Source organism: Capsicum annuum, chromosome 12, assembly GCF_002878395.1.
Source record: "Capsicum annuum cultivar UCD-10X-F1 chromosome 12, UCD10Xv1.1, whole genome shotgun sequence".
Taxonomy (NCBI): Eukaryota; Viridiplantae; Streptophyta; class Magnoliopsida; order Solanales; family Solanaceae; genus Capsicum; species Capsicum annuum.
Window position 1 is genome coordinate 117,064,459 of NC_061122.1, and position 69,061 is coordinate 117,133,519.

Below are 69,061 nucleotides of genomic sequence, written 5' to 3' on the forward strand. Positions count from 1 at the left end.
AGATGATGATGATCAATATGATGATAATGCATCACCGATGCGACGTGAATTAAGATTGAAATCCAATCATGATCCTGTCGAAACTATTAGTATTCACAAGTTTCAAATTGAGATGCCGATAAATAATCCTGTAGAATTAACTGGTGATTTTGTAGTTAAATCTCAGTTGGGGAAACCTTTTGATGAATTTAGGAATACTATGAAGAAGAAAAAACTAGAGGAATTTTGTAAGAAGAGCAGCATTGGATACTTTCTTGACCTGCCTGAGGACAACAATGCTCATTTTCAAATGAGCATAGTATATGGTCTTATCAAGCGCAGGATCAAGTACAAGGAAGATGATAAAAATTTGAAGGGAGGAGGGCAAAAATATGGATGAAAACTGGATCAACTACTGTGGCATGCCAATTTGTTTTGGCATGAAAGAGTTTGCTATAGTGACAGACTTAAGATACGATCATCAAAAATAAACCTCTTATCAAGAAAACACCCCGCAAAAAGTCCATGGAAAGTAGGACATCCAAACCACACCATCAAATAAAGGCAAGGCATTGTCCAAGAATAAATGCAAGGAAAAATAGATGGTTTATTGGACATTGCTGAACGTGGCCACAAAGCGATGATGTTGTTAGAAGATCTCAAGGATAAAGCCATACCAAAAAAGTACAAGGAGAAATTGTGCTTATTTTAATTTACCCATTCCGTTATATTGGCAGGAGACGTCTACAAAGTCATAAAAAAAGATTTGTTGGAGCTTGTTGAGGATCTTGAGAAATTCAATAATTATCCCTGGGGATATGACAACCACAAGTTGACTATCAAATATTTATTAACAAATTTATCCCCAAAGACGATCTCCTTGTACGACTTTTCTTGGGCTTTTATGGTATATTTAATCACTATTTATTTATGCTTGCATTAGTTTATAATTATTTTGAATATTATTATGACTTTCTTGTGTTTACTTCCTATTTACATTTCTTAGGCTGGGCATTTAAAGCCATTCCTCCCCTCTGAAAGCAGGTCAAGGATTACCTGGATAATGTTTCTCATTCAAGGATCCTTAGGTGGTTGGTTGCAAAAAGCAACACAAAAATTAAGGAGGTTGATCTCTTTAACCCTCCGGATGATGCAGTAAGTTTTCTTTTAAGTAAAATAATTTGACTCAAAGAAAGATATTAAAACGATGATTCATATGCAACAGATTGGTAATCTATTGCAATTTATCTTAACAGATTACCCATCTGGTGCAACATATTGGTAATCAATTGCGATAGATAACTCATTTTCTCCTAACAAATTACCCATTTGTTTCTTTGGTTCTTTGAACTGACTTAACAGATTACCCATCTACTTCAACTTATGCAACAGAAGGGTAATCTGACACAACAGATGGTTAATCTGTTGCCACATATGAATCATTTGTTTCAACATAAACATCACTGTTGCATAAGTTATTTGTGTTAAAAAATTACCCAACTAACTATAATTTATTATTTTATTTAAATGTATCTATCCTTTTTTGGGTTGTGCATCCATGGATCATGCCTATTGAACAAGATTTAGGGATGACTTATTATATTACTCTAGGTCTTGTTGATACAATAGCAAACCCAATGGTGGAGTTAATAAAGAAGGAATTGGTTGGAGCAACATCCATAAGATGAGCAGTTAGGAAAGGTCAGCCTAATGTTAAAGCTCTTAATGACCAACTTACTACAATAGATCGGTGTGCTACTTTTGGGGGTGTTGTTAGTGGAGTTGTTGATGTTGGTAGCAGTCATGCTGATGTTGATGTTAATTTCAGTTGTGATGATGAGTATGTTGATGCTCAAGAAGAAAAAAATAGGTTTAAAATCACCCCTTATAGTGGTCCCTCTCACCCTTACTGTGGTCCTTCTCACCCCTCTTCACGTCCATATTCTAATTGCAAATTCAATAAGTGCATGGACAAACAAAATAAACTCTATGAAAAAATATATGTTCTCACTAATATTATCGAGGAATTGAAATCTAGGAGGAGTATCATACCATCCAAGAAGGTGGGAGAGTCATACACTTCTACAATAGAGGTTAGGAAGAAGAAAAAAACAATTAGACATGTACTTTCAAATATGAAACCAAAAAAAAAAAAATTGCAACTCATCCTCCTCCAAAGGTTGATGGAGTTTAGGGAATATTGAAGAAGGTGGACATATATATGAAACTTGATGCCAAACAGAAGGTTATTCTAAGAAAGACCATAAATTCCAAGCAACGCGCAAAAAGCTTCACCATGAATACCTTTCCCCCCAAGACTTCAAGAAGATGGCAGTTATGGAATGTGGTATGTGGACACGGTAAGTTTACTTTTCCTAACCTAGCCTTCTAATCTACTCCATGAAGAAGAAGCTACGCAGTAGATGCATCATCTGTTGCAACAGCTGGGTATTCTAGTTCAACTGGTGGTGGTTCAGTTGTAACAAATCACCCATTTGTTACATAAGTTACATTAGATGGGTAGTCTATTAACAGATTTAGGAAACCTTGAGCAACAGATGGGCAATCCGTTGCATCTTTCCACTTTGTTTTATTAAAATAAATTACTAACCTATTTAAAAATTATCTTTTTACATCACAGTATGTTGATGAAATTCTCTGCCTCATGAGGGGCAGGCAATTAGCCTACCCGGATGCTTATGATGCCGGTGATAGGATAATGGACCTCAACTTCTACAACAATTTCAAGAATACGTACGATGAGTTCATTAAGATAACATTAACTCGTGATAGACCAGGATTTGATTCGTTAGTTTCTGGGTTCTAATGGGATGAAAGTATGAATAATTATGTTATAGGAAAGAGGTCATATCCACACGGCAAGGAATGGACCAAGGCAAAGATAATCCTTACAATCATGAATGTGGACGTAAAACATCTTCTGGCTCTTGAGATACTACTTGAAGAGAAAATGATGAAGGTTTATGACTGCTATTTACCTGTCTTCGATGGGGCAGATTTTTTTACCAAGATGCAACCACTATTGGACTTGTTCTCCAATTTGTTGAAACAGAGTAAGCTGATGAATCGTTTGCCACAAAAAGTGTTGAATAAAATATGGGATTTTAAAGGTCGAAATAAGGACAAGGACCTTCCAAAAAATTAAATTTGTGCTGTGAGCGGGTCGTACGTGCTTGCACACATCGAATTTTTGCTAACCGACACAAAAATGACCAACGCAGTGATCTTTCTGTACGACAACACTGTGGTAAGCATATAAGAGGTCTGGGCTTATGGGGTACTAACTAAACGTTTGGAGCCAGTGTATAAAAAGAAGATGTAAAAACACAAACACAATGCCAATTTTTATTTCAAGTCACTTCACTTTACATTTAGTGACAAATTTTTATATTTGATGAAAATTAAATTTTTTATAATGCAGCAGATTATTTATCTATTGTAACAGATAGTTTATCTGTTCTGATAGATAGTTTATCTATTGCAATAGTTTGGTCATCTGTTAGACTATGCATATGTTTATATCTAAGTCTATTTGTTACAACAGATAGGTCATCTATTGGAACAAATCAAACCAATAGGAAGACTTATATGATAATTTTCAATAGATGACCTACATGTTGTAACATATGTCTAAATCTATTTGATAATTTCCAACAGATATGTCTCGTCTGTTGCAACAGATGTATTATCTGTTGCAATATTTGAATCTAGTATTTCATTTCAATTAATAAGTTTAAATCTAACAATAAAATAAACTCAGAGACAAAATAAAATAAACCGAAGCCTTCAGAAATACATGAAATAAATCAATAAAGAAATGGAATATAAAAAAATTATTATGGGTACAAATGATCTACTCAACAAATAAATCAACAATTTAAGTTTGGTGCCAAAAATTCCAAAGGAGAGGTTATTAATTTGACAAATTCACACTATAAAGATCTACTCAATATAGATAAGTTATTTTTCATCCGGTGCTCTGAAATTTGTCTTTGGTCATCGTGGATCTTTAATGTCGCTTGCGTGCAATTCTGAGCTTTCGCTTCTCTGTATTTTCATAAAAGAGTAGCATATCTATTACAAAGTAATCAGGCATCAATTCTATCATTTGGTACTTGTAATTCATCGCTCAAATACTCTGCGTAAGTGTCTACAAAAAGACCATAATCCTTGCATTTGTAAAAATCAGATAAACCATATCTTACAATTAATGAGAGTTGTGAAATTTATGAAATAAAAATAAATTATGACACTTGATTGACACTTACAGTCTACCAATTAGTACGAACCTTTTAGTCCAAAAAGCAACTTATATCAAGGTAAGTAGGCCATATTTTGGGCAGCTTTTGTATCTCAGACGACAATCCAAAATAACTTTTTCCTGACATCAATTCATAAATTCAGATATGCCTCTCTTTTAGAACGATGACAGCCAACACCCAATAGAATTCATCACCGTAATTGATTGGGATGTACACTTCGTCGAACAAATGCCAAGGTAAGCGAGCAGGAATGCTAAAACCTTTGATAAGCATTCCTAATTTCGTGAAACTTTTGGTTGTTATTGACAATACCTATTATAGGTATTATTGATGTAAACTTTGTACAAACAATTGTCTGTCATGTATCTATATTGTTCTTATGTTTTTAACTTGGTCTTCTTTTGGAGGTAGTACAAAATGACATCGATGTGTTGCACATATTATCAAACATCTCAAATTACGTGACAATAAAATTAATACACAGATACAATTAAATAAAGTATTAATAGTAAGAAAATGACATTTAAAACTCATTATTTCAGCAAGTTTGGAACCGTGACATCAAATAGAACCAATTCTTCTTTCTGGGATGTGCAATAATAAAGTCGAACATATCAAAACCAAGACCTGATTTGTTCACTTTATAGTGTTCATTATTTTGTTTTCTGCATAATTTATATATGTTAATGTCATGTTTTTACAATAAGGATTGTGTAAATTAATATCTTTAAAAATGATATATGTACCAGCCAGCATGAAGCTTTAACAGCCCATCGATAATCCATTTTGAATAGTCGTTGATCAACTTTGTTAGTTTTTTTGGAGCCTAGACCGAGATGTTAAACCTTTCAAACAGGTAATTCTTCCATTCTTTTGGACTGACAGTCTTCACTTTTTCATCATCTTTGGAAGCAGTTGATGTATTATCAACCATGATATTATGTTGTTCAGTAGTAGCTTCTACTGTGACATCCACCTGAAAAACCAAAATTGTCAATGCTAATCACAGAGATACAAAAAAATGTACAATGATAACTCATCTGTTTTATCAAATCAAACAGGTCTTCCTCCTGTTTTAAATTGTACCATTAGATTACCTATCTGTTGTAACAGATGGATTATCTATTGGGATAAATGAAAATAGGAGGAAGACTAGTATAATAATTTCTAACAGATGACCCATCTGTTGTACCATATGACTCATCTATTTGGTAACTAAAATAGTAGGAAGTCTTAACTTAATTTGTCCCAACAGATGACCCATTTATTATAGCAGATAGGTCATCTGTTGGTACAAATTAAAACAATAGGAAGACCTATTTGATTTGCTAAAACAGATGATACATATGTTGCAACAGATAATGCGCCTGATGTAACAGGTTAGTCAACTGTTGCAATATATGCATATATATGTTTGATAATTTTCAGTAGATATGTCATCTGATGAAACAGATATATAGTTTGTTTGTTTGTTGGAATAGATGATATATATTTACCTTATTCAGCTTATGTTGCTCTCCTGTGGCCCCTGTACATTGATCCAAAGTGCAAGACAAAGACAGAGGAGTTATAATTTTGCCTTTTTCGATGTTTGAAGATGTCTTGGAAATTTTTTTCCTTCTCCTCTTACCCGCCTTAATCTCTAATGGAGTGTATGAATATGAAATCCTCTTTGATTAAATGACATCCCTCTTAGATGTCAATTTCTTTAAAAAAGCAGTTAATGTATTAATAGCATTAATCACTCTATCATGTTTCGCCTTGCAGTCTTGACGTTTGCATGCAGAATATTTGCTAGGAGGGGCAAAATCTGTAAAGCCAGTATGATCATAATCATAATATTTTGTTGTTTCAAAAACTACAAGAGGAGCACCATTAGCCCCAATAGCAGCACCATTACCACCACCGAAGCTCCATCACCACTAACACCATCAGCAACAACAAGCTTACCCTCCAAAATTGTTGTATTTCTTATGATGGTTGTTGCTCCAAGCAATTCCTTTTTTATTCTATCAATGATCTTAGGGTTCGATAAAGTTTACACAGACCATAAAGTAAGAAAAAATGGCATCTTCAACTCTCTATTGGTCGGAACAATCCACGGATGCACAAGCTAAAATAAACCAGTACATTATTAGAATGATGGTTAAATTATTTTAAAAAAATCATTAATTAAAAAAAACTTAATTATAATTAGATTTACTACTTCCTTCGGGGGATTTTTATCAGTTTTGACCGACAACCATCTCAGGATTCTTGGACATGAAACTTCTTCTTGGCAGTTTACTCGTTGTCTCAATTAAAGAATGGCTTCAAATCCCCAAGCCTATAAAATCGTGTCAATAAATCAAAAGCATTATTCAATAAAAAATAAATGAATCATAATAAAATAAATATTTACCATGAAAGCCCATGAAAAGTCATATAAATGTCTTTGGTGTTAACGGAGTCAACAAATATTTGATCAGCATACGATTGGACCTAACCATCCGTACCCCAACATACGGCTCATAACACCTAACCATCCGTACCCCAACATACGGCTCATACCCTCGAGTCGTATTGGGTCCAAAGACCAGAATTCCAAAAAAAAATTCTAAGGTCCATAAACCAAGGTGTTTAAATCCAATTTCCCAAGAAGAAAAAAGAAAGAGCGGTGCCAGGTAATCGGACTAATGAAAAGGTAAAAGAAAAAATGTCTCTCACTAATGATATGTTTTTTTCAAAATATGCCAATTTGGCTTCTAGTGAGTCTTTTCAATCCCTTAACCCTTCTAAACCTAATCATAGTACTGACACTACTCTTCTAAGGTTAAATAAAAATATATACAATCATTCTTATGTATCTTTCTTATCAACTAATAAATTCAAATCCCTCTCCATAGTTGTAACTTCAGTTTCACACAAGCAAAAGCTAAACCAAAATTAACATCTCTCTCAGTCTATGAATGGGACCCGTAAAATAATTTCTAATAACTTAGAACCTCCCAAATATATTTTATCTAGCCTCTCTACGAAACCCTATTTTCTTTCCCACTCTCTCCAAAATATTTTGCTCCAACTAACCAAGGAAACGTCCACACCTCCTCCCTGCATGCAAGAACATTTGGCAAAAGAATTATGCCAAGTGGCTAGTGTTACTTGCAATGAAATTAGTAAGCAAAATCTTTCCCCACTCTTTCTTCTTCTCCTTTAACCAATCACTCCACTTCAATCCAACTCTCAAGATTTTCAATCATTACCTCTAGATAATAATCACCATCTCCAGTCTAAAAGATTTAATCCTCCTCTAGTAGTTTATGGCTCATCTACAGATCCCTCCATACCAACACATATTTCTCTCTCCTCAAAGTCCTTCACCAATGATTCATCCAACTATGAACAATCCTCAGTCTCCACTGGTCTATGCTATTCCCCCTCTTCTCCTTCCTATTTAACCCAAATCTTGGATAGAAATGGAATTGAGGTACATGTGATGGCATTTTCTCTAAAAATCAACGGGAATCAATACAGGATTATGCTTCAGAATGAAAGGCAACTAGCACAACTTGTTATAGAGGGGATAAAAATTTTATTAGAGAATTTTCTGAACCAAATATGGCCGACCAACAATGCCAACCCAACATTCATCCCAATAATGTTGGCCTTTCTCCAGATGATACAGGGATTATGGAACCTCACTCACTTCTTAAATCCCTTCCCAAACATGTTGGACGTAGATCAAACTCCATTTTCACCCCCACCCTTGAACTGATTTCTGCAAACCTAATTTTTTTTCCTGGCAGCCAATACGGGTGAGCTCGGGTCAACAAAGATTCATACCAACCCCCCCTCTTTTAACCTCAGACCATCCAATCCCTTTATACAGTATACCCACCAAACTCAAAAATCCCATTTCAAACTTCAGGTATCGCATTAGAAAGTCTAGAAAGGAATCTATCAATAAGAACCACATTCATAGAAATCTGTAATCTTAAATATGCAGCCCTTATGGTTTTTCTAGAAAAAGAAGACAAAAAGTATATCCACAATTGTCCACCCAATCTAATGAAATGCTCCTTTATACTTTATCTAGCAATCAATCAAGACTTGACCAAACATGTAGTCATAATGGTTCCTATGATAAAGCTGAATCCTCTTTCCGATCCGAAGATAATGTCTGACCCCTTCTCTAACTTTCCTTATAGCTCTATGAAACAAAATTCTAGTTTTGTAGTTTGGAACACTAGGGGAGCTAATAATGAAAAGTTTAAAATGAATCTTAAGGAAATTAATAGAAACCATAATTTTTGTCTAATAGCTTTACTTGAGATAAAAATGGTAAATCATTCCATCCTTAAAGATGTGTTTGCTTTTGATGAAATATTTGAAGTACCTATTGTGGGTAACTCAGAGAGGATGGTTCTTCTGTGGCATTCTCATATGGTGCATGTTACTTGCAAGCATCATACCGACCAGGAAGTGCATGTAATAAAACAAGTATTTCTATCCTCCCATACTTAGTATTTTACTGTTATTTATGCAAGTACAAATATTTTAAAAAGGCTATTATCTTTGGAATAATCTTATCTCCTATGCTGATTGTTTAGATGATGCATGGTTAATAACCGGGGACTAATGAATCCTATGTCAACAGGATAAATGGGGAGGCTGTGCAATTAATCGAAATAGATCCTCAAAATTTTGGTCTTGCATTAATAAATGCAACCTTCTAGATCTTGGGTTTAAAGGCAACCGTTATACTTGGTCGAACCTTAGAAAGAAAAATAATGGTGCTAGCCTTATTTTAGAATGCTTGGATAGGGCTTTTGCGAATGAAAAATGGTTGCATATCTTTCCCAATTTAAAAATTATTCATTTGCCAAAAATTCACTCCGACCACTCTTCTTTATTAATTAATATCTCTTCCCATAACATGCCCCGAGCTAATAGACCCTTTAGACTTGAAAAATTCTGGATCAATCACCCATCTTTTAAAGATTTGGTTGTTGAATGTTGGCATAATTGATCTCCTCTTGATGTTATCCTCTCTTTCAAGGAAGCAACTAGTACTTGGAATAAAAATACCTTTTGGGATATTTTTCGCAAAAAAAAGAAAACTTTTAGCCCGCCTCCAAGGTATTCAAAACTTTGTGGCCTATCCTACTAGTATTTTCCTTCAAAATTTAGAAAAGACTCTTACTAAGGACTATAATTATATCTTAAGGATTGAGGATGATTATTGGAACCTTAGATCTCATATTAATTGGTTAAACTATGAAGACGTTAATACCAAATATTTGCATATGTCTGTCTTAAATAGAAGGCACACTAACAAAATTTCTTATTTTAAAGACGATCAAAATAATTGGATTATGAATCATGGCCAAATTGCTAGTCATGTTTTCCATTATTATCAACATTTCTTCTCCTCTGAACATCTTTACACTTCTTGTAAATCAGTTTATCACACTCCTCGTAGTTTTTACCATTTAGATATGTCCTCCCTTGATCGGCCTTTAAAGAATCATGAAATTACTACTGCTCTCTTTTCCTTCAAGCCCTTCAAAGCTTCGGGCCTGAATGGTATCCATCTACATTTTTATCAATATCATTAGAATATTGTTCGCCAGTGTTCTTGATTGTTGTCATAAGGCTTTTACTACTCAAATCTATTCCGACTGAGTTGGATAAAACTTATCTTTGCCTTTTCTGAAATTAAAAAATGCAAATTTTTTAAAAAACTTCCTTCCTATTGGCTTATGTAACACTATCTACAAAGTTACTATAAGATTATTTCCAATCGGATTAAGCCTTTTCTTTCCGAGCTCATAGGATCCCACCAAACTAGTTTCCTTAAGGGCCGTAGAGCTTGCGATAATGCTATTCTTGTCCAAGAAATTTTTAATCATCTTAACAGAACCAACTCTGCTAAGTGTTGCCTTATGCTTAAATTGAATTTAGAAAAAGCTTTTGATTCGACTAGAATGATCTTTTGTCTATCACACCCTTCTATTTTTTAAATTTCCCAAGAACATAATTACTCTCATAATGGGTTGTATCTCTACCAATAGCATCTCTGTTTTTGTTAATGGCTTCCGCACAAACTACTTTCTACCCTCCAGGGGCATACAATAAGGCGATCTATGTCCCCGTATATCTTTATTATTTGTATGGAAATGCTCTCCACTTACATTTACCATCAAGTGGATATTTTCAAGTGGGATGCAATCTCTATTCCTACAAATGGACCCTGATTCTCTCAACTCTTTTTTGCCGATGATTTAACTCTTATATCTAAAGCCACTACCTCTTTTATCCAAAATATGGTTGACTGTATGTCTTACTTTTGCAAGCTTTCGGGTCAAAAAATAAACTTTGCCAAATCTAAAGCTCTGTATTCTAAAAAATGTTCCAATACTATAAAATCTTTTGTTCAAAGTTGCTTTCACATTTAAGAGTCTCAACAATTTAGCAAGTATCTTGATTTCACCGTTCTAAATAGACACCCAAAGCCAAGAGACGTCCAATTTATTCTTGATTATATGCGGAAGAAGCTGGCACATTGGAAAACAAATTTCCCATCACCTACAGGTCATATTACCCTTGCCAAATCTTCCCTCAATGCAATTCCTACCAATGTCATGCAATACTTTAGAATTCCTCGTAGTACTTGTAGGGAAATTGATAAGATCTAAAAAGATTTTTTGTGGGGATCTACTTTAGAGAAACATAAATTGCACCTTATAGCATGGGAAAAAGTTACTACACCTAGATACCAAGGTGGTTTAGGACTTATTGATGCTTATACAAAAAATCTTTCTCTGCTTAGTAGTCTTTTCTAGAGATTCTTCAACAATATTACCTCCTTTTGGGCCAATACGTTAGTTATGAAATATAGTTAGTCAACTCGTATTGCTTCCTCCTCTTTTATTTGGAAAAATATTCTTCTTGGTGAAAAATTTTGTTCTCCTAATATAGCCTGGAAATCGGGTGTGGGTAAAACTATTAGATTGTGGTTAGATAAATGAATTATGAATTCACCTTCTCTTCGTAATATCATCTATGGCCTCCTTCACAGTTCCAAGAAGGATTCACGGCTTATAGACTTTTGGATACAAATTGCTGGAATTGGAATAAACTCTCCTTTGATATCCCTGAAGATATTCGACGAAGTGTAAACTTTGTAAATCTCGATTATCCGCTCAATGTTTCCGATTCTCCTTATTGGCCAGCCACCCAAAATGGTCTATTCGCGACAAAGTCCGTCTTCAACACTATTCGGTTGACACCCCCTCACCTTATCATTTCTATTAAATATGGAACTTAAATACTATCAGTAAATTTAAATTCTTACATTGGCTTTGTTCGTACAACCGATTACCCACTATGAGTTATCATTATTCTTTAACTATAGTTGATAACCTTCTTTGCCCTATTTGCAAATGTGTAGCAGAAACGACTTTTCACATCTTTATTGAATACTATGTAGCAAAGAAGTTTTGGCTGGACCTCGATTTAAACATTGCTCACCTGGAGTTTTCTAATTCTCATTGGCTTACTGTCTTACAAGCGCAAAATTTTCCAAGTCTTTCCCAACCTAATACTCTGCATTACAAATGGATTGACTTTTTACCTTTTGCTATTTGGCATCCGTGGATCACAAGGAACAACAATGTGTATAAATAGGTTCCCATGCTACCTTCAGCTCCTTTAGTCTTGAATAGGGTTTTGGAGTTCATCCACCTCTTAGAGGTTGAGAATAAAAATGATTCTCCAATTCATCTATAAATAAGATGGCTTAAATCTCCGCAGGGATTCCTTAAACTCAACACGGTCACCTCCTTTACGAAATATGGTTCATATTGTGGTATTAGGGGGTTATTAGTAATTCAAATAGTGAATGGGTTGTGGGTTTTTTGGGCTCTTAGCAATCCTCAATGCTCCCCACGCTGAACTGTTATCACTCTTTCAAGGGCTCTAATTAGCTCTTGATCGTCAACTTCTTCCTTTACAAATCGAAGTTGACTCCACTAAAATACTAAGGTTTTTGAAACAAGCTCCACTGCTTTATAACTCTTTTGTTGGGTCTTGCAGATGGTTGTTGAAGAGGTTGGGGAATCCAACACCCCGCTACTATTTTTGAGAGAGTAATATTGTTGTTGACTGTCTGTCTAAGACAGGTGCTAAGCTGCAAGGGTCTCATGTGAATATTTTGGTGACTCCTCCAGATCAAGCATTAACTCTGTTGTTTGCTGATTTGCAGAGTGCCTCTACTACTAGGATAATTTCTAGAAACTTATGTAATAACTTGGGTTTTGAGTTAAAAGTGACAAAAGAGTTTTAAAATGAAGTGTAGGTGACTCAAGTCTTAATAATTAAGTGTAGATGATAATTACTTTATTAATGATTAAGAAAGTAAAAAAAGTTTAAAAATAAGTCACAAGTTTTTTAATTTACACTTTAATGCAATGTAAAACCTAATATAACTAGAAACGGAAGGAAAAAGGCACATTTCTGTCTCTTCTCATTTATTGGAGTTTTCTCTCTCTTTGTGATTTTTGTCGTTCATTATTGTTGTTGCTTTATTTATCATCTTCTTCTTCATTATCATTATCTTCTTCATTGTCATCTCTTCTTGTTCGTCATCATCATCTTCTTATTGTTGAACATTGTTGTTGTTACTGCTACTGTTGCTACTTGATCAAAATTTTTAGATCAAATTTTATTCATATATCACTTGGGCATTACTTATAGGTGATTTTAGCAAAATTATAATTTTTAGTTGAATTTCTCGTCTGGGTGTATCTACTACTGTTGTTTTTTCAACAATGGATAAAATATGTAACGTGAATCCAACAGATGAGTAATCCGTCGAAACATATACGACTAATCTGTTACAACAGATTACTCATCTATTGGATTCGTATGATAGTGTTATAACATGAATCCAACATATGGGTCATCTGTTGCAACAGATTAGTCATATGTCGCAACAGATTACTCACTTGTTGTAATAAATAACTCATATGTTGGATTTATATTATAGGTTCTATCCATTGTAGCAGTAGCAGATATACCAAATAAAAAATTCAATAAAAATCATAATTATACTTACAAAATCACCTATGAAGTAATGTCCAAGTGATATACGGACAAAATTTGACCTTAAAAATTTCCAAAAATTTCAATAGGGGCACAATGAATAAGTGAAACACATGAAAAATTCATGAAACAGGTAAAGAAGACAAAAATAGTATATCACACATCAAATGCAAAAGGATCAAGGGGACACACATTTGAGTTCTCCTAAAAATGTTTAAGTTCCCTAGTATTTTAATTACTTTCTAATGGATGACATATCTGCTATAACAGATTTTCTATCTGTTTGATAATTTCCAACAGATGAATCATTTGTTGCAACATGTTAGTCATCTGTTGGTTCGAATTAAGAAATTATTAGTAATAACTAAATTGATTTAGCTAAAATTAAAGACAAGTCTTTAAGACAATGGGATAAACATTTGAGTTCTAAAAATATTTGAGTTCCCTAATATTTTAATTATTTTCCAACAGATGACTTATTTGTTACAATAAGTTAGTCATTTGTTGAAACAAATGCTTATAACAAGTTAGTCATTTGTTGATTCAAATTAAGCAATTATTAATAATAATTAAATTGATTTAATTAAAATTGAAAACAAGACCTTAGACAAGGGAAAAACGTTTGAGTTCTCCCAAAAAATATTTGAGCTTTAATATTTTAAATTATTTTTCAACACATATTTTGTCTATTTAATAATTTTCAACAGATGAGTCATATGTTGCAACAACTTAGTCATCTGTTGCAACAGGTGTCTATATCTGTTTGATAATTTTCAATAGATGAATTAGTTGTTGCAACAAGTGAGTCATCTGTTGCAACAGATGTCTATATCTGCTTGGTCATTTTCAACATATGTTTTTATCTGTTTGGTCATTTCCACAGATTACTCATCTGTTGTAATATGTTAGTCATCTATTGATTCAAATTAAGTCATTATTAGTAATAACTAAATTGATTAATAAAATAAAATATGAATTAATAAGTTCAATTACAATTTTAATTAATTTCATAGTAATTACACGATCAACTAAGTATGTTCGTCCTGAGTAGAGTGATCAGTTAACCAATTTTATTTAAAATAATTCAAACTAAGTCATCATTAGAAATAACTATATTGATTTAACTAAAATTAAAGATGAATTAGTAAGTTCAATTACGATTTCAATTAATCTCATAGTAATTACATGATCAATTAAGTGTTGTATTGAGAAGAATGATTAATTGACCAATTTTATTTGAAATAATTCAAATTAAACCATTATTAGAAATAATTATATTGATTTAACTAAATTAAAGATGAATTAGTAAGTTCAATTACGATTTCAATTAATCTCATAGTTTTTACATGATTAATTAAGTGTTTCATCCTTAGTAGAATAATTAATTGACCAATTTTATTTGAAATGATTCAAATTAAGTCATTATTAGTAATAACTATGTTGATTTAACTAAAATTAAATATGAATTGTTGAGTTCACTTACAATTTCAATTAATCTCATAGTAATTACATGATTAACTAAGTGTATTCGTCCTGAGTAGAGTGATCAATCGATCAATTTTATTTGAAATGATTCAAATTAAGTCATTATTAGTAATAACTAAATTGATTTAACTAAAATTAAATATAAAATTATAATTTCAATTAATCTCATAGTAATTAAATGATCAACTAAGTGTATTCGTCATGAGTAGAGTGATCAATTGATCAATTTTATTTGAAATGAATCAAATTAAGCCATTATTCATAATAACTAAATAGATATAACTAAAATTAAAGATGAATTAATAAGTTCACTTACAATTTCAATTAATCTCATAGTAATTACATGATCAACTATGTGTATTCGTCTCGAGAAGAGTGATCAATCGATCAATTTTATTTGAAATGATTCAAATTAAGTCATTAGTAGTCATAACTAAATTGATTTTGACTAAATCAAAGATGAATTAATAAGTCCACTTACAATTTCAATTAATGTATTCATCCTTAATAGAATGATCAATTGATAAATTTGATTTGAAATGATTCAAATTAAGCAATTATTAGTAATAACTAAATTGATTTAACTAAAATTAAAGACAAGACCTTAGACAAGGGGACAAACATTTGAGTTCTCTTAAAAACATCTGAGCTTTAGTATTTTAAATTATTTTCCAACATATATCTTATATGTTTGATAATTTTCAACAGATGAGTCATATGTTGCAGCAATTTAGTCATATGTTGCAACAGATATCTATATTTGTTTGATAATTTTTAATAGATGAGTCATTTATTGCAATAGGTTAATCATCTGTAGCAACATATGTCTATATTTATTTGATCATTTTCAACCGATGTCTTTATCTGTTTGGTCATTTCCAACAGATGTCTTTATCTCTTTAGTCATTTTAGCATATTACTCATCTTTTGCAACATGTTAGTCATCTATTGATTCATATTAAGCCATTATATTAGTAATAACTAAATTTATTTAACTAGAACTAAACATGAATTAATAAGTTCAATTACAGTTTCAATTAATTTCATAGTAATTACACGATCAACTAAGTGTGTTCGTCCTGAGTAGAGTGATCAGTTGATCAATTTTATTTGAAATAACCAAGCTATAATTACAAATAACTATATTGATTTTACTAAAATTAAAGATGAATTAGTAAGTTCACTTACAATTTCAATTAATTTTATAGTAATTACATGATCAACTAAGTGTTTCGTCTTAAGTAAAATGATCAATCGGCCAATTTTATTTGAAATAATTAAAATTAAGCAATTATTAATAATACTAAATTGATTTAAATAAAATTAAAGATGAATTGATAATTTAAATTACGATTTCAATGAATTGATAATTTTAATTACGATTTCAATTAATCTCATAGTAATTACATGAACATCTAAGTGTATTCTTCGTGAGTAAAGTGTTAATTGAACAATTTTATTTGAAATGATTCAAATTAAGACATTATTAGTAATAACTACATCTATTTAACTAAAATTAAAGATGAATTTATAAGTTCAATTACGATTTCAATTATTCTCATATTAATTACACAATCATCTCAGTGTGTTCGTTCTGAGTAGAGTGATAATTGACTAAGTTTATTCGAAATGATTCAAATTAAGTCATTATTAGTAATAGATAAATTGATTTAACAATTACAATTTCAATTAATCTTAAGTAATTACATGATCATTTAAGTGTATAACCTATTGCAACAAGTTTAACTTGTTGCAACAGATGAATCATCTGTTAAAAATTATAAACAGATGTACACATATGTTGCAACAAATTGGTCATCTATTGTAACAAATATCTTTATCTGTTGGTCATTTCCAACAAATTACCAATCTGTTGTAATATATGACTTTATTTGTTTGTTATTTCTAATAGATTACTAATCTGTTGCAATAGATGACTAATCTGTTGCAATAGATGTCTTTATCTATTTGGTTATTTTTAATATATTACTAATTTGTTGCAGCAGACGATCAATCTGTTACAATAAATGTCTTTATCTACTTAGTCATTTCCAACAGATTACCCATCTATTACAACAGATGGATCATTTGTTATCAATCTATCTTTAACTTTGTTGTAATAGTAAATAATCTTGTGTTGTTATTTAATTTTGGTCTATGACCTTGTTCTCAACCAAACACTTTTTTTCTTGTAATTGATTCTTTCCACTCCCAAACGCTCAAAAACTTACACCTCTCAACATTTTAAAGAAAATAGGCAAAATGAAAAAAAAATAAGAATAAACTCAGTGTATCAAATATAGATTTTCTCATTCATTACATAAAAAATATTTACAACATTAGGTAGATCCGATAAAATAAATTACAAATGATAAAAAAAAATATATAACCTAATTATTATTATTATTATTATTGTCAATCGAAAATCCATTGGGCAGCAGACCCCGCAGCCTTCGAATCCCACGAAGCACCCTTGCTCTCGCGGCATCCAACTCTCACTCGAGTTCATGAACCAGTCTTTCAAGTTCCTACACGGTGTCAAGCAGAATCGTCATGTACCAAATCAGATCAGTCATATCTAGAACATGCATGAACAAATAACATAAAACACTAAACCACATATACTACCAACTGGTAGTTTAATCAAAAAAAAATGTGAAACTTAACTAGAAAATAGATGCATGTTAATAATTTTCATATTAGAGCAGAAAATAAAACATACCTCAACGGATGAACAAGAAATTTATTTTTGAAAGAGAAGTAATTGAAGATATAATGACGGTTTTATGCAAGACAAGATGCAAGAGATAGAGTTGAGGAGACCTATTTATAAAAGATTGAATGAGTGGGTAGTGTAGTGTGTTAGGAAAAAAATCACGACCGTTCATCTCTTTTTTAATAATTATGCCTCTTAATTAAATTAAACTTGGTGACTTTTCGATTATTTAAATTAAAAAAAATAGATTTAAATACAAAAAGGGTGAAAAGTCGTAACTTTTCACCTTTTTAGTATTTTAGTTATTTAAATTAAATAGCTACAATACTGTTATTATCATATTTTTTTCATATTATTTATTTATGAATTATTTTTTTAATTAAATGATCGAAAGTCATGACCCTTGAGTTCTTTCAACAAATGATCTATTTGTTGCAACATATGGTCCATCTGTTACAACAGATGACACTTCTGTTGCAACATATGACTCATATGTTAGAGTAATTGATTCATTTTTGCAACATATGGTTCATCTGTTGCAATAGATTGTTCATTTATTGCAACAGATTGTTCATTTGTTGAAAAAATAAATCAATAACAAGATTTATGCAATAGAAACAATATCAAATCATCATTTATCAATACACCATTTTTACCATGAGATTAATTGAAATCGTAGTTGAACTTACTAATTCATCTTTAATTTTAGTTAAATCAATATAGTTATTTCTAATAATGACTTAGTTTAAATTATTTCAAATAAAATTGATCAATTGATCACTCTACTCAGGACAAAATACTTAGCTGGTGTGTAATTACCATGAGATTAATTGAAACAGTAATTAAACTTATTAATTCATATTTTATTTTAGTTAAATCAATTTAGTTATTACTAATAATGGCTTAATTTGAATCAATAGATGACTAACATGTTGCAATAGATGAGTAATCTGTTGGAAATTACCAAACAATTAAAGACATCTGTTGAAAATGACCAAATAGATATAGACATCTGTTACAATAGATGACTAAACAATTGCAATAACTAACTTATTTATTAAAAATTATCAAACAAATATAGACATCTGTTGCAACAGATGACTAAATTATTGCCACATATGATCCATCTGTTGGAAATTATTAAATAGACAAGATATATGTTGAAAAGCAATTTAAAATACTTCTCAAATGTTTTTAGGAGAACTCAATCATTTATCCCCTTGTTTAAGGTCTTGTATTAAAGACATGTCTTCAATTTTAGTTAAATTAAATTAGTTATTATTAATAATTGCTTAATTTGATCAACAAATAACTAACCTGTTATAAACATCTGTTGCAACAGATGACTAACTTGTTGCAACAAATAGGTCATCTGTTGGAAAATAATTAAAATACTAGGGAACTCAAACATTTTTAGGAGAATTCAAATGTTTGTCCCATTGTCTTAAAGATGTCTTTAATTTTAGCTAAATCAATTTAGTTATTACTAATAATTGCTTAATTTAAATCAACAGATGACTAACATGTTGTATCATTCATCTATTGGAAATTATCAAACAGATATAAAATCTGTTATAACAGATGGGTTATCTATTAGAAAGCAATTAAAATACTAGAAAACTTAAACATTTTTAGGAGAATTCAAATGTTTGTCCCCTTGATCCTTTTGCATTTGATGTATGATATATTATTTTTGTCTTCTTTACCTATTCATGAAATTTTTCATGTGCTTTACGTATTCGTTGTGCCGCTATTGAAATTTTTGGAATTTTTTTAGATCAAATTTTATTGTATATCACTTGGACATTACTTCATAGGTGATTTTGTAAGTATAATTATGATTTTTGTTGAATTTTTATTTGGTATATCTATTAATGCTACAATGGATAGAACCTGCAATATAAATACAAGATATGAGTTATTTAGTGCAATAAGTGATTAATCTGTTGTAACATATGACTAATCTGTTGCGTCTATTTATTTTTGAATTTTAATTCAATCCTATTGCATGTATAGATTTTTGGGTTTTAATTGTTGTTCTTTTCAGTTCTTTGCATCCGTTCTTGTTGGTTGACGCATATAGTCGAATACGTTGAGTGTATAGTTTGATTGAGTGTATAGCTTGTTCTTATGATTTTGCTGAGGCATATGGACATCCAAATGAGCCCCAACGAAAGCCCTTCCTCATCTCCTATAAGACATTCAAATGATTTATTTTCGGTTTGCCATATTTTTTAGCTGGTTGATTACTTGTTGTTCGGATACCATTTGTGCTTGAGTTGTTTGTCTTATCTTAGAATGTTTTATATTGAGCCGGGGTGTCTATCGGAAATAACCTCTCTATCTTACATTTCAGGTAGTGGTATGAACTGCGTACACTTATCCTCCCCAGACTCCACTTGGTGAAAATATACCGGGTATGTTGTTGTTGTTATAGAATAGCAAAGTGTGCCTTCTTCTAAAGCAAAAATTAGAGATGCTCTAATTGATAAATGGGTTACAGTGACCAGGTGGTCAAAGAAACAAAAAGCTCAAATTCCAGGTAGGAGCATGGAGCTTGATAACTGAAAATAGAAAGCTATGGAAATCCGATCTTCAGGTTGGGATGATTCAGACACATCAAGTAGTATTTCAAAGTAAGTGATGCTATTTTATTCATTAGATTGGAAGTAAATTATTTTGAAGCATTATCATTTAGAGATGTTTGATGTTAGTCTAAGGTGATTAAAGATATTACAAATAGAAAAGGAAGAGGTGATAGATCTTTTGTAGATGATGCAAACACAATAGGTAAATACCCAAATGACTGTTAGATACCTTCCTTATGTTTCTTTTTTCACTGGCATTGTTCTCCTAAAATATTGGATGCAAACACAATGGTAGGGAAAACACTCAACTGACTGTCATATACCTTTCTTGTGCTGCTTTGTTCATTTGCATTGTTCTCCTAAAAAATTAACTTAAATGTACATTACCTTAATCATATATCTGATCTCAAGTTGTTGTGGTCATTAAAACTCTCAATAAGTTGTACAGTTTGTGAAAGGATAGACCACATTCATGCTCTTTAACCTTGATCGATTGCAGGAAAGGAGCAATCCCTTTAGTACTCTTTTAGCTGCTAAGATGCTAAATTAGTTTTTCAGCATTGTGGTGACCCTTTGTACTCTATTTGAAGATGTTTAAACTAGGATACAGCAAAGTCGTGAATATGCGGTTGTTAGGATTTGGATAAGTTTCTTTTATCAATTTACTAGGACATATAAGAATTTGTGAATCCTTAATTTGGTTGCTGCAAAGGAGCAATCTTTCCGTACTTTTTAGCTGCTGAGATGCTGAATTAATTTTTTAGCACTGTGGTGAACATTTGTATTTAAGTTGAGGATGTTTGAATCCATGTTGCTCGGACTCTTGTCATCTGGTGGTTGTCGGATCCTTCAAAAATAGTGTATTTTTTAAGGTTCCGACACAGATACGACAATTTCAACAAAGTCTGCGCAACTTAAGATTGAACTATGATACAGCCAAGTCATGAATACACAATAACTAAGATTGATTCTTTTATTAATTTACTATGACATGTACGAATTTGTGAAACCTTGATTTTGTTGCAGCAAAGGATAATTCTTTTCATATTTTTTCGCTGTTGAGATCCACTGAATTACATTTTCAAGATTCTGGGTGATCATTTGGGACTGAGGTATTGTTATTGTAGTTTGTTTGGGAACTCAGACGCAAGTTTATTAGCTTATCCTCACCCAAGCACCTCATCCTTTCCGGGAAGTGGCAGTTCTAGAATTAGGCAGGTGGAAAAATCTCTTAACAGATTATCCATCTTTCTTTTCTGCTGTATTATCCTATGCCACTTCTATTCTGATCAACTCGCGGTGTACAGTTGTAAAAGTTCTGTGACTGGTATAGATGGTAGAAATGCATAGGCTTATAAGAGATTTCAACAACAAAAAAAGCTTAATACCGTGCAAAGGTTGCTTTTTTCACTTTTATAATTTTCCGCATTCCCTTCCTCTTTCACAAAACTGTCTTGTACTTGAGAAAGTGGCGACAGAGATAGCTATCTGCTCTGTCCAATTTGATAGTTTCTTCTTAATTGTCCTTTGAGTAGCATTATTACTCTGATTGTAACAAGGGTTTATTAGGAGGGGGAACCTCTTGTAAGGAGCCCAGTGAACCTCTTGCTTTTGTAGCCCAAATTGTTTTGTGATATTTGCAATGTAATATGAAGAATGAACATGTTTACTTTCCTATTTTTTCTGTTCTCTGATCTTCATCTTCTTTTGTTATAAATATATTTGGATTATGTGAGTTTATTAAAGTTTTAGATAATCCGTTATATGGAAGGCATGCAAGATTTCACTTATTCCATAGCTACTAGCATCATCAATTTTTTATTCAAATTCAACAATATACTTAGTGAAATCCTATAAGTGAAGTCTGAGAGAGAATAGAGTGTATATAGGCTTACCCTTGCCTTATGAAGGTAGAAAAAGTGTTTTCGATAAATAAACTCCCAACTCAAACAAAGAAAAAAAACTAGGCAATGCACCAGTAAAGTGGTCATGCATCATGCATGCTTGCTTAAAGCAAAGTGCCAAAAAATATAAACAGCTTTATCTAAGTCGAGGGAACATGAATTATGGACTTTACCATTTTGGGTTATGTTGGACAAAATCACTTGAAAGGAAAGGTTAAACTTTTCGAAAGTATGTCAGCTATTATCTGGATAACTTTATGTTGTTGGTACAATCTTCTGTACGGTTTTATTCCAACAGCTGATTGTTAAGTAAAATGCAGAGTCTATAATTTATAAATGGGTTCAAAAGGAGATGAAGATTTATTAGAGGCGTCATCAGGAGTACATTATTCTGGATTCCATTTAGAAGAGTCACATACTTCAGAGATTGATCAACCAACTTCTACAGATGGAAGTGTTAAGCAACCTTTTGTCATAGGTATGTGGAGGCGGTAATATATCTCCTGTTGTTGCTACCAAACTTTATCTGACTAAAGCTTAGATTCATTTTTGTGCCTGATCCTTCTCTTGCATGTTGCAGTGACTTTGTATCTCATCTTAGAGGAGTTAGTTCAGCATTTACTGGAAGCATATGTCATGGCTTTGTTTCTCCCAATTTGTTGTCTGACGCTCGGTCAAAATACAATTTGTTGCTTTGGTATGAGGAGACCTCTAGGAATTATGGCCAAATATGGGAATAGTTCATGTAACATGGCCACAATTGTGAAACTTAATCTTTGAATTGACGGAACTTTGATTCTATTCAAGGCCATAAATGCCAATTCTTTGCATCTATCATGATTGGTATCTGTTTGAATCATTCCATCTTCTATAGTGTTTTTGAAAAATAGCTAGATGCTTGACATGAGGATTAAGTATATACAGTACCTCAGGATGATAAATGGTATGATTTGGTTGGTATCTTTAGTTCTCTTTGGTTGATGTTCAGATAATTTGGTTTGTGCTATTATTTCTAAGGTTATTTTTTAATTCTTTGATCTATCTCCTCTTTTGTTTTTGCATTTTTGGATGGGATGCAAGTAGGTCTACGACCCCCAAACTGGGTTATGATATTTCATATTTTAGACCTGCAATAGATGATGCTCTTCGCGACCATGGTCCTCAGGAGGTAAGATTTTTTCACACTGTTTGGACAACTTTTTATTCCTCTCTTCTCTTCAGCTACCAAATTATGGTCTTGATTTAGATATATCCCATTATTTGGTCATCACAATGCTGCGTTTTATTTTAGTTCATATGTGAATTCATTTGAACTCGAGGTTGACTATATTCTGTGGATGTTAAAAATTTTGATGGTTTCTGAAATTCCGGCCCTCACTTCACATACTGCATATGGAATGCCTGCATCGTTAATTCCGTTGGTGCAACAAGTGCAGCAGCACCAACCAATTGCCCACATGTATTGTTTAAGTTCTATTTTCTTTTCCTTCAATTTCTGGTCTTTGGCTGTTTCATGCTCTAATATTGGTGGGTCATTGCCTTTAATTTACTTCTTGTTGTTTGTGCAATTTCTCTTTCATTTTCTCCACAATTCTTAATTTCAATAGAAGTAAAAGTAACTTTATCTTCCACTTAATTTGATTTGTAGGAGTGGATAACTCGTGCTTGTGGCATCCATAACAAGCTTGATTTTGTGAGTAATAAAATGCTCATCCTATATCGAAGCTTCAATTTTGTGGAAGGTAATGATTGTTGATTCTTCTAAAATATTCTTATTCTCTTTCTTTCGCTTAAATCTTTTTGAATTTTAAATTCTTGATTTTGAAGTGGTTCTTTGGTCTTTGGTCTTTGGTCTTAGTTGTAGGTTGTCTAATTGTATTGGTGATTGATTGATTATTATCTTCCACATTCTTACTCCATCACTTCCTTTTATAACTTCTGAGTCAAATGAATTCTCAAATTAATTTGTCAAAGGGGTAAGATTCTCAGAATTTTGAATTCGTTGATTTTTCGTATATTGATTTTATTTTTGTTTCAATTTTGCTGCTTTATTTGATGTTTCAACTATAGTCACTAGATTTGAATTTTGTTGGTTATAGTCACATCCGATTTGGTTTCATGTGTGAATGTGTACTGAGTGACTTGACTTCTGGAGCTTCATTACTACCTGTTCTTCCATCTGAGGAATGGAAAATACTTTTTGAATTTTGATAGAACCATGTGTTAAAGTGCTGCCATGGCAGGCACTTGTTTTTCTATATGGTTTGCAAGAAGTAGTACATCATATAGTTGACTTAGTGGATCCATTTGAAGGTAAGTCTTTCTAAATTAGATGATGTGAAGCAATTAGTTACTCAAAGTATCTTAATTGCTTGTATATTAATTTTTGTATCAACTGATTTTTTTGTTCTGGAAAGGAATTTCCTGGCTGCTTTCCAAGAATTTTGGGCCATGAAGATTTCGGGTAAATTTTACTCCTCACGTTTCATTTTATAATATTAATGTTTGACTTTACACGAAATTTAAGAACTACGGAAAGACTTCTGCACGTACTAAAAGTATCCTTAGAATTTGTGATCAGAAATATGGTTATAAAGGCAGTGGCGGATCTACACTATGGTCAGGGGGTTCATCCGAACCCCTTTCGGCGAAAAAATATGTTATATATACATGGTTAAAAATATTTTTTATTTATATATACTAGATGTTGAACCCCCTTCGATTAGTTTTTATATTCACTTATGAACCCCCTTAGCGAATCTCCTGGCTCCGCCATTGTATAAAGGTATGACATTAAGGATTGAAATTTTTGAAATATAGAAAGTTATCGTTCTTTTGGAGCACACTAAAGAGGAATATAACATTCTGATTGACTATACTAACTTCTACTGAATTCAAGGATTGTGGAGAGTGTTGGAGAAGGTATTGAGGAGTTGAAAGAAGGAGATTCAGTCGTACCAATATTTTTGCCAGAGTGTATGGACTGTGTAGACTGTAAATCCAAGAAAACCAACCTTTGTTCCAAATTTCCATTTCAAATCACTCCATTGATGCATAGAGATGACTCAAGCAGATTCACTACTGTTGAAGGAGAAACTTTACAACATTTCCTGTATGTATCGAGTTTTTCTGACTACACAGTCTTTGATGTTGTTAATGTCAGAAAAATTGATCCTGAAATCCCACCTAATAAGGCACGACTTTTCAGCTGTGGAGTATCAACAGGTAATTTCATGACCCTTGTGTCTATAATCACTTCTAGAGTTAGTTGTATTCACGCTCAACTTTTTATTAACCAGTCGAAGTCATTATCTGTATGTTTATGTTGTTTTTTCTATACAATCTATGTGATCACAAGCAAATACTGTGTCAGATTGGAGATTTTTGGTTAAAATATGTTGCATTTCATGCTTTCTATTTGTTTGTTTAAAGGATTAGAAGTGATGGTATACATTGTGTTCCTGCATGAGTGAACTTTTGACTGAAATAGGCTAAAGATAAGTGACTTTTCCAATACAAAGGAAAAGTGACTTTGTTCATCTATTATAAACAGTTAAGTGATCAAATCAACTAGAAGAATTAGGATAATTCGATTGCTCCTTTTAGCGGATAGGTGACTCAAATTTTCCTTGTAGCTGTTTGTGTTAAGAGTTCCTAACAGGTTCATGTCTGATATGATCTACATTGAAATCAGGAGTAGGTGCTGCCTGGAAAACAGCAGATGTGGAACCAGGTTCGATAGTAGTGATCTTCGGTTTAGGATCAATTGGATTGGCAGTAAGTTTCTCCTCCGATTTGTTCTTTCTTATATATGTCGATATCATGTAAGCTCTTATAACTTTGGAGATTTTTTTAGGTTGCAGAAGGAGCAAGGCTATGTGGTGCTAACAGAATTATTGGCGTTGATATAACTCTGACAAGTTTGAAGTAGGTAAGCATAAATGTAGAATCTTGAGAAATCGATTAACAGTAGTATTCTTGTTTCTTCTCTTTTTTGTAATCTTTTACCTTCTTATTTGACACAGGGAAGCAGTTTGGAATTATTGAATTTGTCAATTCCAAAAGCTGTGGGGATAAACCTGTTAAGCCAAGTAAGTGTTTTATTGGTTGAGTTGTTTATATCTACACGTAAGCCTTCTTAAAATGTGAGATTCGTAATCTTGAAAATAAGACGGAATACCTGTTACTAAAGGTGATCCGATGGTGTAAAGAGTTTTGACACTGACGATGCATTTAACTTAAATATGACGATGATTCTTATCTCGTGCTCAAGCTTTTATATATATTTATTGTTCTTTTACTTGAGCAGGTTATAATTGAGATGACCAATGGAGGTGCTGATTATTGCTTTGAATGTGTTGGTCTGGCAAAACTGGTGCAAGAACCATTTGCCTACTGCAGAAAGGTATCGCCACATAACTCTTTAACTAATCAACAATATAAAGAGAACAAATATCCTGCTACCATGTGAACTAAAGGTCACGAGTTAAACAGACTCCTGCAGAAATATGGGATAAGGTTGTGTACAATTGATCCTCATGGTACGGCCCTTCCTAGACATTGCGCATAGTAGGAAGTTTAGTGCGCCAGACCGTCCTTTTTGGCTTGTCTATTGTTTTCAGTCTCTTTCAAAGCACGCTCATACATAATAACCTTTGGCTGGTGAGTCGAAAAACTCTAACAGCTTCACTCTTTGGGGGTTTCAAACCCAAAACTGATGTTCCTATCCTTGCTAAACGTTACCTTAACAAGGTACCTAATCATTCTACTGGAAAATACAGTTTCGTAATTTAACTATTACATCGGACAATATTCAGTGATCATACACGAAATTAACCCTTAGTATCACATTTATGTGGCTTCTCAGGAATTTCAGTTGGACAAGTTTGTCACACATGAAGTGAATTTTGAAGATATCAATAACGCGTTCGAGTTGCTCATTCAAGGAAAGAGCCTACACTGTGTTATTTAGATGGAAAAGTGATTTATCTTACTGCAGCTTGTGCATTGTTTTAGTTATTGAATCTCAACTTTCATAAACTATGTTATTTTCATTTCAGTTTATTTAGTCTTGAGTTTAAGTCCAAAAAATATTATTACAGCGGATATATTACTGTAGATTGTGTAAATATTCTCTCAGAAATAATAAGAGCCTTTGATGTGCATGATTTTGATAGACAGGTACTTGAGTACATTATTATCTCTACGTATTCCCAAACGACTAAGTCATGGGAAATGAAAAAACCACATTAGGATCTTTGACGACTCTATGATACAGTAAAAGCACCAGACACACCAGTGTAATACGAGTTTGATGATTCTTTAGTTTCCTTCGTTGATCCAAAATGCCTTGAACGATACACCAGGATTAGCTTCCTCTGGTACTTTCCATTCAAGTGTAGCATAACCATAACTATTCACATTAGCATTAGCATTCACAGCAGCATGAGCAATACCTATAATATTTTCTGCTTGTCATTTGAAGAACAAGCAAAAATCATCATCATCGTATGCAGGCAACCAACTTTTGGCTTGAAGCATTTCCACAACAGCAAATGTGCCTTCAGTAAGTCATATCTTGGATTTGCACTCCAGAATGTGGCAAATGCTGTCTCCCTTAGTAAATGTTCCCAGTTTTGGTACAATTACATCTTGTTTAATATCGCCAAAATTTATCCCCGGCGGAGGTGAATCACCAGTAGGATCTGGTAAGAGACTCTAAGTTGAATTGAGAAAAAGTCTGGTGGTGAAGGTCCTGTAGTAATGTTTTCTCCTTTTGTCATAGATTCAGCTAACTTCTTGAATTGATGAATCTTGTGTAGCGAGTACATATGTTTATCTTTGTTTAACTCTTTGAATTTTGTGTTTTATGTACATATATTTGGCATAGTTTAACTCGATGAAGCTTGTATTTATAGTACATATACATATGTTTGCCACTATCGGATTCCTTCCATGTATATTACAGACTAAATTGTATGAATGGAATAAACAACTTCTACACATTAACAAGACACTCACAAGTATCAGCTAACTCAAAAGTAGTATCTAAAACACTACACAAAGATATAAGATAAAACAACAACATTGGAAGTTTACAGTTCTACAATCAACCAACAACACTTTTTGTAATAACAAATGCTCTTATATAGTATTTTTGCCCGTGCATCGCACGGGCACGGGCATACTAGTTCCTAAATAGTAACATATAGATAATGATGAAGACATAATGATTTTTTCGATTTTACTCATTTTAAATAAATGCAGTTTTAAATAGTTACATTATTTTAAAGATATTCATTAAGTGTAAGTCAGTAAAAACACTCTTTTTCTTTCAAAATGAGTATCTTTTAAGGGTTATGTTCAAGTTAAAAATACCACTTATTTAGGAACAAAGGAATTATAATTTTTAACATTAAAAAAAATAAGATAAGTATTATTTATATTTCTTTTTATTCTGTTATATATTTGAAAAGTAAGGTAAAAATTATTATAAATTACAATAATTAACTATTAAATTTAATTAAAAAACTTATAAAGAATTTGTTTGATTTTTAAAATTTTATTTATGCTGCATAATTAATGATATATGTAAATTAGCTACAAATATTAAGATTATAATAATTAACAACTTAACATATAAATTGAGAAAAAACAATTGATATATATTAAGTCCTTGCTGACAGGCTCCAAAATCTAGTCTAGTTATTACTTTTACTATCTCCTATATAATAAGTCACGGTGTGGCAGGTGAAGCACACACCACACCATCGACATCCCTGCTTACCGTCATTTGACGTGCTTGCTCCATAATTTTACTATATCATCCCTAATTAATTATTATATATCATTTACATATTAAAAATATTAATTAAATTTAACAAATAAAGTAAAAAAGATATTTATTACATGTTGCTTCAACTACTTCAACGATAATTTTACTATATAGGTCGACATGCCTGCTTTAGTTGCTTCAACTGAAATTTTACTATATCACCCCTAATTAATTATTATAAGTTATTTATGTATTAGAAAATTAATAATATTTAATAAAAAATTTTAAAAAGATATTTATGACATGTCTGTTACAAAGCTTCAACTGTAATTTTACTATATCACCCCTAACAATTATTGTATCCCTAATTAAATATTATAAGTTATTTATGTATTACAAAATTAATAATATTTAATTAGAAAAAAGGTAAAATAGACATTTATGACTGGTTTAGCTGCTTCAATCTTAATTTTACTGTATCAGCAAAGCAAGCACGAGGTTGACATGTCTGCTTCAGCTACTTCAACTGTAATTTTATTATATCACCTCTAATTAATTATTATAAGTCATTTATGTATTAGAAAATTAATAATATTTAATAAAAAATTAAAATAGACATTTATAACATATCTGCTTCAGCTTCTTCAATCGTAATTTTACGATACCATTCCTAATTAATTATTATATTTTTAATTAAATATTATAAGTCATTACATATTACAAAATTAATAATATTTAATTAGAAAAAAAGTAAAATAGACATTTATAACTGTTTCAATTGTTTCAATCGTAATTTTACTATACTCTTGTTAATTAATTATTATACAAGTGTTTTTTTATAATAATTTTGCTATGTCGCTTCTAATTAGTTATTACAAGTCACTTAAGACATGTGTGCTTCATTGCTTTTACCGTGATTTTACTAAATCACCATTAATTAATTATTATGATCCCATTGCAAAATTGATAATATTTCACAAAAAAAAAGGTAAAAGAGACATAAAATAAGTCAACATAAAAAATTTAATGGACTATCGAAATTATATTAGTACACATAAATTGAAATAAGACAGATCAAGACATAAAATAACATATATTATTTTAAAATGAAATAAAAATTATTATAAATCACAATAATTAAGAACTTATAGAAGTATTTATGTAAAACAAAAATTGATTCACTGTCGAAATTTTATTTGTGCCACATAAATTGAGACAGGGAGAATATTCATATATTATTGAAAAATAATGTAAAAGACATTGTAAATCACATAAACAACAACTTAAGAAATTTAAAAAATATAAAATATTTGAGTGACTCTCAAAATTATACCAGCATCATTTAAATTGAAACAGAAGAAAAAATACTATAAATCTCAATAATTAAAAATATAATGTATTTTAATAATTTAAATTGAGATAAAAAAAATAACATACGGGCCATCAATATCTAGTACTATTAATAAGTGTGAAAAAGCAGGCAGGTCTTGGTCAACATGCTTGCTTCTTCAGCTGCTTCAACTGCTCTGTAATTTTATTATATTATCCCTAGTTAATTATTTTAAGCATTTACGTATAAGAATATTTATACTATTTAATAAAAAAAGTAAAATAGACATTTATGACATGTTTGTTTAAGCTGCTTCAATCGTAGTTTTATTATATCACCTATAATTAATTATTATAAGACATCTAGGTATTAAAAAATTAATAATATTTAATAAATAATAAAATAGACATAAATGATAAACTAATTCTTGATGTTTTAAATTAATATGACATCTTTTATGAGACTCATTTAAATTTTTTTCACAAGTATTTTTTCTACATGATTTTACTATATTACCCCTAATTAATTACTGTAAGTCATTTACATATAATAAAATTAATAATATTTAATAAAAAAAAGGTAAAATAGACATTTATGATATGTCTGCTTCAGTTGGTTCAATCATAATTTTACTATATCACCTTAATTAATTATTATAAGTCATTTAGGTATTAAAAAATTTATAATATTTAATAAAAATAAAATTGGCATAAAATGATAAACTAATTTTTTATGTTTTAAATTAATATGACATCTTATATGAGATCTATTTATATTTTTTTCACAAATATTTTTTTTATAATAGTTTTGCTATATAACTTCTAATTAGGTATTATAAGTGTGAAGAAGTAGGCAGGTCTGCGTCAATATGCCTTCTTCTTCACCTGCTTCAGCTGCTCCGTAATTTTACTATATTATCCCTAATTAATTATTTTACGCATTTACATATAAGAATATTAATAATATTTAATAAAAAGGTAAAATAGACATTTATGACATGTTTGTTTAAGCTGCTTTAATAGTAGTTTTATTATAGGAAAAATTTCAGAAATAGCAACTCTGTAGCCTTAATTATAACTTTTATAGCAACAGTTTCATAATTACGAAAAATAGCAAATTGTATTTGTATTTAACTAAAATGTTGCTATATGAATACATATACAAATATATATGTATTACTCATAAATACATATGCACAACTGAAAAATACATATTCTTCTATTACTATGAAGTGAATAAAATATTGCTACTTTTGCTATAAGTTGTAATTTTGAAAGAGTATTGCTATTTATTGTAATTATAATCTTAAGGATGCTAGTTTTTGTAATTTTTCCTTTATCCTGATTTACAATCGAATTTGCTAAAATAATTATATCCTTGTATTTGCCTTATTTTTAATATCTTATTTGGTATTGTATAATTATATGTTATAGTTTTTGCATTTAAATTTCTATAGTCAATTACCATCTTAATAAATAATAAAATAAACATAAATGATAAACTAATTCTTGATATTTTAAATTAATAGGACATCTTTTATGAGACTCATTTAAATTTTTTTCACAAGTATTTTTGCTCCATGATTTTACTATATCACCCTTAATTAATTATTGTAAGTCATTTACATATAAGAAAATTAATAATATTTAATAAAAAGGTAAAATAGACATTTATGACATGTCTGCTTCAGTTACTTCAATCATAATTTTACTATATCATCCTAATTAATTATTATAAGTCATTTAGGTATTAAAAAATTTATTATATTTAATAAAAATAAAATTGGCATAAAATGATAAACTAATTTTTTATGTTTTAAGTTAATATGACATCTTATATGAGACCCATTTATTTTTTTTCAACAAATATTTTTTATAATAATTTTGCTATATCACTTCTAATTAGGTATTATAAGTCATCTAGGACATATCCGCTTCGCTGCTTCAATCTTAAAATTTGGGTGACTCTCAAAACTATTTCAGTGTCACTTAAATAATTAAAATAAAATAAAAAATATTATAAATCATAATAATTTTAAACTTAAATTATTTTAACAATATAATTGACTATCAATGCCACAAGAATTTGGACAAGGAGAGTAACATATATTATTTAAAAATTACATAAAAAAATATTATAAATTACAATAGCTAACAATTTAAAATATCTAAAAACATATTAAAAATTTAATTGATTATTTATATTATATTTGTATCACATAAATCCAGGGGTAGTTTTGACATTTTATAATTTATGTGTTTTACTATTTTAATTTAGTAATTTGTTGATCCAAATGATGTTTTCAAATTTAACATGTTTTAAAAATTTAGTACTTTGTTTGTTTTAATTTATTTATTTATTTTATTTTAGTAAAATATTATATATTTAAAAATTATGCAAGAAAAATATTATAAGTCATAACTATTGACATCTTATAATAATTTAAAAATATATAGTAAAAAATATGATTGACTTTTGAAATTCTTATAGTGTCACCTAAATTGCGATAAAGCAAGTAACATAAATTATTTGAAATTACATTAAAAGATTCTATAAATCACAACGATTAACAAATTAGAATATTTAAAAAATATATTAGTAAAAATTTGATTGACTTTCTAAATTCTAAAATTAGGATAAAGCGAGTAACATAATTTATTTGATAACTACGTAAAATGTGCTATAAATCATAATGATTTACAACTTAAATTATTTAAAAATTTATATTAATAAAAATTTGATTGACACTTTAAATATTATTTGTGCTACTTAAATTGAGATAACACAAATAAGATATGTTGGGCCCGTGCCGATACGGGTTAAAGTATCTAGTTTTAAAAGAAGACAAAATAGTTCGGTGGACCCTTGTACTATGTTCATTTTGTAATGTGGATACTCCTACTTACATATTTGTCATTTGAACCCTTGAACCCATTAAAAAGCCATATTTTAAATCCTTTGACCGTTGATCGGACATATGTGGCATTCAAATGGCTGACTAGGACAAAGTGCGTGATTACACGCGCATGAGGTGCAAGTGAGGATATTTTTTGGTCAAATTTATATTAAAATAATTAAAAAGATCTCTTCATTCCTCTTAAACCCAAAAAATAAATTCTCATTTCTCATTCCTTTTTTTCTCATTCGTTACTCATTATAGCAAAAGATTATTTTCAAGATTCAGTTTTGTAACTTTTCTGCTCAGTGATTTTTGTGTTGAATTTTCTCAAGATTTTAAGGTGGGTATTATTCAAAACTCGGTTTTCCTCGATATTTTGAAGTAGGTGTGATTCAAGACTTAATTTTTCTCTATATTTTGAAGTGAGTGTGATTCAAGACTCAATTTTTCTCTATATTTTGAAGTGGGTGTGATTCAAGACTCAATTTTTCTCTATATTTTAAAGTGGATGTTATTCAAGACTCAATTTACCTCGACAAAACTAACAACAACGGCTTAAGATTAGCTCCGATGGGAAATAAGAAACTCAAATCGATTCTGTCCATAATAAAATCACGTAACTTTACAGCATCTTCTTCCTGTTCCATTCGATTTTCCTTATGCTTTTATTCAGTGCCTCATCGAAATGGGCTGCGAAAGTAAATCATCAAATGTGCATAAGTTTTTCAAGTACCTAAATCCGATAAACCCAATTCGAAGAGAAATTCATGCTCATTGTATTCAAGATCTGGGTATAAGCAATTCAAGGATAAATTGGGTGATTTGAAGATAAATTCATGCTCATTGTAGAAATTTAAGATTTGGGTATAAGTAATTTTTCTTTCTCCATAAAAATTGCTTCTTGATACAACAAAGATTCAATCTTTTTTTTTTTTTTTTTTTTTAAAATGGGTGTTGAACATTAAGAAGATATTTTGGTGACTGATGGAGCTGGTTTCGTTGGACACACACAGTGATGTAGCTACAAAATGAAGTGTTGAACATCAACAATCTTTTTCTGAAAAAAAATTATGTATGTGTGAGAGAATTTTGTATATTTATGGACTTGACAATGGTGTGTGTGTTTGGGGGTGGGTTAGGGTGGCGGTGGGGATGAAAGAACGGTGTGTGTTCATATGAATGAAGTGAAAAAGAAGAAGCAGCAAAGGAAAAACTGCTAATTTTGCCCTTTTTTTTAATTCTAAATTTAATTTTTTATTTTTTTTAATATTTAATTTCTTATGTGGCATTTTAAAAAGGATGTGGAATTCAAATATACATTTAAAATAACGTGAAATTTAATATAACATTTAAAATGATATGAAAGCTGACATGAAAGTTGACGTGACAGCAACTGTGTTACACACACTAAAAAAGCATTTAAAATATTATTTTTTAATTAATTTAAGATCCACGTACCAAACATATAAGCAGTATCACAGGTTCATGCCATTTTGCCTTAAAAGAAGATGCCTTAAAAAACATCTTCTTGTAGTATTAATTTTCAAAGTGGGAAGAGATCTAAACCCCATATTTACCCGTAATTTGCATTGTAATATATGAGGAAGGAAATCAACTTGTCCACTTGGTAACCGTAATTACGGTTTCAAAAATTCAAAGGTTGTCCTAACTGTTATTACTTGTTTCCCATCCATCTATGATCCATCTGTACACACAAAAATAATTGAACCCAATAAAAATTGGAGGGAGAATATTGGAAGCGTGGAATGCTGAGATCTGGTGGCGTTGAAACAAGAATCGACACGAAAGTTTAGGAGAGAAGTGGTAGTGTGTATATGGGTGGTAGTGGTACATTTGTTGATGGAGTTCTTCGATGGTTTCATCGTCGTCCTATCAATGAGGATAATGCCTTTTTAACTCATCCAAACAATTTACAAATAGCAGAAGACGAAGTTACGATTACTGAAGACTTTGACATTACCGGTCTAAAGCACATCAAAGTACCCAAACGCCTTCATTTTCCCATCCGTTCTTCCATGGATCCTCTCAAAAAGGTTTATTCTTTTTTTGGGGATTTGACTTTTTGATATCAAATTAGAATATCATCATTAACTGTTGATTCGATGCGGATGATTTGTCTTGATGTTTGGGTATACTGAAATACTTTAATATAAGATCGAAATTTCGTTGTCGTTGTATGTTTATGTTAAGTTTGAATCCCGTTGATTATATGGTAATCTGCACCCGTCTTATTTAAAGTCGCCGACCCTTCAGATCGAGAATGAGATTTCAGCTTTATTCGTTCTGATCTTTCAGTCTATATGTTTGGGAGATGAACTTTTTTTTGTCTGTTGGATGGCTATGTTTGAATAATCTCAGATCAAATGTTGCTCTCTGCAAATTCGTAATTTTCCCGCGAGACTTGGATTTATGTAATAGCGAGTGCCAGATGGATTTTGGTCAATCGGGAAGTCATGTTAAGGCAACATCTTCCTTGATTGCTTGGATTTTTGTGTCCATTACGTGTGTATTATATTTTAATCACCCCTTATTATATTTTACCCTCCATGTCAATGTACATGGGTAATGCTGCTATTTTAGGTTTGAGATGTATGATATTTGTCTTGAATGGGATGTTCTTTTCCAGAATGCATTGGAGACGGAATTCTTTACTGAATATGGAGAGGCATGTAGATACCAAGTTCAGGAAGTAATTGGCAAAGGCAGTTATGGAGTTGTGGGGTCTGCTGTCGATACCCATTCTGGTGAAAGAGTTGCAATCAAGAAAATTAATGATGTCTTTGACCATGTGTCTGATGCCACAAGAATCTTGAGAGAAATCAAGCTTCTTCGGCTACTAAGGCATCCAGATATTGTAGAAATAAAGCACATTATGTTGCCTCCTTCTCGAAGAGAGTTTAAAGATATTTATGTTGTTTTTGAATTGATGGAATCAGATCTCCATCAGGTAATTAAAGCAAATAATGATCTTACGCATGAGCATTATCAGTTTTTCCTCTACCAACTTCTACGTGGACTAAAATATATTCACACAGGTTGGTTCTTTGTCTAATTCAAAACGTGCCTTTTGTTACCTCTTACCTCTGTGATAATCAAACCTGCCGTTTTTGCCCCTTTATCAGCAAATATTTTTCACCGGGATTTAAAGCCAAAAAATATCCTTGCTAATGCTGACTGTAAGTTGAAGATATGTGATTTTGGCCTTGCTCGTGTATCATTCAATGATGTGCCATCAGCTATTTTCTGGACTGTAAGTTCAAATTTAAATGGCGTCCTTTCTCCCATTTTTCTTATACATGCTTTTTGTCTGATATTCTTGATACGTGTATCTTTTTGCATGTATTAAAGGATTATGTTGCAACTCGATGGTATCGTGCTCCTGAGCTATGTGGCTCCTTTTTCTCTAAGGTAGGATTCATTTACTACTTTCACAGTTTTATTGTTTGTTCTGCAGGTGTATACGCGACAACTACAATGTCATTGACTTGAGCTTTAACTCTCTTTTTTTCTGATTGCGTATGCAACAACTGCAATGCCACTAAATTTCAGTGCTAATTGTTCATTCTGTTCCATATATTTAATAACTACAATGGGGTGAAATATAGTTAATGACACTTTTAGTTTTAATCTATTAAGTTCAAGATTGTTTCCCATTATTTTGTTACTTCTCCAGTCTTTCGCAAATGTATTATGATCAAGATTGTTCCTCATTATTTTGTTACTCCTCTCGTCAAGTCTTTTGCTTTCCTTTGAGATTCATAGCTAATATGTCTTTCTATATCATATATCCTTGGGAGGGTAAAACACTATCAAAAGTAATTATTTTTCATATATGGTTTGTGGTTGACATTGGGTGAACTCATATACCATTGCAGCCTTTAACAAATTCGTTTGATTACAAATGAAAAATGCACTGACTGAAACATTAACTGCAGCAAAACCCAAAGTGATAAAAAGTGTAGAACAATGGTAAGATCTAAGTAGTAATACATAAAAGTCATATTATTCTGATATCCATAAAGGGCAGCTCGGTGCACTAAAGCTCTCGCTCTGCGTAGGGTCCGGGGAAGGGCCCCACCATAAGAGTGTATTGTACGCAACATTACCTTGCATTTCTGCCCGAGGCTATTTCCAAGACTTGAACCCGTGACATCCTGGTCACATGGCAGCAACATGGCAGCAACTTTACCTGTTACTCCAAGGCTCCCCTTCATTATTATGAGATCTATAACTTTGTTATTTCGCTAATCTGTTCTTTATTCTTTTTAGAAGAAGATCTCACCTACATATCATATTACCCAATGCTAGCTACGTTGAATCATTGGTTCATTATAGGTTGAAGTATCGTTGATAAGCTATGGAGCTGCTTGTTGGCAAAAGAAAATTTGAATTCAATAAATTAGTTCAAGAAATTAGGGGTGTGTTTGGTATGATGGAAAATGTTTTCTGGAAAACATTTTCCTATTTTCCCTTATTTGGTTGTAATATAACTTTGGGAAAATATTTTCCAAAGGAACTCATTTTCCTCCATTTGAAAGAAAATGACTTCCCTCATGGCCAAGGGAAGTCATTTTCTAGAAAATATTGAGATGTGACTTATGGAAACTTGGAACCAAAATAAACCAAAATATGAATAAAGTGACCAAAATAGGTCACCTATTTAATAAGTTACCAAAATAGGCTAAACGTAATAATTTATTATGTTTTATATCTTTTTATTAACGGTTTGCTAGCGGATGTGCACAGTAAAACGTAATAATTTATTACGTTTACATGATTTGACATAAAGAAGTGATGTGATAGTACAATGAGTCTTTTTAAAAAATTATAAATTAAAACTTTATAACTTTATAAATTAAAACTTTTTACTACAATTTATAAATTATAATTTTTTATTACATTTCTTACCAATTTTTTTTTTTAAAAAGTTATTACTTCGTTTTATCAAATCAAGTACCACCTACCTCACTCTTTTTGACTTTTTCTTTCATAAATCGTATTAAGAAGTTACTTTTTAATAAATAAAAAAATAAAAAATACGTAATTAGAAATTTATTTTATTAATACGTAATAAAAAATTACATTGTTTTCTAAATTTGGTCAGATGAATGTATAATTATTGATGTCACATCTCATACAAACTGACCGAATGATTAAAAATGTGTAGTTAAATATTATGTTTTAGAAAATATATTATATTTTTAATTAGAGGGCCACACGCTCATGTAAAGTTAAAGTTTAGGTAGAAAAAAAAATATTTTCTATTCCCCAACCAAACACCATAAAATATTTTTTGGAAAATATTTTCCACTCAGCAACCAAACATAAGAAAATAAGTAAAACACCAAATTATTTTCTATGAAAATATTTTCCATGGAAAATATTTTCCATCATACCAAACACACCCTAGGTTGTAGCGTAATTTCCTTGAATTGGATCAATGATGAGAAAATCTCTCTTACGGCTTATGGTCCTCCTTCTGTAATGAGTATCCTCTCGGATCTAGTGTAGTGCTCATCAATACTGTGGGTTATCTGTTGTATGCCCTGTTTTCCTCAATGCTTCAGCAATAGTGAAAGATTTAGTTTGCTGTCTGTTTGTCATAAGTGGATACAAAATTTAAAGGCAGTGGGTCTCGTCACCATTATCTATAAGGTTAATGTTAGGTGTCCCACATCGGATAAGGGATGAGTAATTGGTCTTCTTATATGAACTTGGACAATCCTCCTTTCATGAGCTAGCTTTTGGGGTTTAAGCCCAAGATCCATTCTCTAGATGGTATCAGAGCCAGACCCATCCCAATCCTTTATTCACCGATGTTGGCCTCCCATATTTTATCGTCCACGCTCCAATTAACAAGGTCTGAGCGTGCGGGGGAATGTTAGGAGTCCCACATTGGATAAGAGATGGGTAATTGGTCTCCTTATATAGACTTGGACAATCTTCCCCTCATGAGCTAGCTTTTAGGTTGAGTTAGGCCCAAGATCCATTCTTTACAGTTAAGAGACACCAGAAGCCACTAGGAAGACTAAGTGATATCTTAAAATAACAAAGAATATGCAATGACAAACATCTCACTCTGTGAAGATTACCCAGTCAATGAGGCTATTGGAAAAATTGGGTGCATTTGCTAATCTTTTAGCAAGTGTCCAAGGAATTGGAATTTTAAACATTTCACAAGTCTAGAAAAGGTGAAAATTTTAAAAAGTGATAATAATATCATCTCAGATCAGCTAATTGGTTATCAGATGGTTTTTAGTTTTAGCACAGAGCACGCCACACTTTTACTGGCTTTGAGCATGAATGTTGCACAGTCACTTAACCTTCTGAGAACTTCTTTCCAAGTTTAGTTTAAGTCTGCTTCCAGCAATTGGCGTAGACAGAGGAAACGGATGAGATGCTAAGAAGCTACTTCTCTTGCATTTTACACTGAAACATGGCTTTACAGTTTACACGGTTTAAGGATGAGGATTTGTTCCTTGCCAAATTTTGACGAAAGAATTATAATGTGGAACGATGTGGTTTAACTATGAAACAACTTTATCATACGCGTGAAGACTTTGTTTGTGTTGTTGACACATTTTCATCGACTCATTCACATGTCGCATATACTGTCTCTGAGAGTTCACTATTTGCAGTATACTCCTGCTATTGATATTTGGAGCATCGGATGCATATTTGCAGAGTTGCTTTCTGGAAAACCATTATTTCCTGGAAAGAATGTGGTGCATCAATTAGACCTAATCACAGATTTGCTTGGGACACCTCCTCCAGAAACAGTTGCGAAGGTCAGTTCTCATAATATATGCTTTTCTTTCTCAGAACGTTCTTTAATAATGTGTTATTCTTTTACCATCATCTTATTGTGCATGCTTTTTGTTCCAAAGTATGTGTCTAATACTGCAAGTAGATATATTTGAGAATAGAAGGTGAGGATAATACATTTTAAAACCCCCTTTACTTGTCCCGATTTTTCAATCGAATACTTTAACTTTGTGGGTGCCCTATGACCCTCCTATTTTGTTTGAAGTGGTATAAATACCAGCTTTTGCAACCAACACCAGTTTTATGAATGACAGTGTAGTAATGCCACGTAAATTTTTGTTTCACCATCAATCTGAAAAATCACCTCTCATTTTATCTCTACACACCATAGATCCACCATCAACCAACCATTATTGAAAATCAAAATCACCACCAAATTTGGGTGGCTGGGTTTCATTTGTTGAAGGCTGGAGGAGCTGTGGTGTTCCCTGAGGGTTGTTTCTGAGGTAAAAGAAAAGAAGTTGAAAAGAGAGACATATATGCCGTGAAAGTTGATGAAGGTGATGCCATTTTCTGGTAGAGTGAGGGTGGATTAATGTCACGACCTGATTTTCGAGTCATGATGACATCTACTTTATTCCATCAGTAGGTAAGCCGAACCGTAGCCCGGAGCTATAAGCAATGGGCTAATTTAGCAGAAAATGGCATAAATGCCGGAAATGTGCAAGTAAAAGACTTACAACAAGAAGTCATGAAATAATAATAGTAATAGTATGGAAGATAAATAAGATAACAATTACATCCCACGACCTAGTAGTGTCGGTACAAGAGCCACTAATCCAAAAGAATGTGAGTACTATAGTGGTCAAATATACATCAGTTTCGAATATGAAAGACTAAGCAAAAGTAGAAGAAGGAGAAAAAAGTCAACTCCGACTTCAAGAGCTCAACTTGTCTTCAAACTCTAATCAGCACGATCGTAGTGTTAGCGGCAGCCACTAGTACTTTAATCTACACCAAAAAGGTATAGAAGTGTAGTATGAGTACCAAAGCCACGGGTACTCAGTAGGCATCATCGGCCGATTGAGCTAAATCATAATATAAATGTAATAAAAATGCAAGATAAATAAACTAAGTCAAGGTAAAAGGACAAACCTGGAATAATGCTCCAAATGCTGAAATTAAAGATCCGGAACAACCATAATATGAAAGAAAGCATAACTAATACTATAAAACTGGCTTCAATAAGCCAGCAAGTGCAGATAAGTAATTAACCCAACGCGGGCCCTCATAAGCCCCGAGGGTGCAATCAAAGAGAAGTAATAACCGAAAAGCATTCTAAGTAACCGTTTCTCAAAATCATAACCACGAACCCTTCCATATCCTAATATATCGTAAATAACCTCTCAATTTCGAACTCAAACCGAAACTCAATATCATCATCAACATTTGTTGGACTTGAACCTGAACTAATATCATAAATTTCCGGACTTGAATCAAAACTCAAAATCATAAATTGTTGGATTTGAATCGGAACTAGGATCAACTCCCAAGTACCAATCTAGCATAAGTATCATGAATCTAGCCTCCTCAATCTCTATAATATGCATTTCGATAAAGTGACACGTCTAGAAATCTACAAGGAGCTAACAAGAGTCTTGGCCTAAGGTGGGTCGGAGGGGCCGACTTCTAATCCTCGAAATCCGTTCTAAGGCAGTTTCTACCCTGGACTAGGCTAAAGTATTTAAATTTACTTCTAGATGTCCAATGGGCCACATTTGGTCTTAAGATAGCAATTCTACCTAAAGTACGAATAAGTCAATTACGTCTAATTTACGATTCCTTAGTAAGCTAAATTATCCAATTTATACTAATTGTGCCTCCAGGACCTAATTTTCAACCCATATCTAGCACATTATCATATATATACTACGATTAAGCTCAATCTAAAAGAAGAGTAAACCTAGCCTACCTGGACGTCGAAGAAAGACCGGTGGAATTTGCTAAATCAGTGATTTTTCCTTCCGAAGAGCTTGCACACGATGCCATGCTAGTCAAAGATAATCTACTCATCAATACGAGAATAAAGGTACCCATATTGCATTTTTATGCTTTGGCTCCAAAATTACGTAAAACTCCCATGTGGGCCCACTTGCGGAATGTACTTTCAAAACCGTCAACACGTTTTTCTATGTTCAAGGAACATTTACCCTCAAGAATGGATAAATTTTGAGTTGAAATGGTGCTAAAATCACCCACCAATAATCTAGGGATTTTGAGAAATAATTGAGAAATTCACCATAAAATTAATGAAAACTTACCAAGAATTTGGAGAAGAAACGAGTTATTAAGCTCACAGAAACCCCGAAATCACCTATTGATGTTTCTCCCAAGTTTCCACACTTTCTAAGGTTCTATACTTTTGAACTTGTATGGAAAACAGGAGAAAATTAGACTAATTGGGACATTTAATAGCACCTAGGTGTCGCTTAAGCAGGCACCATGCTGCTTAAGCGGTCACCGCTTTCGTGGCGAAGTCCCACTTTCGAGGTACCTACTGCCTGCACGTCCATTGCTTAAGCGGACTACTTGCCGCTTAAGCGGTAAGGGCTCTGCTTAAGCGGCCCTCAGCTAGGGAAGCCTGGTCGTTTTAGCCACCTTCGCTTAAGCGACCGGCTGCTGCTTTAGCGACCTAAAGGGCGCCCGCCTAAGAGAATGCACCAGCTGAAGACTTGGACTTTTTCCAAGTCTCAATCAATCGTACGGGATTTATCTGGAATCCCGTAAACGCAAACGAACTATGCTATCCTACTAAATTCGACATTTTGGACTTAATGGTGCAGTCGAAATATTCATCCTAGGTTGTTTTGACGAAAAGTGGGTCCCGCACCTAAGTGTCATTTTTCTTAATTTCTTGTCAATAGCTCGGAAGCCTTGGGACTTGAACCAAAGGTCTACCTAGCCTAAAATCGACGTTCCGAATCTAATGAAACTGTCAGAATTGGCATACGAGGTCGTTTGATTAAAGTTTTCACCCGGTAGCCAATTCTTACCAGTGAAGACTTCAAAACAGAGAATTGACTCTAAAAATCAAACAAATTGTCCGGTAATCGAACTGTCAGCTCCAATAAGTCACAAATGACTTGGGGCAGCTATAGGTAGGGGTGTTCATGGGTCGGTTTGGATTGGTTAGTGGTTAAAACCATAACCATAATCAATTTAGTTGGTTTTTGAATTTCTAAAACCAAACCAAACCACAAAAAGAAAATAATTGTCGGTTTGGTTCTTGTTGGTTTGGTTCAATTTGGTTCGATTTTTCAATTTTTTAGGTTATTGACTAGCCTACTCCAACCATCTCTAGAATAAACTTCTTTTTATAACCCATAGAAAAGAGTATCACATTGAACAATTTCTTATGAAATATTTGTACAGTGATGGACAAATGACACTATAAACTCTTAAAAATCAAAACAAACACATTAAACAAAACCAACATTGAGATGAAAAGCACCAGCTTTGTATTGTAGGCACTAAGATTATCCAACAACATATAAACACATACATGTACATTGTAAAACAGAGCTTTGTATTCTATTGCAGTGTACTGCAAGAAGAGACAGAGTTGGGCAAATTTGAGTTATTTGTTTACTTTAAAGACTAGCTAGGTGAGCTAATCATATAGGGAAGCGATTGAATAAACAAGGAGACATAAAATTACCATTTGAACCAGGGACCATGGTAACTCGTATTGTGAAAGCTGAAGTAGAAAAAGTGAGGTAGGGACCGTAAGGTTAATAGTAATAGTAGGTAGAGTTGGGCTTGGGTTCAGGACATTGGGCAATTGGGCTGAAGTATTGGTTGGGTTAGACATAGATTAAAATTTAGTTTTAGATTAAATTTAATAAAATATTTATAATTTATTTATAAATTATATATATATATATATCGGTTCGGTTTGGTTATTTTCACGGTTTTTTAAAGTAAAACCATAACCAAACCAAATAGCATCGATTTTTTAAAATTTAAAACCAAACCTAACTAAACCAAACCAAACCAAACCAAACGTCGGTTTTTTTAATTGGTTTGGTTCGGTTTACGGTTCGATTTGGTTTTTAACCAAACCCATGAACACCCCTAGCTATAGGAAAGCTGTAAACGGTGAAAATATGTGGAAATGCATAAAATGACCTGGAGGGTCATTACAATATCCACTACTAAAAGAACTTTCGTCCGCGATAGTAAAGGGTTAGGATGTACTAGAAGCCTCGAACAGGTGAGGGTACGGGGCGTGCATCTCGCTCTCGATTTTTCAAGTAACCTCCTCTATTGGGCGGTGTCTCCACTGAACCTTAACTACTGGAATTTCTCTAGACCGCAACCGCCTGACATCCCAAGCAATATGAACTCAGGCTCCTCTACGAAGGTCAACCCTCATCCAACTGAACCGAATTCCACTGAAGTAGACGAAACTCATCGAGAATGTATCGCCGCAACATAAAAACATAAAAATCCGGATGAACAACTACAGAATTTGGGGTTAAGGTTAACTCATATGCCACTTCACCAATTGTGCGAAGGATCTCAAAAGGTCCAATATATCCGAGGCTGAGCTTGCCTTTCCTCCAAAACCTCATCACACCCTTTATGGGCGATACTCGAAGGAATACAACCACCAACTCCAAATCTCAAGGTACGAAGTCTACGATCTGCATATGCCTGCTCTAAGCTGCCCTCAACCTATCCTGAATCATCCGGACCTTATCCAACTACTCCTGAAGCAAGTCCATACCACGGGGCCTAATCTCAGAGGTCTCGAACCAACCAATCGGAGAATGACATCGTATACCAAATAAAGCCTCAAAGGGTGCCATCTCAATGCTCGAATGATAGCTATTATTATACGCGATCTCTGCCAAAGCTAAGTGTTGCTCTTATTGACCCCCAAAATCCATAAAACAGGCTCGAAGCATATCTTCAGGAATTTGAATAGTCCACTTCTACTGCTCGTCCGTATGAGGGTGGAAGGCGGTGCTACAATCCACCTGAGCACCCAACTCCTAAAAAGCTCTTTAAAAGCTGAAAGTGAACTCTGATCCTCGGTCTAAAATGATAGATATAGGCACTCCATGCAAACAGACTATCTCATGGACATAGTTACGGGCTAACCTCTCGGCACTGAAGGACATCTGAATAGGAATGAAATTTGCCAATTTGGTAAACCGATCTACAATGACCCAAATACCGTCGGAACCATGAGAGGTGTGAGGCAATCCACTAATAAAGTCAATAGTGATCCGCTCCTACTTCCACTCGGGAATAAGCAGTCTTTGAATCAAGTCATCGGGTCTCTGATGCTTAACCTTCACCTGACAACATAGGCGATGAGCTACAAAGTCTGCCAAATCTCTCTTCATGCCACTCCACCAACAATGTTGCCTCAAATCTCTATATATTTTAGCTGTACCCGGGTGAATAGAATATCTGGAATTGTGAGCCTCACGCAAAATCGACCGAATCAAGTCTCCAACCCTCGAAACACAAATGTGGCCATCAAATCTCAGAATACCCTCAGAATCTATGGTAGCTCTCTTGGACTCACCACTCAGCACCTGATCTCGAATAATACTATTTTGCGGAAATTTTGACTTTTAGAGTCGCCACTTAATTTATTTAAAAAGAAATTAAGAAAACCTTTGAAAGTTACTTAAACGATCCAAAACAAAAAAAGTCATTTAACTTTGAAGATTCTGAGTCAGCGGTTCCTATTAATACTCTTGGAAGGTTGTTAAGGCACCAAGAGTATCCGCTAACTTGTGGTTATCCAGACTGTTTGAAAATGTCTTTTGACTAACTTAAAAAAAAAAGATTGATTGTTGAAAAGTAATTGATTTTAGGAAAAGAATTGTGTAAAATAGATTTGGACGACTTAGCAGGGATTTTAACTAAGTCTTAACAAATTAATAATAAAACATGTAAAAGGGGAAGGGGAGAAAATAATAGACTTAGGCCATTGGGCCCAAATCAATAGACCCTGTCCTAATCTAATTGAGCTTTTGGCCCACTTGCACCTGTCTTAATCTAAATATTGGGCTTTCGGCCCACAACTGTCCTAATCTAGTTTTCGGACCTTTGAGGCCCAAAATCTGCCTCACCTGTATTAAAATACAACTTTGGCTTTGAGGCCCAAATGAATGAATAAATAAATGACTAAATGAATAAATAAAAAGAAGACAATAGTAAAAATTGAGACTTTTCAAGTCTCTTAGTGACCTCATCAATGGATTTTGACCCATTTTCCTTTTTCGTCTATCTTTCAGCACCCGCACGTCATGTAGTGGACCTTGGGTTTAAACTTCGGACTTTACTTGAATAGGTGAGCCTTATTGACCCATTACGAAATGCAAGAGGAGAGGAGTCCATTTGGACTCGAGATATTTTTTGCATGCAAAGAAAAGATAAAGAAATTAATATACGTTTAAGGCATAATAGTTACATATTTCAAAGCAAAAGAAAATATCAAGAATCAATTTTTGAATTACAGTGATATGCACGCTTGCACACGTATAACAAGAGTGAGAGTCAATAGATTAAATGCAAAGCAAAGACATCCACTTTCATGCCTCATGATTTATGTTCATATTAAGAATGAATAAAGGTAAAAGGAAGAAGACCATATTCAATGAATTAATGCGAGAAACAAACAACGTAAGTGAAACGTCTAGAAGTCTACAGGAGCTAACAAGAGTCTTGGCCTAAGGTGGGTGCGTCGGAGGGGCCCACTTCTAATCCCCAAACTTCATTCTAAGGTAATTTCTACCCCGGTCTAGGCTAAGGTATCTAAATTTACTTCTAGATGTCCAATGAGCCACATTTGGTCCTAAGTTAGTAATTCTACCTAAAGCACGGACAACTAAGTCAATTATGCCTAATTTACGGTTCCTTAATAGGCTAAATAATTCAATTTATACTAATTATGCCTTCAAGACGTAATTTTCAGTCCATATCTAGCACATTATCATATTTTATATATATGTATATATATGTCCTCTTTATTTATGTTTACTCGATAATTTTGATCATTTAGATCAAGTTCTTCTAAAGCATAGACTAGTTCATTCATTTTCTTCCTTTTCAACTAGGTCTTCTATTGTTTTGGAAGTAGATGCTTCTTCTTCCATCATTATTATTAGAAATTTTTTCTAATTTTTCTAAATCTTCCTTTTGTTTTATTTCTAAAAATCTAGATATAATTTTTTCATCTAAACTACCATATTTTGATGATAATGATTATTGGCCCTATGAATATGATGATGGCTATCATTCTGATTAATTGTTGTCAAATTATTCCGCACATTACCCTTCCCTTTGGATTAAAAAATGCACCACAGATTTTTCAAAGAAAGAGGAATAAAATTTTTTCTGAATTTTTTTTTTAAATAGTCTACATAGACGATATTTTGGTATGTTCAGAAAACTACCAGGAACACTTAACACAGATTATTATCTAATTTGAAATCTAGATGCCAAATTTCTTGTTCTAAAAGGAAAATAGTTTTCTTTTGATGAAATAATGACTGTTTGCAAACTCTTGCAAATTGATTATATGCATATCTTTCTTTTCATATCCTTAGGGGCCTTAAAGGTTCCCTGGGGTCCTCCTGTGTCCCCTTTATTCATGTTTGCTCGATAATTTTGATCATTTAGATCAAGTTCTTCTAAAGCATAGACTAGTTCGTCTAGTTCATTCATTTTCTTCCTTTTCAACTAGGTCTTCTACTTTTGTTTTGGAAGTATATGCTTCTTCTTCATCATTATTATTAGAAATTTTTTCTAATTTTTCTAAATCTTCTTTTTGTTTTATTTCTAAAAATCTAGATATAAATTCTAGGGGTAAGAATATCATTTCTTATTCTTTTCCCTAATTCTTTATTGAACATATCTGTTCTTTCAATAATTTTACCCATATTAGCTGGTAAATTAATCTTAATGGTTTTTATCTCTTCTTCTATTAAATTTACCTTAAGAGTTATCTGCCTTTGCATAGCTAAAAGATCATCTAAATTATTTAAGACTCTTTCTATAAATTCTTTGTTATTCATTTTTAAACAGATTATTATCTAATTTGAATTCTAGATGCCAAATTTCTTGTTCTAAAAGGAAAATAGTTTTCTTTTGATGAAATAATGACTGTTTGCAAACTCCTGCAAAATTGATTATATGCATATCTTTCTTTTCGGATGTTAAGTTCTTGTTTTAATTCTAGTAATATTTTTAAAGCTTGGTCTTTATTCATAATGGTTACGTGAATGTTAGAAATCAATACTTCCAACGGTCAGGCGAATGTTTAAACCTGATTTTATCATAATTAGGTGGTATATTCCTTATTCTTCTAGATTTTATATGAATTATTAATTTTGCCTCTAAACTAGAGATCAAAGTAATTAAATAATCCAATATTTGGGGATCTCCTTTTGTTTCATTCAATTGTTTGTATTCTAAATATTTACTATTTAGAATATTCTTGATCTTTTTAAAGATCTTTCTATTTTTAAAAGGTTCTCATTAAAATTACTTAACAACTTGGCTCTGATACCAAAAAAGTGGTGCTGTTCGCAAACAGGGCAATGTGCGGAATAATTTGACAACAATTAATCAGAATGATAGCCATTATCATATTCATAGGGCTAATAATTATTATCATTAGAATATGGCCAATAGTCATCTTCATCTGAATCCATATGTGAATAATTATGGATAGACCATTGTTCTTGAACAAGCGGTTCTATAATCTTATCAAGGATTTTTTCCTGTAGATCTTTGTTTAAATTTATCACTTTTAAAATAGTGATTAAAGTTTTTTCATTTAGAAAACAAGTATGGTAACTCATTATGCTGTATAGAGAGTCATTTGTTTTAATCTAGTTTTATACTTTTGTAATCTAGATATCTGTATTAATTTTAGATTATGATTTTCATTTAGAGAGGCATTTATGAGTACTCTAACCCTGTTGATTTCAAAATTATTTAAATATTTTTTTAATCTATATAACCTATTAAGATAATTTTTTAAACTTTTTATATTATGATTGTAAAACCTGATTTTTATTTTGGTTTCCCAAAACCAATTTCGATATTCCTTTAATACTGGTTGTACAACCTTCATATTAAAAAGTATACACTATTCATGATTTTAAAATTCCCTATAGGTACTACGTAATACAATATGTATGAATGTATAAGGTAGATATGAAAACTAATTTTTCCTATGCTAATAAGTTCATGAGACTATAGAGTATATTCATGTACCTTTCGTCTTTCCTTTACGTTGGTCGTATCAACACCGCGGTGTTTCTCCTTCCGGCTATGAAGAGCCATTTTAGCTTTTTTTGTCCTACCGTTTTGGCTACTATTCCGTTCTTTCTCCGTTTAGGCCGATGATCGCAACCGTCATTTTTACCAACATAAAAGATTGACAAGGTATATAAAACAAACTTTTATTCCATGAACTTATTACAACATAAGAAAAATCTTTAATCAGATCTTTCTTTATACTTACATACACACTATTATTACTTTTTCCTGGCGGGAGAAAGTGCTCACTCACTCATTGAAGAAGATACCTAACAATTTTTTAAGAAAGAACATATTTCAGAGAAAGTGTAGTCTCTCTTCTTAGTTTTTCTATCTCTCCTTTTATAGAAGTAAGGAGGGGTAGATTACAATATTTATTTCTCGTAGGGTCGTCCCTATATAATTTAATATTTATCTTTCAATCCCCAATCAAGATAAGATTAAAAGATAAGATTCTTTTATATTGACTGATTTTGGATTGTGGGGTCCAGCATGTCCAATCTTCTTTATTTTATTTTTGTCGTCTGATGCTGAAGATGTTGACTTAGATGCTTTTGCTTTACATCCTTTTTTGCTTTTGCTGAATAGACTTTACAGCTGTAGATTACATCTCTTCAGACATTGAAGAGTCACCTTCTTCTTCATTTCTTTTGAGATGTGGATGTTCTAAGAACTTACAGGCCATAGCCCATGTGTTTGGAGTGGCTAGAAATTGATGAGTTTCAATTTCAATTATTTTGTCTCTTAAGACAACTGATTTTGATTTTCCTTTGGTCATGAGAACCCAATTCGTATTCCTATTCAGGACTTTATAATTTGCTGCGAACTTGTTTTTAAGGATGTGATAAACAGTCTTCATCCCTAATGCTCGTCTGGTTTGAATCCATTTCTTGTTAAAATATGGAATTTTCTTATTAACACTTGTAGCGCTAATACTAAAATTCCTTAGTTTTTCCACTTCAACATAATTGACCGTGGGAAAATATACTTGATCATCTTGAGATTCCATAGCTATGCTGTAGAATCTGCAATAAATGGCTTCATTTTCGGCAAAATTCTTAATTGAACTTGTCAGATGCATAGGTAGCCCTTTTATCTCAGATAGATTAGGTTTAGAATAAACTCTATCAAGATAGCCGAACTCAAATAATTTGGCTGTGAAATCAGCCTCTCCTCCTGGGAATATGGAGATTCTTGGATATATGCTTTTGTTCTCAAGAACTCCAAATGTAGTTTCACATGATTCAGGGAGGTCATAAATCATTCTGCTGAATGTCAAATATTCTTCTTCTTTTGGATGAATCTTGCCAACCTGAAAAGTAGAAATATTTTTTCCAGATAAAAAGTTAAGTCCTTTTTTCTAATTTCTCAAAAGTTTTTTCAGTGGTTACTGATTGTATAATTTCAGAGAAAGTCCTCTGAGTTGGTTCTCGGCGTTTGTCTTCTTCCGAGGATTCAGCCATAGGCATATTCGAGGTTACCTTTGAGATGTTTTTGGCACTAGGTGCTAGTGGGACATCTCCTGCCACTTTGTTAGGGATTTTTTCCCTTGCACGGCGTTTAGCTTCGTCTAAAGACTGCTATTGGCATATCCTGCTTTACCGTCGAGATGTTTTTGGCACTATGTGCTAGTGGAACATCTCCTGCCACTTTGTTACCCTTAGGTTATGTTTCTAAGTGTTCACATAAAAGTTGAAATTCTGCCATGTTGTCAGCTTGTTCTGTGTTAAGACGACTTAATTCGAACTGTAACTTTTTTGCCTTTTCAGACACTGTTACTAATTCATCTCTTTGTTGGAATAGCATATTGCTCTTCTCATTTATGGCTTCATCGATGTCATTCATCTTTTGCCAAATCCTGTTGGTCAATGCTTTAGTTCTATCGTCCATATTGAGCGTTTCTTGAAAGGAAGTCTACAAAAACATTATCAGATCCTTTAATATTTTCGATCTTAAAAGTATAAAATGATAATATTACCTGCCACCGATGTAACCTTCTATACTGTGATTTTGAAGGTAATTTGTTGAATATTAATCCTGATATCTGGGTATTATCTGTCCTTACAACAAATGACTTGGGTAATAAAAATGCAGAAAACTTTCATATTCCTTTTACTACCGCTAGCGATTCTTTCTCGTTAGTGGAGTTATTAATTTCAGCCTCATTAAATGTTCCACTTGTATATCTACAGATTTCATTTAGATCTGTTTGTAGTAATGCTCCCTAATGATAATCTAAAGCATCTGTTTGTAAAACCAAATTATCATCTGGTTCTGGTAGCCTGAGCTTTGGTAGCTTAGCACATTCTTCTTTTAATTTTTGGACACAAAGAGTATGTTCGTTGGTCCATCCTAGTCGATTTGATTTTCTAATGAGTTTTTGCAAAGGATTTCTCTTCTTTGCAAGGTCAGGAATAAATTCTCCTGCATAGTTGAGACAACTAAGAAACCTTTGTATTTCTTGTTTTGTTGTAAGCTTGAATTCGATTATTTTCTTTGAAATATGAGTTTGTAGCTTTATTCCATTTTTTGAAATTATCATTCCTAAGAATTCTATTTCATTTTTACTTCTTTCAGCCTTTTTTCGGCTTAAAATAATCCCATTTTTGACACAGTTTTGAAAATTCTTTTAAATGTGTTAAGTGTTCCTGGTTGTTTTCTGAACATACCAAAATATCGTCTATGTAGACTATTTTAAAAATTTTTTCAGAAAATTTTTTATCCATCTTTCTTTGAAAAATCTATGGTGCATTTTTTAATCCAAAGGGCATTACCATCCATTCATAATGTCCGTTAGGAGGGCTAAATGCTGTTAGGGGAATTGATTCTTCTGAAAGCTTAATTTGCCAAAATCGCTTTTACAGTCAAATTTTGAAAAGTAGTTTTTTCCTTTAGCAAGGTTAATTAAATTATTTTTATTTGGAATAAAATATCCATCAAAAACACAATTTTTATTTAACTCTTTGTAGTTAATTACCATTCTAGATTTTCCTCTTTTGAGTTCCGCATGATTTCTTACCAGAAAGGCGGGACTGCTGTGTGGACTCTTACTTCCTCTTATTAATTTAAGATTAAGTAATTCTTGTATTTGAATTTTAAATTCAGTTTTATCTTCTTTATTTTAAAGCATTGGTTTAACTCTTATTATGATACTAGGATCTTTTAAAGTTAAAACTGCTTTTTCATGACTATTATTCCATTTTTCTAATGGATTTTCTCCATAAGATACTTGTAAATCTTGTTTTATCCTTTTTAAATTAAGGCATTTACAAGAGTTCATTTTCTAATAATAAGTCGGTTTCTAGCTTGTTATAAGAATAAACATGTTTTATAGGAACTATCTTAGATCCTAAAATTATTTCTACATTTTTCTTTTCATGTGTGAATTTTTCTTTATCACCTGTTATACCTACAAGATAGGTGTTTGAATTAGATATATCCCAATCTTTTATTAAAAAAGATTTGGCTAGACTAGTTTCTGAGCCATTATCTATTTGATAACATGAAGTTATTTTTGTTTCGTAGGTTGTAAATTCTACGAATACTGCTACTCTGAATGAAGTTTCTTTAGGCATTAATTTTAGGTATAAAACAAGTTTTATCGCCTAAGGTTATTTGAATTCCTTCCTTTTGGATACTATATTGATCTAAACTATTGAGGAATAATCCTCCCAAGATTATATTATAATCATTTTCATGTTCGCTGATATAACAAGGAACTCTTGTCCTTATTGGTCCTAATTGAATTGGTAATTCTACCATTTTTGAACATACATAACTATTTTCTTCAAATGTTTTATAAATATAAGGTTTATCTTTATAGCTAATTAGTCCGTCTAAGATACTTTCCTTGACATGATTTGCTGATGATCTTGATTGTATCAGAATTGTTTGTTTGTTCCGGTCACTTCCATTAAAGAATCTTCCTGAAACTTTAGTAATACTGTTACTATTATTAATGGTAATTCTTGTAGAGTTACCTTTTCTTATTGAATTTTTCCTATATTCTATTGAGAGTCTTGGATTCGAAGTAGAGGAACTTCTTATTTCTATTGCTTTTCCTACCTAGAATTCATATTCAGTAGGAATGTTTGGTTGTTGAATTTCTGCTTCAACTATCCTTGCTATTCCTGCACATTCTTGATCAATTTCAACAAGACTTTTGTTTTTATAAGCATTTCCATAGTTTGAGTTAGTAACCGTATATAGAGCCTGATAATAGATGCTCATGATATGATTACTTGGTTTAAAAAGATCATTTCTTTTTACTTGAAAATGCAAACTTAATGCTTCATTAAAATTTGCATCTTTAAGGATATACAATACCTGGGGTAATAGGTGAATAACAATTTGGTGTATGCCAAATTACCTTCAACTATGCCTAGATTTCCTTCCCTTGTATTTATAAATCTTTTGTCTGAGAGATTTATTACTATGGGACAATCTATACCTTCTTTAAAGGTAGATTTAACCATGATCAGGATTCCTCCAAGATAAACATAGATCATCTTTTTTCTATTTCTTTTTGAAAATTTTCTTAAGATTTGGTCTATCATAGGCTTAGTTAAAAGGTTAAGCTTATGTCTCCCAGTCGTTTGAGTGACCTTTATCACCTTTTCAATCTCCTGATATTTGTGATAAGAGATTTTATTTCTTAAAAAGGTTCTTTGGAGTCTACTAAATATACTATCTTCTGTTCGAAGATTAAATTTTAATCCTTGGATTTTTCTTAACAATTCTCCTTCAAATGTGGCTTTTAATGCATATCCTCGTTGATCTTCTTCAGATTCTATAACCTGAGTTGTTTCTTCTAAATTCTCAATTTCTTGATTCATTCTTCTGAATCAGTACTTGATTTTGAGAATTCTTCATAAAGTTTTGTATAAAAGTCTTCACTTTTAATAGATGAGATTGACTCTAGGTCTGATTCTATTTCTTCTCTATCTATTTTAGAGATTTTTACTCTCTTCTTATTACATTCATAACTTTTGTGGCCTTCTTCTCCACAATTATAGCATTTACATCTGTCTGTAGAATTCTTTTTAAAATTTCTACGCCTTTTGTAATACCTTTTCCTTGGTATGAAATTCTTTTTAGAAATATTTTTTCTTTTAATTAATCCTTTAGTTTTCCTGTGTTTTCTTTTCCTTTTTAAAGGATTTTTCACATGACATCCCCATTGGGATGCTGCTTCTGTGTCTTCACAGTAGACCTGAGTACCAATCCTATTGGCTTTTCTCTGCATATTATGCAACATACATAGTTGACTAATTCTTTGATTGAGAAAAGTAATCCTCTTTCCTAAAGAATCATCAGTTTGATCTTCTTTAACATATTCTGTTCTAAAATAACTAGCCCAATATTTCGTCATCCTTACAATTTTAATCGAAGGGTCCATATAAGAATTTGAGTTTCTGTCACACGTGTACGGTGGCTACTGCAAGTGACTTTTCAACTTGCATATCCAATTTTCCTTTTCTTTAGCAACATGTGAACTTCTATTATTGGTGGTTATATTCTGCTTTCGTTTTTTTCCCCTAGAAAAGTGCAACTTTTTAAAGGATTTCTTCTCACATTGTGAGTAGGAGTTAGAGGCAGCTTAAGCATATTGGTGGCCTAAGGCGAAAATCAAATGGAAGCCTTAAATTTGTAAGAAAAAATATTTTTTTTAATAAACTCTATTTTCAAAATTATATAATAGATTTTTTCTAGTTATTCAATTTTAAGTAATAATATAATTAATGCATTAATTCTTTCTTGAGATATAGTACTCTAGATATATGAACTTCTAATAATTCTTTCTTTTTATATAAAAAATTTAATTTTTCTATAAATAATATTTAATTTTTCTTTTTATTTTAAAAATTATAATATATTATCGTAAAAAATGAGGTCCCTCAAATTTGGGGGCCTAAGGCAGCCACCTATTTTTATATAAGGGAGAGTCGCCTCTGGTAGGAGTGTTCACTATTTTTAACCCTATTTGTTAAAAATTGATCCAAAATATAAAAAATCAAATCAAATCATTAAACAGATTTTAATTTGGTTTGGTTTGATTTTATATTAGTAAAAATCGAAAAAATTTAATCTCATTTTGATTTTATTCAAAATATTGAATAAATAACAGAATTGAACCAATAAATCATATATACATAATATATTATTTTTATGAATAATTCTAAATATATTATATATGTTTTCATCAAAATTTATTGATGACTATTTAAGTATTATGTATTTAAATATGTCATGTTACCGTTTTATGTGTTAATCTCAGATTTTTTTTTTAAATATCATTGTCTTCTTTTATCCTTTTGAATGAATTGAATCTTTTATTTTCATGTACAGTTAATAATCGAACAAGCGATAAATATATTATATTTTTTTATTGGTTTAATAATTTAAAATCAATTATATTGATTTTGTTTCAGTTTTGATCAATAATCGATCCAAATCAATCTGTGAACATCCTTGTGATGCTGAATATGCCACGCGAAAAATTGAAATTGAAGAGTCATCAACAAAAGAATATACTTTATGAAGTGAATTAGGAAAAACAAGTAAGATAAACGCAAATTGAAACATTTACCCTCAAGAATCGGTAAATTCTGAGTTCAAATGGTGCTAAAATCAACCCACTAATAATCTAGAGATTTTGAGAAATAATTGAGAAATTCACCATGAAATTAATGAAAACTTACCAAGAATTCGCAGAAGAAATGAGAGTAATTTAAGGTCTCAAACACCCCAAAATCACCTACTAATGTTTCTCCCAAGTTTCCACACTTTCTAGACCCTAGCAAATTCGACGTTCCGAACTCAATGACATGGTCGAAATTTTCATCTGAGGTCGTTTAGATGAAAGTGGGTCGCACACTCAAGTGCCATTTTTCTTAATTTTCAACCAGTAGCCCGGAATGAGTTCGGAAGCTTTGGGACTCGAACCAAAGGTCCATCTAGCCTAAAATCGAGTTTCCAAAGCTGATGGAACTGTCATAATTGGTATACAAGGTCATTTCATTGGAGTTTTTACCTGGTAGCCAATTCTAGCTAGCCAATTCTAGCTGGCAAAGATTTCAAAACAGGGAATTTACTCTAAAAACCAAAGGAACTACCCGGTTACCGAACTGTCAGGTCCATCAATCCATAAATGACTTGGGGCAACTATAGGAAAGCTCTAAACGACGAAAATACATGGAAATGTAGAAAATGACCTGGAGGGTCATTACAATTAAAGGAGGCATTCATGGGTATTTTTGGTATGATGGAGCTTGCCAGTGATTGTTTTTTCTGGTTTCTACCGCCCTCTATCTGTGTGCTTTCAGGTGGCATAACGGATGCGTGCTTCCTGGTGATCCTTGGACAGCTTGAAAGATTCTGGCTGGTGGTGTATCTGGTTTTTGACATGTACTGAGGTGGTTTTGTTTTGTGAGAACGACCTGTTGTCACATAAATGTAATGGTGATACATCTTGAAGGTGGCGTGAGGCATAGTGGTGAATGAAAGATGAGTACAACGGCTAAGTGAGTTGTACAATTAAAAATGCATTTCTAAACTCTTAAAAAAAACATCTCTAGTTTGAATTGTAGTGAACTCGTAAAACTTGAATGAGGAAAAATGAAGGTGGCAAAGAGAATTAGAAAGCTTGGGTTTCTGGTGGCTGGTGAGGGTGGTGTTGTGTTGGAAGTGGCAGTGAAGGTGTTAGTGAGAAGAAACGAAGAAAGAGAAAAAAAAAAAGTAAAGAAAACAAAAAAGAGTAATAATTAGGCTTCTCATGCAATGCACATTTTGTGCAAACACCACAGTTGTCACGTGGGTTCGGGGTGGTATTTATACCACTTTGAGCAAATATGGGTGAGGTGGTGTGTTCATAGGATCCTCGTGTAAATAAAGTGAACTGGTGAAAAAATGGGACGAGTATAGGGTGGTATTTATGTGTTATCTTTAGAAGATAAGGTAGAAAAAATTGTTGCCGAGAAGTTCCGTGGTTTCACATTTTACGTGCCACTTTACTTTTCTCTTATTTTATGAAATTGTTTCATTCCAAACTGGCAGATTAGAAATGAAAAGGCAAGAAGATACCTAAGTAGCATGCGGAAGAAACAACCGGTTTCCTTTGCAAAAAAGTTTCCAAATGCAGATCCTTTGGCATTACGCCTACTTGAACGACTGCTTTCATTTGACCCTAAAGATCGACCATCGGCGGAAGAGGTAGTGACTGAAAACAAATCCAATGTTATTTCAACTACTTAGCGAAATTCTCAAGCGCAATTGACTTAACAATAATATTGTCTTTTCTTAGGGATTGGAGGATCCTTATTTCCGTGGTTTATCAAATGCTGATCGTGAACCATCTAGACCACCAATATCAAAGCTTGAGTTTGAATTTGAGAAGAAAAAACTGGCAAAAGATGATGTTAGAGAACTCATATATCGCGAGGTGCGGCTTTCTTTAGTATTAATGGCTACTTTGTTACTGAATTGGATCAAAGGACTGACTTTACACTTGTCTTGAACAACCAGATTTTAGAATACCATCCCCAGATGCTTCAGGAGTATCTTTCTGGTGGAGATCAGACTAGTGGCTTTATGTACCCAAGGTTTACTGCTAATAGAAGCTATTTTTAATAATTTATGCTCTTTATTTTTAATAATAGTTGACCTGCCTCTTTCTCATGCATTAAAAGCCGTTGTTCATAGTTTTCCGCTGGAGCGTAATTGCTACTCTTTCACAGATGGAAGAGCATCACAACACATACACAACTTTTCTTCCCTTTAAAAGTAAAAGTTGACAATCATTTACAGATGATTGATTTTGGCCCTCGGATGTACTTTTGATTTTGCATGTTTATATGGTAAAGTCTATTAGTGGGTCTATCTACTCCATTCGGAGCTCACTCCTTTCGTGGGGATAAAATAGCTTCTGGGTGTTAACTTTTGATGTTGCCTTCTGCCGTTCTGCTTCTTCTATCTCACTATTCACAGTTCTGAGTACTTATTTTCTAGAAAGGAGCCATCATTCGTCTGTAAGTAAAACTTGTTCATTTCTTGATTGCAAACAGTGGCCATCGTCTAGTCAGTGATAAATCATTAACATTTCATAGTGGATTGCGGATCATATTGAACGAGTTATCATGATTTTGTTTAGTTCGAAGTTTGGGTTTCTTATCAAATACTTAAAAAAGAGCATACTGCATTTGGTTGTGGTGGAACTTGTTCTCCTCCTACCCTCCGTCAGATACAGACAGTTGTGAATCTTCTTGAAATCAAAGGAATTAAGTTTTCAGAATCAATAAGGTTACTGCAAAATTTTAACACGAGGGTAGCAAAAGAAGTCGTATTAGTTTTACACACACTTCGATTAATCCACTGAATCCGCTAACTCCAACTAGCACACGTATCGGGTAACTTTGCCCACCAAGGAGTAGGCAGATGAGAAGAATTCACACTGTGTCACTTTTGCTGGAATTTGAACCTTGGTTTGCAAGGTTTTCACTCTGATTAGTGATTGTCGGATCCTTGGTCTTGTGTTGGATCTAATTGATCATCCTTCTGCTCAAAGGCGTGAGTTCTTTTTATCTTTTTTTTCTTTATCACATACAGTTGATTGTTGTCTTTTAGACTCCCCACTTCATATAATTAGGCTAATGTATTGTGCCAAATAAGTTTTTCTATTTCTGAAGAATCATTTTGTATTGCTATTCAAGAAATATTGATCATGCTGTTTCTTCTATGTTAATTTAGTGGTGTTGATCGGTTCAAGCGACAATTTGCACATCTTGAGGAGCATGCTGGTAAAGGTGAACGTAGCACTCCGCTTCAGAGGCAGCATGCTTCCTTGCCTAGGTGCATGGTCAAATCTATGATTCTTCTCGTCAGATTGGTTAAAATGATTTTTCAGAATCTGCAGATTAAGGAATTACTTTCTCAGTGTTTAAACTATTCACATTTAAAAAACTCAGATTTGAAAAGAAGTTTCTCTTAAAAATAAAAAAATCAAATGAAAACAAGGTTTTTAGAAAATACTTCGTATTTTTACATATTGCCGTGGATTATAGAGTTGCTTGTGTTATTTTAAATCAAATGAAAACAAGGTTTTTAGAAAATACTTCGTATTTTTACATATTGCCGTGGATTATAGAGTTGCTTGTGTTATTTTGTGCAGTGACTTACCAGTTAGCTCTTGTTGTTTGGATATTTCCAGTGTTTTTGGTCACTGGTGACCTTGGACTTGTTTACATGCTATTTTAAATTGATTATCACCGTGTTTGATTTCAGGATGATGTTGAGCCTATTAAACTCTTTAGTTTGTCCACATATACTTATACAAAATCAAGTATTTTAATAGATTGATAGCTTTGTGTGGTATTTTAAAAACTGAATTATTTGTGTTTGGGAATACCTCTGCTGCAGAGAGCGAGTTCCTGCACCAAAAGATGACTCCTCTTCCCAAAACAATAATTGTGAAAAGAGAACTGTTTCAACAACTCTTCAGAGTCCACCAGCGCAGTCTGAGGGATCAGAGAATTACAATGCTCGTAGCTTGCTGAAGAGTGCTAGCATCAGTGCTTCTAAGTGTGTGGAAGTTAAAAGAAGAAACACAGAGGTGATCTTTTTATTCAGCTTCAGTGAGTTGTAGATCTTATTTCCATAGTCCTGATAATTTTGTGGTTGCAATCTTATATCCACTGACTTTATGCTGATATAAGTCATATAATATTGTCTCGTTCACTTGGATATTCTCGACATCATGGACAAATATGTAATGTAGATAGCAGCAATAACTGTACACTCAATAAAGCAAGTGATGAGAGTAGCTTGTTTTAAAAACCAATTGACTGCTAGTTCTTGCAATTTTTCATATTACTTCACTCATCTGACAGGACTTTTTCTTATTGATAATGTTTTCACAGGAAGAGCCAATTGAAGAACAAAATGAGGAAGTTGATGGTTTGTCTCAAGACGTTGCTGCTCTTCATGCTTAATTCTCTGCAGTCGAGTATGTTTGATGTGCTCTACCACGTAACTACTTGTCCTGCAAATCAACATTTTGAAGTTCCACTCCTTGATTTCAGCTAGAAGCTAACTGTAGGTGGTCAGTTCCTATTTGTGACCAAGTATAGGACTAGAGAAAATGCTCCAGCTATTTGTGGATCGGAAACCAAATTCTCATTAGATGAGAAGGTTATTGTGACTAGTACAAATTTGTAACGACTCCATACCTAACGTATGGCCTTTCTGGTTACAAAATATACATGGATGCAAACTGATCTCTGGTCAACAACTACTATTATGCTGCGATCCGAAGCAAATTATGGTCCATTATGTGAATCCTCGTTGACCATTTTGCTTCATTAGACTCATGTATATGGTTATGTATTGATAATAAAATGACCAGGTTTTTTCTTTTTGTGCATTGATATCGAAAGAAACAAAGAATTTAAGCATTTAAGAGAACAAGTATATCATCGAGGCCTTCTTGTGCCAAAATGAACCTTAACAATCTGAAAAGAAAATGAAGAGAACAATCTGAGCTATAGTTGAAGTCTAAACACAGCGATGATAAAATCTCAAAACAGTAGAAAAGAAGAAGATGATATGCCACAACATTTAGATCTTAATAAATGGACAATTTCTAAAGTCTAACCCAAGCTTATATATCAAATGGGAATTTTTGAAAAATTGAGTCTTAAACAGGTTGTTAAAACAACTGAAGAATGTATTTCTGTTGATGATGATCATGTTACTTTTAGATTATTATCTGAAAATGATTTGGCTCCTTATAAGAAAACTCATCGATTCATGCATATTGAATTAATACAAGTAGCATTAAACCACTTACTTCAAGAGGTTTACTTGAAAGCTTTATAGCGATTTTAAGAGATGATAGAAACCAAAATTGGAAAAAGACTCAACTGTTCAAACAAGCTTAGCTTATGGCCTTATATATTTTAATGTTTATCCTAATTTATAAATATCTTTGAATGATGTGAATTCTCTAAATGCTTTAGTGTTAAGTATTAAATTACATGATTATAATTATATGCCAGGAACTGAAGTTATATGTATATGTTATAGAATTTATTATAAACTTCTGTATATTTTAAATCCTATGGGTAAAATTATGGATTTTAAAAATGAGACTATTTTAATAGATACTAATTTTGGTAAGTTAAAAGTTATTACGAGAAGACCTATTAAATGGGATGAAATTGACTTTTTCAAAGAATGAATTTTTGAGGAAGTTATCCCTCCTCAAAATAATATGAATAGTGAAATTACATAAGTTGAACAGACGCAGATGGTACTGTTAAAATTGGATTTTCTGATTCCATATCTCTCATATATAGACCTGATAATTTTAATGTTGCATCTAGATTGACCGGGTCAACCTCTTCTTATATTTCTCCTATTGATTATATCATTAGTTCTCTGTGTAGAGCCTCTACTTCTCAAATTAGAGAAAATAATAGAGTGAGTAATATTAGTTAGATAGAGATAATATAGCTAATGCTATCTTAGATATGGATCCAACCGAATCCAAAATGAATTTTCCTAGAGGTTTGAAATGAATCAAAACAAAATTGATTTTAGTTTGGGATTATTGGCAAGAAAAAGAATCTCAAATGAGTTCGTTAAACCTGGGTGATAACTTTTTGGAAATTGATTTTTTCAAAACTTTAATAAAGAAGAAAATAATTTCTTTCAGAAAGAATTTTATAAAGATCTTTCTACTCATAATAAAATTATTTCTTTTGTTCCATGATTCATGGCAAAATATATTGATAGTTATATTTCTATGTTAGAAAAATATTATAAATTAAGTAGTGGTGAAATCACCAAGTCAGTTTTTCCTCCTCAACAATCTTTTCAAATTGAAAAAGATGACAAAATAGTTTATTTTACTGCATTTTGCAAAATTACTTAAAAATGATACTGCCATAATTACTGCTCGACATGTTAATACAATGATCAAATAATAAAACTATGCTAATTTTTATATGAGCATATTGGGTGAACAAATTATTTCTATACATGATAGAATTGTTAAGATATTTTTTTGAATTGAAGAAGATAGATCATAGTGATAATAAAAAGAGAAATCAAGTCTCTATGCTACTACTAGTATCCAACCTCCACATGATATCAAAGACTTTAAACTAAATGAATATTTAGAGAAATTACTAGAAGAAAAATTTAATGGATTAAAAATTAATTCAATAAGCAGCCATAATATTTTTGAAGATAATTATGAGGTCCTTATTTAGATTCGTAAGTTCACAGAAAAACATGCTAGAAAATCGGTCCAAAGAGTACTACTATCCTAGACCTACTCCTTAAGATGCATTATTGGAAGAACAAGAGATAAATAGTCTTTAATAGCTACAATGAAAATGAAATCTATGAATGAAACATAGATGATTTCACTGAGAGACAGATTTTTACAGTAGTACATTGAATGTGGATGTACAGTACAATTTGTAGAGTTCATAAGAATAACGGTAAAACTATTGCAAAAATGATTATTGCAAGATTTACTGATCAGTTAAAAGTTGGTGAAAAAATTATTTAACCTTAGATTAGCGTTTCAAGATATTATAGTCAATTAAGAGCGAAGATGGTCAACCAGTTCAAAATGTTGTTTATACTTTAGTCCTTAATATTATGGAACATTTTTTAGGAAGTTGGTCTGATAATAATCAGAGTATAAGAACAATGCTTCAAAATTTAAGGTGCAAGACTCTCACATCTTTAGATGGTGTTAAGATGTGTTTGTATCAAGAGTCATGAAATTATCAGAGAGTAATAATTTTTACTAAAAGTCTAAATTTATAGATAGTTTACCAACACTCTTCGCGGAAAGAGTTAGAAAAGCTCTTAGTGAATCAACAAGTATTAATTATAATGAGTACACATATGAAAAATTGATTAATGTTTGTACTTAAGAAGGGTCATCCTTATGTAATGAGATGAGATTAAATCAAGAAATCAAAAGATATCGTCTTAACAAATGACAACAATGAGAAGAATTTTGTGAATAATTTGCCATTGATATTCCAAGAGTTCTAGAGAGCCTTATAGACATAGAAAGAAAAAAGAGTTTCATAATAGAAAGAATAAGTGAATTGAGAAAAATTCTAGAAGGAAGAGGCATTTTAAACTGAGAAAAGATTTTATTAAGTCTAACAAACCTAATGCTTGCCACAAATGTGGAAGAATAAGCCATTATTTAAGAGATTATAGATTTAAGAATAAAATTAAAAATATCAACATAGATTAAGAGATGAAACAATCTCAGTGTAAAATTCTATTAAATTATTCTCCAGAGAATTCAAGCCTGGGTTAGAGTGATAATGAGTTATCTACAGATGAGGACTTTAGAGTTCTTTAGAATGAGGATTATATGTTCTCTGAAGATGAATGTTTACTTGTCAAATAGGACAACTTTGTGATAACAAGGATGAAAATGATGTTTTTTATAATATTTATTCTTAATTTCAGGATCTAGAAATTTATGTTCTTGAAAATGATAATTTAGTGGCACGTCTAAAAATTATCAAAGATTTAGAATTAAGATCTCAAATAATGAGTTAGATGGGAAAGCCTTCCACTAATTCTCTTAAAGAACAATGAGAAATTCTATCTCAAAAGGGTCCTTATACATGACTGAAGTTCCAAGACTTCTCAAGGAAAAAGAGCGCATAGTTAATACTCCAACAACAACCCAAGATTAAAAATAGAGATTGATAATCTCAAGAAGGAAATCTTCATTCTCAAAATTAATAATATGACATTCGATAAAAGGATATCTACTTCAAAAAATCAAAGTCTTGCTACAGATACTGTAGATAATATTCCTAGCCTACTAGAAGAAGGATTTCTTCAAGCAGTAGAAGTTATAACACGTCAAAAATTTTATGCAAAAATAACTCTTTTGATTGATTATAAGTTTGAATAAAAATTTACTGCTCTCATTGATAGTGGAGCAGACTGTAATTGCATATTAGAAGGTTTAATAACTTCTAAATATTTTCATAAAATTACTCATATTCTAAGAAATGCTAGTGGTCATAGAATGTGAGTTGAATATAAAATTTTCAAGGCATATATTTTTCAAGGAAAATCATGCATGCCAGAAACCTTTATTTTGGTAAAAGATATTAGTGATGAAATTATTTTAGGGGTGTCATAGATTGTTCATATATATCCTATCACTTGGTGGGGTAAAAATGGAGTAACTGACACATTCAATAACAAAGAAATTAAATTTGAATGATGTTCATCACCTTATACAAGATATCTAAATTTAATAAAAGAAAAGATATTTTGAAAAAATAGACAAGTTGATATTTAAAAAAATAAAATTTATAGTCTAAAAACAGAAGAGACTTTGAAAAATCCCAAGTTAAATGAAAAAATAAAATTATGAAAAATTAGTTCTCATTAGAAATTTGTGGCGATCACGCAAATGCTTTTTGTCAAAGAGAAAAATATGTGGTTAGTCTGCCATATGAAGATAACTTTAAAGAAGATAATATTCTCACTAAATCTAGGCCATGCCAAATGAATTCAAAATATTTAGAATTATGTAAAAAAAAAATTGATTCTCTTATTCATAAAGACCTTATAAGACCTTCCAAATTACCTTGGTCATGTACTTCTTTTTATGTTAATAAACAAGCAGAGCAAGAAAGAGGGGTTCCAAGATTAGTTATTAATTACAAACCTCTCAATAAAGTTCTAAAATGAATTCGGTATCCAATATCTAATAAAAGAGATTTACTAGATAGGTTATCAACGGCATAATATTTATAAAATTTGATTTAAAATCAGGATATTGACAAATTAAAATTGCTGAAGCAGATAAATACAAGACTGTTTTTAATGTTCCTATGGGTCAATTCGAATGAAATGCGATGCCTTTTGGATTGAAAAATATTCCCTCTGAATTTTAAAATATTATGAATGATATTTTCATGCCTTATAGTAATTTTATAATAGTTTATATTAATGACATACTAATTTTTTCAAAAAAGGAAGCAATACATTTTAAACACCTAGATTTATTCAAGAAAATTATTATGCAAAATGAATTAGTAGTATCTAAACCCAAGAAGTCTCTTTTTGAAATGAAAATAAGGTTATTAGGTCATAATATTGATAGTGAAATAAATAATTTCTATAAATAGAAGCATAGAATTTGCTTCTAAATTTTCGGAAGCTATAACTGATAAAACTCAATTATAGAGATTTTTGAAAAGTCTAAATTATATTTCTCTTTTATAAAGAAACTTGCTAAGGATACATCTATCTTATATGATAGATTGAAAAAGAATTCAAAAGCATGGACAGAAGATTAGGGCTGGCAGCGGAACCAGAACTTTCCATTCCGTTCCGATAGTGACGTTTTCCATTGATTTTCGGTACCGGTAACGACACGGTTAGATTGGTTCCGGTTTACTGGTACCCAATGGTCTGGAATACGATACCGGTATGGACCTACAAAAAATTATGTTATTTTCGGTTTCTGTTGACCAGTACCGGTTGATCGATTTTCGGTCCGTAATGTTTAAATTTCAGCCCCTTTTTTTTTCATTTTAAAACTTGGTTTGCAACGGCTCTTTTGGCCGTTGCATTTCAACCATTATTACCCCCTCCCCCCCCACCTTCCAATTACCCCCCCTCCCTTTAAAATTTTTACTATAAATATACTTCATTTCAATTATTTTTTTTACACAAATATTATCAATTTTTATACTCTCTCTTAATATTCCTCAAATTCTCTCTAAATATTTATAGTTTTATTATATTAGTTGAAAACTTGAAGTTGAAGATTCATTTATTATATTAGTTGGAGTTGAAGATTTTTTGAAGATAATACAAGCTTCAATTATCATCTTTTAATTTCGACATTTGTTATACGTCTGCTTTTATGCAGGCGTTCGGTATGTTCGTTCCAACTTTAATCCCTTTTTATTTACATTAATTATCTATATTTTTAATTTTTAGTATCTACATTTATTTACGAATATCAATTTGTATTTTGTATTACTTGTTTTAATATTTTATTTTGAATTATGGTTTTTGAAAAAAATAGTAGTGGTAAAAAACTAATTTTTGGTAAGGTCTTTCGTAGAAATAAAAAAAAGTAAGGCTAGTACTAGTTTATTACCGCCTAAATTTAATGAAACTTCATTATCACAACCTAATGGTTTCGATGTTGGTATCGGTATGGAATTAGATAATGAGACCCTAAATAGGCATTAGAATATTTTTGAGGAAGACTTACCAGAGGAAGATGATATAGAAGAACAAGAATTAGGTGATACCCCTATCCCTACTAGTCCGGTTACGAAATTACCAAAACACGGTGAAGAACTGCCCCCTTTACCGAAATTTACTAGGGCCAAAGGTACCGAACGTACTAAAAGGTCTTTAGTTTGGAAATTTATGGAGCATGATAGGGCAAAAAGTACTGTTACTTGCAATAAATGCAAGAATATTTTTAAACATTTGAGTGGGGGAAAAATGGCGGGACAGGATTGCTTACTTCGCATTTGATGAGATGTAATAAAGAATTTATTCGTCTAAAAACGTGGCTAAGGCAAAAAAGATGGTGCAACATTTGTACATGAATCTGTAGGAGGTAATATGGTTCAAACACATTTAGACATGTTTAACCCGGCTGAAGCAAGTTCATCCTCGACATATAGTGAAGATGCAGATAGAGAAGAACTAGCGAAAATGGTTGCTGTTATGGATTTGCCTTTTAGTTTTCCTTCGCATCCCGATTTTATTCATTATATTCAATGAGTACATAATTCCTCTTTTGAAGGGTTTTCACGAAAGACAATTAAAAATAATATTTTAAAATTTCAAGCTAAACATTGTCATTTTCTTCGTTGTTTACTTGATAAATTTGATGATAGAATATCTATTACTTTTGATATGGGTACTAGTGTTGTCGGTAATGATTATTTTACACTCACGGCTCATTGGATTGATCATAATTGGAGCATGCAAAAAAGAATTATTGCTTATAAATATGTCGATGAGTCTAAAATCAATATGTATATAGCTAGTACAATAGCAGAGAGCATGAAATATTTTAGATTTATTAGTAAACCTATGGAATGCACATTAGATAATGCTTCTAATAATTTGAAATCTATTGACGAGTTAAAAACTAGATTATGTTTAATGTATCAAGATCAATTTCATGTTAGATGTTCTGCACATATTTTAAATATGATAGTAATGATGGTATTCATTTGTTTCGAAATGGTTGTCTTAAAGTGCGAATTGCTTGTAGTTCTATGTTTAAAAGTAAAAAAAAAGGCTGTAATGGATGATTTTAAACGTAAAAGTGAACAATGTGGCCTTCCATATAGAAAAATTCCAAAAGAAATTCCTACTAGATGGAATTCTTTGTTTCAAATATTTGAAGTTGCTGTTATATATCGTAAACCTATACAATTAGTTTATAATTCTTATAATGAGGATGTTAATTTAATGCTATATGAAGATGATTGGACTGAAGTAGAAGAACTTTGTAAATTTTTAAAAACTTTTATCAAGCTACGAACACAGTATCTGCTCAATATACTCCAACTATTTGTTCTGTTTTAGTAACTACTACTGTTATTTCTAAAGTACTTGTTGAATATAAAAAAATATGTCCTAACAAAGAGGCAATTGAAGCTATGATTGAAAAATTTAAAAAATATTATTTTCATATTCCAAAAATTCTATTAACAACTAATTTATTAAACCCATTTTATAAAGAACATGGTACAGTGATGTTGATTAGAAAATTATACAACAATTTAGAAATTGGACTTTATGAAAAGCCATCAATTGAAACTTATTGTGCTAGCATAGTATCTATAGCTAGGAGTTTATATAACTTGTATCAAGTTATGGAACAAAATATTAGGCCGATTGAACCTCCTACTTCTAGACATAGATATGATGATTTAGATGACGAGATGGGAGAAGAACTTGGTCTTCAATGTTGTAGGAGTAATGATTTTGATTCGTATCTTTTGCGGGACCGGGAAAATATTAGAGATGAAACTGGAAAACAACAACTTTTATCGTGGTGGAAGACCCGGATCAGACAATTTCCAAAACTTTCAAGGATGGTTTGAGATTTGTTATCAGCTCAAGCTTCTTCAGTTGCTTCGGAGAAAACTTTCAGCGCAGGAAGATTTATAATAGGAGATTATCGGTATTCGTTAGCAAGGGATAGTTTAGAGATTTCGGTATTATTTAGAGATTGGATCAATACCGAATGAAGAAATTTTGGGCTCCCCAAATTACCGCCCCATATTGAAGACGAAATAGATGAAATTTTTAAGAAAAATAGTGATGATGGAATAGAAGCAATGGAGAAACAAGGAAATAGACCAATTTCGGAGGATTTATCCTCCGAAGAATTAGAAAAGTTACGCCAAAAAAATTATAGGCAATTTGGATATTAATAAGATTCTATAATAGAAATCTAATTCACACAGAACCCTTCCTAGAAGGTGGCTGCGTAGATTAGATTACATTTAATATCTTTGTAATAAATGTACAATGTATGAAATTTGAATAAATATAACGGCTATTCGCCTAATTTTATTTTAAATTCTCTTTTGTTTGTTGCAATTATGAAAAAAAAAATATTATATTAAGTATTTAAGTTTATAAAGTTAGAAAATATTTTAAATTCTTAAACTTACTAAAAATATTATATTAACTTAACATATATTTTTTAAGTTAAAATTTAAAACCTTTTACAATAATTAAAACTTAAACTTATTATAAAAAAGTTAATAAATTATATAAACTATATATATATATATATATATATATATATATATATATATATATATA

The 69,061-nt window shown here is 31.9% G+C and overlaps 2 protein-coding genes and 1 pseudogene across 2 annotated transcripts; all 3 read left to right on the plus strand.

Annotated features, from left to right (window-relative positions):
* Positions 1-22,365: 22,365 nt before the first annotated feature.
* On the plus strand, positions 22,366-23,169 carry LOC124889496. The gene is made up of 2 exons (XM_047401423.1): positions 22,366-22,517; positions 22,620-23,169. The coding sequence occupies exons 1-2, from the start codon at positions 22,376-22,378 to the stop codon at positions 22,817-22,819; spliced, it is 342 nt and encodes a 113-aa protein (XP_047257379.1). The 5' UTR covers positions 22,366-22,375; the 3' UTR covers positions 22,820-23,169.
* A 24-nt stretch (positions 23,170-23,193) lies between these two features.
* Positions 23,194-26,841, plus strand: LOC107849184 (annotated as a pseudogene).
* A 7,691-nt stretch (positions 26,842-34,532) lies between these two features.
* On the plus strand, positions 34,533-60,586 carry LOC107850612 (mitogen-activated protein kinase 9). Its single transcript, XM_016695258.2, has 11 exons — positions 34,533-35,097; positions 35,691-36,099; positions 36,187-36,314; positions 36,413-36,472; positions 39,703-39,852; positions 57,236-57,391; positions 57,483-57,620; positions 57,704-57,780; positions 58,925-59,026; positions 59,594-59,786; positions 60,094-60,586. The coding sequence occupies exons 1-11, from the start codon at positions 34,879-34,881 to the stop codon at positions 60,163-60,165; spliced, it is 1,704 nt and encodes a 567-aa protein (XP_016550744.1). The 5' UTR covers positions 34,533-34,878; the 3' UTR covers positions 60,166-60,586.
* The last annotated feature ends 8,475 nt before the right edge of the window (positions 60,587-69,061 follow it).

Coding starts and splice junctions, on each gene's coding strand:
- LOC107850612 (XM_016695258.2), top strand. CDS start 34,879: ATGGGTGGTAGTGGTACATTTGTTGATGGAGTTCTTCGATGGTTTCAT. Junction 36,473..39,702: donor GTGGCTCCTTTTTCTCTAAG/GTAGGATTCATT, acceptor CACTATTTGCAG/TATACTCCTGCTATTGATAT. Junction 57,621..57,703: donor GAGAACTCATATATCGCGAG/GTGCGGCTTTCT, acceptor TTGAACAACCAG/ATTTTAGAATACCATCCCCA.
- LOC124889496 (XM_047401423.1), top strand. CDS start 22,376: ATGGGTTCAAAAGGAGATGAAGATTTATTAGAGGCGTCATCAGGAGTA. Junction 22,518..22,619: donor TAAGCAACCTTTTGTCATAG/GTATGTGGAGGC, acceptor TGCATGTTGCAG/TGACTTTGTATCTCATCTTA.